This window comes from Nuphar pumila, chromosome 2, assembly GCF_984573655.1.
Source record: "Nuphar pumila chromosome 2, dmNupPumi1.hap1.1, whole genome shotgun sequence".
Taxonomy (NCBI): Eukaryota; Viridiplantae; Streptophyta; class Magnoliopsida; order Nymphaeales; family Nymphaeaceae; genus Nuphar; species Nuphar pumila.
In genome coordinates this window covers 31,168,493-31,240,581 of record NC_143250.1, presented here as the reverse complement: position 1 = coordinate 31,240,581, position 72,089 = coordinate 31,168,493, and the positions used below count along the sequence as shown (strand labels likewise).

Sequence of the window (72,089 nt, the reverse complement as noted above, 5' to 3'; positions counted from 1 at the left end):
TTTTGTCAATCCCTTTGTAAATATGTCTGCAACTTGTCTTTCAGTATTGACGAACTCAGGTTCGATCTCTTTTTCTTCAACCTTTTGTCTCACAAAATGTTGGTCGATCTCAATATGCTTAGCACGACTGTGATGTACGGGATTGAATGACATGTTGAGGGCGCTTTGATTGTCACACAACAAGGTAGAGTGAGATATCTTTTCTCCCACTTCAGTTAGTAGATGTCTGATCCAAGTGGCTTCGGCAGTAGCGGCAGCCATGGATCTATACTCAGCCTCAGTGCTTGATCTAGCGACAGCCTTTTGTTTTCTGCTACTCCAAGAGACTAAATTTCTACCAATGAAGACACAATATCCCGATGTAGATCTTCGTTCATCAGGGTCTCCTGCTCAGTCTGCATCACAATATACAGTAAGTTCATGCTTATCCTTGCTGCCAGATGACTGTGGTGAATATATCAATCCGTCCCCAATGGTTCCTTTCAGATATCTAAGGATCCTCTTAACCGCTTCCATATGTCCAGTACGTGGTGCATGCATAAACTGAGACACTTGATTAACTGAATAAACAATATCATGACGAGTGAATGTGAGATACTGTAACATCCCTATTAAACTGCGATATCTGGTGGGGTCCTCATACAGGTCTCCATCATGAATGCTAAGTTTTTGGTGAAGCACACTTGGAGTTCCTAGAGGCTTGCAGTCTTTCATACCTGCCTTACTGAGAACATCTACTGTATACTTGTGCTGAGTGAGAGTCAAACCATGAGCCTGGCTGTCAACTTCTACACCAAGAAAGTAACGCAAGACACCAAGATCTTTCATTTTGAACCTCTGGCCTAGCAAGATTTTTACTTCTTTGATGTGAGCTTCAGAGTTTCCTGTGATGACAATATCGTCAACATAGATTAACAGTAGGGTGGTCACATTCTGGCTTCTAAAAATGAATAATGAGTGGTCCAGTAGGGAATGTGAAAATCCATGCTTTTGAATCTCAAGCGAGAAGCTGTCAAACCAAGAACGAGATGCTTGTTTTAGACCATAAATAGCTCTCTTGAGCCTGCACACATGGGTTTTACAGTTTTGTTCTTGATATCCAGGAGGTTGTTCCATATAGACCTCCTCCTTCAAATCCCCATGCAAAAACGCATTTTTTACATCAAGCTGACTCAGTTTCCATCCATGTTCAACAGCCAGGGAAAGAATGATTCGAATCGTTCCCATTCTCACCACCGGGCTAAAGGTCTTATCATAATCTTGTCCTGCTTCTTGGGTGAACCCCTTTGCCACCAGTCTTGCCTTGTATTGTTCAATGGTTCCATCTGGTTTATACTTTATTTTGTAGACCCATTTGCATCCGACAACATTTTTATCAGGTGGTCTGAGAACAATTTCTCAGGTTCCACATTCATGTAAGGATTGCATTTCATTATTCATGGCTTCTACCCATTTGGTAGAAGTAGTTGCCTGACAGTACATAATAGGTTCATCTTCCTTATTGAGGGCTGTTAAAAACAGCTGAAAGTCCAAGGAAATGTTGTTGTAGCTCACCTATCTATCAATAGGATGTCGTATGCGATTTGACCTCCTAACTTCAAGGGTATGAGAAGGAGTAGGGTCGGTTGCTGAGACGGGATTTAGATGACTTGATGTTCTCATTCTCTGTCTAGAATAGGAAATGCCCTTGTATCTGCCCGGTACGGATGATGATACTTCTTCCTCATTCTGTGATCTCGATGTCCCGGTGGTTTCAAACATTCCTTCTTTTTGCTGTACACAATCTGGAGGGCAGTCTTCATTGGAATTGGTAAAAAGTTCTGAATTCAACCAAGGATAATAAACTTCAGTTGGGTTAGATGGCATGTCCGTTGTGTTGACTCTGTGATCAAAATTTTGCTCATCAAAAACAACATTCCTTGAGATTCTGATGCGCCTGTTGGTTGGATCATAACACCTATATCCTTTGTAGTCGTCTGCGTATCCCACAAATCTACACTTTTGAGCCTTATCTTGAAATTTATTTCTCAAGGACCGATCAATGTGCACATAACAAACACATCCGAAGGTACGTAAATCATGATAATTAGGATGAGCTCCAAAAAGACAGTAATAAGGGGACTTATTTTCCAGAACAACCATAGGCAGTCTATTTATCACATGTACGGCAGAATGAAAAGCTTCTGTCCATAAATTGATGGGAAGATTACTGTCATGAAGTATACTCATGGCACTTTCAACGATATGCCTATGTTTTCGCTCAGCAATCCCATTTTGTTGAGGGGTGTGTGGACAGGACACCCTTCTTCCTATCCCATTATTTTGAAGGAAAGAAATAAAATCATTAGAGCTGAACTCCCCACCTCCATCACATTGGAAAAATTGGATAGACTCAGAGAATTGATTTTTTACTAAGGAAAGAAAATTTCGAAACAAAAGGAAAACTTCTGACTTATTTTTTATGAAATATATCCAGGAGTATCGAGAATAGCTGTCAACAAAGATTAGGTAGTATCTGCTTCCAGATCCAGAGACAATTGTGGTTGGTCCCCATACATCAGAACAAATTATCTCAAAAGGTTTTGAAGCTCTCTTATTAATAGAATGAAAGGGCAATACATGACTTTTGCATAAAAGACAACTGGAACACTTCTGACTTTTCTCATCCCCATTGAGACTTTCTTTTGGGATGAGATTATTCGAGACAAGTTTCTCAATAAAATGACTCCCACAATGTCCTAATCGACTATGCCATAAGAAAGGCTTATTACATTCAGAAATACTAAAAACATTTGCAGAAAAGGAATAACACGACTCTAATGAAGACTTCGAATCTAGATGAGCAGGGGGGACGAAATGACATGGAGCTTCTTCAAAGACATACATATTGCCTAGTCTCTTTCCTTCAGCGAATGTTTCCCTCGTGCAAAGGTCCTTGACCTGCACAGAGAAGGGAGTGAATTCAACTGAAGCATGATTATCATCAATAAGTTTGGAAACAGAGACAATATTTTTCTTGATGTTGGGAGCATGAAGAACATCAGAAAGTTCAAGGGTGGAATGTGACATGGGAATGACAGTGTTTCCAACATGAGAAACAGGATGGTGGGATCCATCGCCATTGACAATTTTACTTTCACCAAAATAAGGAATAGGGTTAGAAAGTTTACCTGCATCACCAGTCACATGAGTTGCTGCCCCTGAGTCAACGAACCAAGCGCCTTGATCATTCTGCTTTAATTTCAATTCTGACAAGGCGGATATCAGCAGGTCTTTAATCTCTCCATTGTCTCTGATATTGGTGAAATTTCTTTTGGGTTCTGTTTGTGAAGCCTTTCCTTTATTTTCTGGATTGTACCAACAATTCGCCTTGATATGCCCCCTTTTGTTACAAAGGAAGCAAGTGGGGATGGATCTTTGTCCTTGTGCATGAGTCATCATGTTCGGAGTGGGGAGCAAACCACGTCCCCCGTGTCCACTTCGCCCTTGCCCCCCTCGTCCTCTTCCTCGGCCGTAAGTCACCCCTGTGACAAGAATTTCTTGGGAATTTGTATGAACATGAGTTTCTTCAGAAAAACCCTTCAGAGTCATTTCGTACTGAATTAATTTAGCTCGTAACTCATCAAAGGTAGGAAGAGCAGGTAGACACAATAGTGAAGTAACGATCATATGGTAGTCAGATCCCAATCCACTCAGAGTTTGTTGCACCATATCACTGTCACTTACCGCACATCCTATAACTGCTAGCTGGTCTGTGATAGTCTTCATCTTGTTCAGATATTCCATGATGGTCATGGAACCCTTTTTTAGCATCTGAAATTCCCTCTTGAGAAAAACCATCCTCGCCTGTGAAACTTGTGAATACGTCTGAACCAATCTCTCCCAGAGTTGCAGGGCTGTACAATTGTCAGGAATGGCAACAAGGACCTCTTGGGACATGGTAGAAGTGATATATGCAACCACTGACTGATCTTTCCTTTCCCAGTTGAGATACTCCACATTTTTAACATACACAATTGAACTTACCCCTTTGTCATCTTTCTCTTCTCTCGTAACAAATTCTAGTGGTACTGGAGTGGTTCCATCCAGGTGACCTAAGAGTCCTTGGCTCCTTATAAAAGGGATAATTTGTCTCTTCCAGATCAAGAAGTTTGAGGTGTTTAGCTTTTCGGAAACAAGTTGATTGAGGAAATTCGAAGAAAGGCTCGATTGAGAGGAATGTGAATCCATGAAGAGAAAGAAAAAAAATTAACAATAACAATCACGAAGTGAAATACTCAGTTTGTTGCCGAGAAGGGTATTGGTCCTTTTTTTTTTTTTGCTGCTCGGCTGTCACTTTTCAAGAGATTGGCGATCTGAGTCTGTCAGACCCAAAAAAAAATCTTTTCCCCCTTTTTTATAAGGCTTATGTTGAAGCAATACAAAAATTAAGTGAATAACAGACAAAGCACAGGTAAAATAACATGGACTGTCAACTGTTTTCCTGAATACCAAATAAGACAGTTAGAATAAAAATAAAAAATGAGGATAGAGACACGGGTTAGGAATGAATTGATATTTCAGTCAAAAAAAAAAGTGCCTCAGATCTGTTGCAAAGATGCAATCAGGTCTGGGTATATCACACGAAGAAGGAGGAGGATTAGGGATTTCACGCGAAAAAGGAAAAGTGCCTCAGATCTGTTGCAAAGATGCAATCAGGTCTGGGTATATCAGACGAAGAAGAAGGAGGATTAGGGATTTCACGTGAAACATGAATCCACAGAGAGGAGATAAAGGAGAGAAGTGTGATTATGAAATTGGGGATTTCACGTGAAACGTGAATCCACAGAGAAGAGATTAAACACGAGAGAGTTAAAACCTCAAACCTCTAGTTCTGGTGAAACCCTTCTTTGAGGAAGGCTCTTCGATCCTGGATCTCGGCTTTGATACCATGAAAGTTTGAGAGATACCTGTGGAATGAGAAAAGAGAAGAAGAAAACAGGAGACAAAGGGTGCGGCTGTCACGATTTCAATAATATGAAATCGTGACCTAAACATGGTATTAATAAGTGTAAATGAACAGAGGGTCCGGGTCTGGTGTAATGTCCAGACCCGAAAGACCAAAAACAAGTAGAACATACAATGGACCATACTTCAGACTCGGGTCCTAATATTCAAACTGTATATACAATGGACCCGGGTCTTAATATATATCCAGAATACACTTTTTCAGTTTCTTCCATGCACACTTTGGCTAAGACCTCATGCAATGGTAGAATCTTCTTGTGATGGATGGTAGTCACCCGAACATTTTCAAACTCGGTTCTAAGACCTCTCATGAATTGAATTAATTGCTCTTCAAGAATGTGATTTTTCTATTAAAAAGCATCATTGGACGTCTCCCAAATAAGTGCCAACTTGTCCATTTCATCTCGTAGTCTTTTAGGAGTACCATAGTACTCTTTGACGGTCTTGTTGCCTTACTTGCAATTGTGAATGCAATCCCGTAGCTTCCACTTATGTGTGACATCTTTTTTATTATAAGTTTGCTTGATGAAGATCCAAGCTTTATAAGTGCTCTCAAATTCAAGAATGTTGGCATAAGTCTCTTCATTCATGCTTCCCATAAAGAGTGAGAGGACTTTGGCATGACCAACATCCCATTCTTTTAGTGCTTTCATGTAGTCTCCCAAGGCCTTTTCTCTTTCACATCCTTTGAGAGTCTCCTCCTTGGTAGCCCCATCTTCTCTTACTACGGATTTGGTGAGAATAGGTTGAGGTTTTGATGTGGAATCATCATCATATTGCCACAAGTCTTTGCCCATCAACTCCCCCTCCCCAACTACTCTTTCGATGGCGATGACGATGAGGTGAAATAGGTATGTTTTTCTTTGTTCCTCCTCTCTTTCTTCTCCTCCATCTGTCTTTGTTCTTCTTCCTTCCCCGCTTCCTCCTCCTTTCTTTTTTCTTCTTCCTTCTCCTCCTCCCTCCTCTCTTTCTTCTTCCTTCTCCTCCTTTTTTTCTTCTTCTTCCTTCTCTTCCTCCCCTTGTTGGCGCAAGGGCCGAACCCAGGCCTGCTCCAAAAGAGGTTCTGGTGAACCTATGCCTAGGTTCACCAGACTCGAACCCAGGCTTGGGTTCACCAGAAATGAATTGATGATATTATAATTGTTTTTATTTTATTAGTGTTAACTTAAAACTGTTTATATATATATATATATATATATATATATATATATATATATATATATATATATATACACACACACCCTCTCCGCACCCCCACACCCATGTTTTTTTTAAATTGCCGCATCTCTGCATATGCACCCGTATTCACACCCGCATCTGTGTGACATAGGGCACAACCTATTACACATAAAAATAATAATAAAAGAAAAAGATACGAAAAATAGATACACAAGAAGAAACTGAAAATACAAATAAAAGATACATTAGACCCAATATACATATATTAACACATATATATATTTAATGTGTATATATATATATTTACATATATATACACATTAAATAAGGAATGTTTGTAGAGCAGGTAGTTAAGGAAGTTGATTGGTGTCTCGAGGAGGATTCAGAATCAATGTGGAATAAGATAGCGGGTGGTATGAGAAAAGTAGCTAAGGAGGTATTGGGTGAGTCTAAAGGCGGTGCACCACTAGGTAAGGATACATCATGGTGGAACGAGGATGTCAAATTAGCTATTAAGGTTAAAAGAGAGTGTTATAGAAATCTAAGTAAGAGTCGTGATAATGAGAATTTGGAGAAGTATATGATAGCAAAGAAGGAAGCTAAAAAAGTTGTTCGAAACGCGAGGGCTAAGGTATATAAGGAGGTTTATGACAAGTTGGATACCAAAGAAGGCGAGAAGGATATTTATAGGCTTGCAAAGATGAGAGATAGGAAATCGAAGGATTTGGGTATGGTTAGATGTATCAAAGATGAAACGCAAAGGGTTTTAGTCAAAGATGAGGAGATTAAGGAGAGATGGAAAGATTATTTTGATAAGCTATTTAATGATAGTCATGCTCAAGATCTTGGAGACTTCTCCATTCCTTTTCATGAGATAAATCGTGACTTCATGCGCAAGATTCAAAAGAAAGAAATTGCAGAGGCTTTGAAGAAAATGAAATCAAGAAGGGCAGTTGGCCCAGATGGTATACCTATCGAGGCTTGGAAATGCTTGGGAGAGAAAGGTTTAGAATGGTTGACAAATCTTTTTAACTTGATTTGGCGAACAAATAAGATGCCTAATGAGTGGAGGAAGAGTACTTTGGTGCGTTTATATAAGAATAAGGGTGATATACAAGATTGCACAAACTATCGTGGTATAAAACTCATGAGTCATACTATGAAACTTTGGGAGAGGGTGATTGAGTCTAGGTTGAGGAAGGTTGTCATGATATCGGAGAATCAATTTGGTTTTATGCCTGGAAGATCAACTATGGAAGCTATACATCTTCTTAAACAACTTATTGAAAGATATAGAGAGAGGAACAAAGATTTGCATATGGTTTTTATTGATTTAGAGAAGGCATACGATAGAGTACCTAGGGACGTTCTCTGGTGGACAATGATGAAGAAAGGTGTTTCTCTCAAGTACATTAGTATAATTAAAGATATGTATGAAGGAGTAGTAACCAATGTCCGCACTTGTGGAGGGGTGTCAACCAATTTTCCGATAACGGTTGGGTTACATCAAGGATCTGCTTTAAGCCCTTTCCTATTTGCGATAGTGATGGATGAGCTTACGAGATCAATTCAAGAAAATGTACTGTGGTGTATGTTGTTTGCTGATGATATTGTTTTGATTGATGAGTCTAGAGCTGGGGTTAATGCTAAGTTAGAATTATGGAGACAGACATTGGAAGCTAGAGGTTTTAAGTTGAGTAAGAGTAAGACTGAATATATGGAATGTCGGTTTAGTAAGCAACGAAGTAGTGATGGGAGTGTAGTGAAGCTTGGTGAGCAAGATATACCGGTGAATGATTATTTCAAATATTTGGGATCCATCATTCAAAAGTATGGAGAAATTGATGGAGATGTAAATCATAGGATAAAGGTTGGGTGGATGAAATGGAAAAGTGCTACTGGAGTGCTGTGCGATCGTAGAATGCCATTGCGGTTGAAGGGAAAGTTTTATAGGACGACTATTAGACCCGCTTTACTATATGGTACGGAATGTTGGGCTGCCAAGAGACATCATATTCAAAAAATGAGTGTAGCTGAGATGCGGATGCTTAGATGGATGTGTGGAAATACAATAAAAGATAAGATTCGGAACGAAGAGATACGTAAGAAGGTAGGTGTTGCACCCATTGAAAATAAGATGCGAGAGAATCGTTTACGGTGGTTTGGACATATTCGGCGAAGGCCTAATGATGCTCCAGTTAGAAGGTTGGAGAAATGGGAAAATATATTAGTTAAAAGAGGTCGGGGTAGGCCTAGGAAGACTTGGATGGAGATGATAGGAAAGGATATGAATGCTTTGAACCTCACCGAGGACATGGCGTTGGATAGAAATGATTGGAGGAAAAGGATTCATGTGGAAGACCCAAAATGAATTTCTTTTTTGGTTTATATCGCTGACCCCAATTGTTTTGGGATGAAGGCGTAGTTGTTGTTGTTGTTGTTATTGATTGGGCACTGATAACTATAAGATGTAAAAAAGTTGGCATGATATATGTTTTTTGGAGTGGTGAAGTGTTCGTCAAACTTGTTTTTTTGATAGAATTGGTTTTAGAGGTTTCCCCCATGGAGTTGAAAGACAATTTTGAGCAGCCTGAAATCAAAATGTATGAGAGAAAGTGGAAGCATTCCATCAGAACTAAAATGTCTAGTATGACTATATGCATGTACAATACTCTTTAGATAAATTGTCAAATATGTCTTGTAATTTTAAATCAAAGTCAACATTGAATGTAACTAGGAAAACTTGCCCTTGGTAATGAAGACTATTAAGTATCTGTAGAATGAGCTAGATGCACATTATTGTGCTGGCATATGTAAGAATGAACCAGATGTGGAATGCAAGCAATCAGTGATGCTCCTTCAGTAAGAGATTGTCATAATAAATTTTTACTCTTGGCTATTTCAAGAGCAGGCTAATGGCCTCATAATAATCAGAGAATAGAGAAGGTTGAGGATTCCTGCTTCTCAACACCATATGCTGGCTTGATAATATATGAATACCCATAATGGACAGGTGGAAGTTGAAGATAAACATGTCCAAAACCGTTCTCTTCAAGTCAGTTTAAAGAACTCCCTACTTATACAACAAGAAGCCCCCTGGTGTACAGTGTCAAAGGCTTTCTACATGCAACTTGAGAAAGGAAATTTTATTCTTCCATATAGAAGATTGTTTACCCTCATAAGTCATCACCACATAACCATCTTTTTTTTACTGGTCTGATGTTCTGGCCATCATGTTCCGTTTTCTGTTTCTTCAGAATTAGCTTATGGATATTTTTCAAGTATCTCTGCAAGTACCCTTTGATGATTAATGAAACCACTATCTTTTCATGTTCTGTTTTCTTTTTGGCAAAAACTCTTTAAAGATCTTAGTTGATTTTGGGCTAGAGTCTCAAATTATTGGGATGGTGAATTCCCGTCCTCTCCTCCCTTTAATGCCATGTGGTCTTTTATTCTAGTTCACATATACTTTAAGGTGGTGCATGTCTCTAGTTTCTCTCTGATTTCTCATAGAAAGTGCATGTATAATTCATTTATTCAGAGAAATTTTTAGTTCATCTATTTAAGGGAAATTGTGACCCTTCTTCCTGGGCTGGATTACTTTTATGAGTAATCAAGGTTTTATAAATGGCTTTAGTCATGATTAAAATGCTTCTGGAAGAACCAATGTTGGGCAAAAGCAAACCAACATCCAAGTTTGCATCTTTTTCACACATGAAAGAAGCCAACAAAGTGAATGTGGTTCATGTGTACTGTTGGCAATTAGCATATAGGGGTACAAGTTGTACTCTTGGTTGCTATGTTAAAGAAATTTACTGCATGCTCATGAATGACCATGCATGTTTTGGCATCCATGGCTTGGTTAATAGTTCTTGATAGGTTATTTGATTCTTTATTACTAGTAGCCCATTCAATTAGACTCATGTAGACACGGACCTATTTTGGTACCTATAGCTCATACCTATATCTGACCTATCTGGCTAAGCCAGGCACGCATGTGGTGTTGCTAAAAATGGGATTTTACTTGATGGGTTCAAGTTTAGTTGCTACCAGAACTATTAGAGCCATGACTCAATCTACTGTTTTTTCTGCCTCCATTTGGTTTAGACTGTATACATGAGTTAAATACCAAGACATTATGCGCATTGGGCTATGATATGGGCCGATCAATACTAAGCTTAAACCAAGTCCAGGTGGATGATGATACCACCAGCCTATTTGATTGGGTCTTGATGGGATTGATTGAGGTCCAACTTCAATTAGGTACATGTACTTTTTCCTAGTCTTAAGTAGGGGTGGGCAATGGGATGGGTGGTCCGATGGGCCAAGCCGACCTGGCCCGCCATGGGCCGGGTTTGGGCCAAGGTTTTAGGCCCAAGCCCATTAGGTACCGGGCTGAAACCCGGCCTGTTATATACGTGGGCAGGCCCTGGGCCAGCCCGTTATATATGTGGGCCGGGCCTAGGCCGCCCCATTATATACGTGGGCCAGGCTTGGGCCACCCCGATGGGCCTGAGTTATTTATTAATTTTTTAATAATAAAAAAATTAAAAAAAGTAACTATTGCATAGTAACTTAGTAACTAATACTATTTACCTAATTAGTTACATTAATTTTATGAAAATTAGAAAGATAATTAATTGGGTGCATGGGAAGTTGTAAACTTGTTAATTATTACTATTTACAAATGGATTTGGGCTGGGCTGGCCTGTACCCGACCCACTTCACATTGGCCCGTTGGGCTAATGGGCTGGGCCCATGGGATACTCTTCAAACCCAAGCCCGTTAAGAACCAGGCCAAAACCCGTCCCGTTAGTAAACGGGCCGGGCCGCACTTAAAGCCCGGCGGGCCAAGCTCTAAACGGGCCCAGTCCAGCCTGATGCCCACCCCTAGTCTTAAGTAGGGCTTAATGGTGGTGCACATTAGATTGGTTGTGGATAATGATCATAGTTGACTTTAAAGCTATGTCTAGGTTGAGTGTCTGCCCACCATTGATATATAGTTATTGAAATTGCTACATTGGCATACATACCAGAGAGAAAGGTTGTGAGGTGTGGAGGGGAATTCCTATGAGCAAAACCCATATGAAGGTAAAAGGTAAAGCTAGAGAGTCTATCAGTATAAAGTTTTCGCTCATTTTGCTCTTCGGCTTTACAGAATAATAAATTATCTTCCAAAGGTTTTGGAATGCAGGCCACAACAAATCTTTTGCTACCAAAATTTTCTCCTTCGTACAGGTGTATGGATGTGCAGTTTTTTTTGTGTAGATTTATGATGTAGGTTGGAATATGGCCATTTTTATGAAGTTTTCTATTGCCGGCAGTATATAAAGGAACATGGAATGGCAGAAGAAAAGGAGTATCTGTGTGACATAGATATAGATCCTGAAAACCTTATTTATTTAATGATTCCTAGAAGAATAATCTGTTAAACCTTTAGGCCTATGGATGTTGCCATGCTGCTATTCGACACATGAAATTATTGATTTCTTCTTTTTGCTATTTTAGGTCAACTCAACATTTGATTTTTTGTTCGACTTTGTGCAGTTGGTTCCAAGGTGGCATGAGCACTGGACTTCAAATATGGTTTATGATGGTGACATGATTGTCCTTCAGGGCCAGGAGAAAATATTCCTTTCCAAATCAAGGGAGTTATCAGACATCAATGAAGAGTACACAAAGCTGACTTTCACTCCTACGCAGGCCGATCGTTTTGTTTTGGCTTTTCGTAATTGGTTAAGACGTCATGGAAATGGCCAACCAGAGTGGTATAACTCGGTTGTCCAACAACCACTTCCTTCAACGATATTATCCAAGCGTCAGGTGCATCATGCATCCACTTCAGTTTTTTATTTTTATTATTTTTTGGTTGGGCCAAGTGAAAGCCCCCATCACCGACCACATGTTGGCCAGCCGTTGGTTGGCAAAAAAAGCCCTTGAGGTCCCTCCTGTCCACTAGGGATTGTACCTAGCTTTGATCTTTCTGGAAGGGACGCCCCCATGCGTTTCAACCATGGTCGTCCCATGTCAGGTGACAAACTATGGTTGCCCCTAGCCAGGAAGGTGGAACTCTTGTGGGCATGCATCCACTTATGTGAATCGTTCCTAATGACTCAAATACTAAATATCATTCATGCAAAGCCTCCCTCCTCTCTCTCTCCAAATATGTATGCATATACACTTGGTATAAATGGAAGACACATATGCATGCAAGATATTTAGATGACTTACAATGGACAAAATTTTTGCTTGCAGATGCTGGATAGGTATGAACAACATACACTTAAATGCTCCTCATGCAAGGGCGCATACAATGCCTTCCAAGCACTCCAGAAAGTGTTGATTGGTGCGACTGTCATCTTGGCTGCAACTGCTGGCATCCCTTCTGAGATGCAGTTGAGGATTCTTATTGCTGGTTTTGCAATCGGAAGTGCAGCGTTGGCTTATGTTTTAAACCATTTGGAAAGGAATTTTGTGTTTGTTGACTACGTTCATGCAGAGATCGATTAGTTGGGGGTTCCTAATTGGTGCTTATCAAGTTTCTTGGGGTCTTCGAAGCACCGAAGGAAAAAATATTTGGTTATACCGAGTGTATATTTGTACATGTACAAATTGGTAGAGCTATTACTGTGTCTGTAACAACCTTTGTTTTAATATTGCAGGCAACCTTATTCTTGATGCATTTCTGCTTTTTGAGGCAGGATCTAGTATGTCGCCATGTTGGTTTAATTTCTATTCCACGTAAAAAGTAAAATGCTAAACTTTCATAGGGTTTCTTTTGGGGCTAGAAAAATAGTTCATGTATAGATTCATCAAAAAATGATAGTATTCTATCACAAAAATGACATGTTTCTCAAAATGCTCTATAATTTGCAAAATCTGCCCCATGTCCAAAATCACATATGCCCGACCTTTTTAGGACCTTTTTACTCTTTGCACTAGTGAATTTCTTGAGGTTTGTGCAATATATCAATGCGCTGACGGGATATCGTAATGAAAAAAGTTCATACTATATGACAAAAATGATGGGTTTCTTGAAAAACCCTATAATTTTCAAAAATTTGTTTGATGTTCAAAACCGCAATTATCTGACATTAAAAGATTATTTTAACCTTCGCATGAGCGAATTTTCTCTAAATATGAGAATTTTCTCTCAAATATGTGCCTAATCCAAGATCTACGATAGACTTTGTCACTAATTTTCAACCCAGAAAATAAAAGATTTTAGAAAAATATGGAAAAAAACTAGACATAAATATTTTTTCAATGACACCTGATTTGTTGAAAAATGATGAATGGGCCCTTAAATACAGCCCCAACAAACAACATTCTTAAAACAGGAGATGAATAAGCATGGTTGTGCCTATCCTGATTATTATATACTATTTTTTGGTCACTTGTGATGAAAATTTGAAAATAATAGAAAAAGACAAAGACAAATTGGGGCGTTAGCTTTTCAATGCCACAAAGATCACCTTGATTTGATGAATGATTGAGAAGAAACATCATCTGGAAGATAGATTATTTGTTTGTTCCAGTCTTTAGAGCATGTTTTTGTTTCAGTCTTGGAACTCAGAAACAAAAATTTTAGAGGGGTTTTTGTTCTTACTCAAAACAGTAAAGTTATAGGACTTTGTTTCAACTTTCTAACGACTATAAAAACATAGGTTTTCAATGTTGAATTAGAGAGATACAGACATGAAAACAAAAAATGCTCTCTAGAAAATATGTCAATATGTGAATTTTCTCCTAAACATATGAATTTCCTTATATATATGCATATTTTCTTGCATGTTTAGGAGAAAATTCACGTATATAAGAAAAACTTGACATATATTTAGGAGAAAATCTATATATAAAGAAATTCACTCGTTTAGAAGAAAATTTGCATATATAAGAGGAACTTCACATATATTTAGGAGAAAATTCACATATATATGAGGAAATTCACATATTTTAGGAGAAAATCTGCATATATGAGGAAGTTCGCATGTATTTAAAAGATAATTTCTATATACATGAGAAACGTCACATATATTTAGGAGAAAATCTGCACATATATGAAAAAATTCACATATATATGATAAAATTTACATATTTATGAAAAAATCCACATATATAGAAGAAACATTCCATATATATATATATAAGAAAATTTAATATTTGTATATTTTATGCAGAATAGTCTTTGTTCTCAAATCTATATATCTTCGATCCGATGTAAAAAATATGTGTTTTTATAGTCGTTGAAAAGCTGAGACACATGCTTATAACTTTAATGTTTTGAGTCAGAACCAAAAATTCCTCTAGGGTTGCCATTTCTGAGTTCCAAGATCGAAATAAAAACATACTATATAGACTAAAACAATTAAATAATCTATCTTCCAAAGAACTTTTTTTTTCAATTGCTAGTTATATCAAGGTGATCTTGGTGGCATTGAAAAGCTAACTCCACGATCTATGTTTGTTTTTTTATTGTTTTTCCAGATTTTTGATGTATGTGACCAGAAAATTGTATAGAATAATAACGATAGGTGAACCATGCCTATTCATCTTCTGTTTTAGGAATGCTAACAGGGTTGTATCTCAATATTTGTTTATCGTTATTCAGCGAATCAAGTGTCGTTAGAAAAATATTTATGTCTAGTTTCTTTGTTCTTTTTTGTGTATTTTGGAATCCTTCATTTTTTGGGTCAAAAATTAGTGACAAAGTCTACCACAGATCTTCGATGCAATACTTGATCACATATTTGAGAGAAAATTCACATATCTGGAGAAAATTTGCTTATGTGAAGGTTAAAATGGTCCTTCTAATGCTAGATATTTGTGATGTTGGATATCAAGCATATTTTCAAAAAATATAGGGTTTTTAAAAATACATCATTTTTGTCATACAATACGATCATTTTTCGATATCATAAACTTTCACTAAAAAGTAGATTCACATGATAATTGCGCAGACCTTACAAATTTCACATAAACAAATTTGTAAATCTGAATAGTTTCATCTAAGGTAGATTTGCTAAAATCATACGACATTCACATATATAGTAAGGCATTCACGAGCTACCTTGTGAAGCTTCTTTAAGTAACTGATCTTCAACGATATCCAAAAATGTGGTGATATTCATATATATAGTACGATATTCTCTACCTTCCATGCGAAGCTCCTTTAAGTAATTGATCTTCAATGAGATTCACAAATGTGTGGCAATATTCGCATATATAGTATGACATTTGCGAGCTACCACGCGAATATCCCTTAAGTGACAAATCCTCTAGTAGGTTTGCAAATATGTGGCAACATTTACATGTACATGTGAACATCAACGACGTTCACACTATGATATGACTATCACAAATACGGTACTATATTCGTAAATGTGTATGACATTCACGTAGAATTTTTGGATTTTTTTGTTGTGGATGTCCATATATTTGCATGCTTGTTGCTTCATATATAAAGTTGTTGTGGTTCTATTTTTTGATTTTTTTGTTTATTTCTGGTTAGAACCCTGGCCCTTTTCTCTCTAAAACCTTAACCCTTTTTCCTTGCAACATTTTGACTTCTCTGTTAACTTTAATAGTTGCAGTATCCTTTTCATCGACTTCTCCGATTAGGTCGAAAGGCGAGTTCTATACAAACAATATATTTCATTCAAAAGTTTTTTTTATAGATATAAACATTTAATAGTCTTGTAGTATTTGTGTTTGGTTTTTGGTGTGAATGTTTTATATATATTTTCTTATGTTTTATTTAAAATTTGGCGATTTACTGTTTAGGGATTTTCACACACACACACACACACACACACACACACACACACACACACACACACACACATATATATATATAGGTGTTGCAGACAATTTATGTTTGTTTTCTTTTTTTATGTAATATTTAAGGATTTTGTATTGACATGATGTGGCTAGGGTTGGCTGCACACAAGCATTTAATTAATGTGATGGGGTTAGAGCTGATTGTGCACAAGCATTGAATATGGGTTAGAGTTATATAGGTAGTTGGTTTTTAGAGTGGTTGTTATAGGTAATTTTATTAATTGAATGAATAGATGATATATGGATGACCTTTTGTCACATGCTATTTTCATTATATTAATGATATATTGTGTGGTTGGTGTAGGCATTTAATGATGTCGTGTGAAAGAGTTAAAGTACATTGTTGTAACACCAATCACCCTACTTAGACTTCTATAGTAGTTTTCAAAAATAGTGACTTTAAAGAATTTAACACTTTTATGACTCATAAAACCGGATATGCAGAAGAGTTATTGAGTCTTCGGTATAGTTATTCTCTAAACATAAATAATTAATAAATATATATAAATGTTTTAGATGATGATAATATAGGATCAATATTATTTAATGATGATGTTTACTTAGTTGCTCACAAAGTTAAACAAAAAGCTGGTAAACAAGAAACAGTTGATGATGAGAATGGTAGGAATTCTGTAGATAATGTGCATCTATCGTAGGCACCATCTATTGAGCTCAATCCTTTGGTAAACATTTAATTATTCCAAACAGTAGGTAATATTGAAATTCTTGACATGCACGTGAAGGGTATGCAGTTGCCCAAACCAATTAGAGATATAGATGTTCAATGTGCAAACAATGATGAACTTTAAAAAACAATTGATGTTGCACACGATCAAAGGATCATTGCAGATGATGTGGAACTACGTTGGCAAACAAACGCTAGTGATCTTTGCCGCAATAATTTGGATGACATCTGGCCTTTTAGGGCAGATTACACAATTAGGTACATTTTGTTAGACTTTGTAATTTATGCTTGAGATATAGGTGTGATGATGGAGGTGTTATTTTTATGGTTAATCTTGAAAGTTAGAAATATTGCATGCATAGAAGCAAATGAATCGATTGATACGATGCATTTTGATTTAGTTTATATATCCGAACAATAAATTAATGGTAACAATGATCACATTGATAGTGGAGGATCAGATGATAACTATAACATGTCGATTGTGAATGATTCAAAAATGAGAAAAGATGACCAAGACACAAATGACAAGACAAATAATGGCATATGAAAATAATGCACAAATAACAATTGAGAAGTCAAACCCTTGTTATATTGTATAAGCTATATGAGCATTTGTTGGGTAGTAGAACTATTTTATATTTTTATACTAATGAGACATAATTAAATATGTTCGCATTCAATGGATTATTATATAATGAAGAGCAATTGAAAATGATTGAAGTGGATACATCTTGGTTATATGACAAGTTATGTAATGAAACACTTAATGATTGTGAAGCTCAAAAGATAGAGACAATGTTGTCAGATAAAGGTTTAATGATCTTTAGCTTTGTCATGAGTTTTTTAAAGATCATGTGATCAAGAATAACTATAATTTTTTTGTGAAGGGCTGCAGTAACAAAGTCACTGTCATATGAATGAGAAAGAACCTGTAGACTATAGGTGATTGCCTCTGAAAGATCTATTGCACAAAGGTACGCGAAACCACTTTCTTTCAAGTGAAGAAGTGTGAAACATAATATAGATGTAATGAATTATTGGGCAATCTTCAAGTTGAAAAAGTGTCTTTCAAGTAGATTTTAGGTGTTATTCATAAATGCTTGTACAATAATCTGAAGATGACTCTAAGAAAAATCATGAATGACATCAATCACAAAGAAGGTGTGGAAATTACTTACAAACAAACATAGCATTGATGGAAACACACAAAGAAAGAGCTATATGATGCAATAAAAAAAATGTAAGATGCTTTTTGCCGATTTAGATCATTTGATGAAGGCAAACTTAGGAACACTATGGTATATTGAGACCGATAATAAAGATAGATTTAAGTGCCTTTTTTTATCCTTTCGTCTATGCATTAATGGGGTTTTGAAAGGATGACATCCAATTTTTATGGTAGATGGTGCATTTCTAAAAGAAAAATACATTGGTATATTGATGTTGGTTCATAGTATTGATTTTTGTGATGAGATATTTTCGATAGCATTTGTATTTATAGATAAGAAGGGCGTGGTTTTTAAAGCATGCGAATGAATAATTTGCACACTTCGACGACTATAAAGAGAGAGAAGAGTTGATAGTTATCTCAGATAGGCACCCAAGGCTAAAGTATGGTGTCCCTCACGTATAACCTAAATGTCATGTTGGATATTATATGAAGCACTTGACGAAAAACATTGCTAAGAAAATTGGTTCACCACTCAGTGCACTTTAGTGGAGCGCAGCTCGAGCAACCACGAAATGACAATGCAATTATTTTCTTTAAAAAAACTATGATCTAGACTTAGTCGCTTACAATTATATTGCCACCAACGTGAAATCGAAACATTGGGCTAGCCGTCACTTTTCAACAAAAAGATATAAGTGCTTAATATCTAATACTATACGTGATAAGCCTCTAATTTTTTTATTGAAAGACTTTGTCTCATGTTCATGAAACTTTTTGAGAAAAAAAGAATACCGGGCAAAAACTATCAAGCGTTGTGATTCTTGAGGTAAAAAAAAATGTAGAGACTTTGAAGAGAGACACAACAACTATGTGTGCAAATAGTGCATTGCAATCAGCGTAAATACAAAGCCTGTAATTGATCACATAGTTATAGTTTTGATCTTGAAAAACTATTATGCACTTGTAAAGAGTGGCAGGTCATGAGATTCTATGCGAACATGCGATCACATGCATTTTGTATGAGGGAAAGCTACCAGAAAATTTATGCGACAAGTTTTTCATAGTTGAATTGTATCGAGCTGCGTATCATACATATCTATTCTTTTCGATGGCGGATAATATCCTATGAACACTTCACTGACTTATTTCTGTCTATCAATTAAAAGTGATATGTAAACCAATGTGACCTAAGGTAATGAAATGAAAAACAAAACACAAGGTTGTTGTGCCATACAAGTGTAGCATATGTATTGAGGTTGGCTACAATAGATGAAAGCATGAATAACAATATTTTTGAGTGCCTATTTTTGCAAAATGTGTATTTTTTAGAGTTATTTAATAAATTGCTTTTTTGTATTTATCTAGAGTTTTTAATGAATTGATCCAATGTCTTATATATTCTATGTATATCATAGGTATTTCATGTGTATATACATAAGGAAAAACATAGTAGCAGAAAGGAAACCAAATCTCTATCCCCAACCAAGGGTCCAATTATGGTAAGATATATAATGAATGAAACAAGTTAAGTGTGTATATAATCAGTGGTAATAACATGTACGTGCTTATATTCAATTTCAATTGGTCATGAAAACATGTTGATAACAACAAACAAAATATTCAACATAAAAAATAGTTGGAAGAGCATGATTTACATTAATTGTTCACAACAAATGATCGAAGCAAAACTGATACAAGATTAGGTTTGTTCCTTCTTGGAAACCCACAAATTATTGTATTCTTTTCAGGAATGTGACAAGATATTCGTTGGACAATTTTGCATACTTATATTTATGTTTATAAGACAAATTTTTACGTGCTTATATCTTCAACTAGATTTATGTTGCAGATTTTAATTCTTATGAATTGGGGCAACCAACACTATGTTATTCAAGAAATCGATATGAATGCGAAGGAGTTCAAGTTGTACAATTCTATGGAAACCACAACTTATGCAAATAAGAACATCTAACATCTAGTATGATAATATTACTTAATAATATCCTTATTTTTCTCTTGCACTTAGTACATTTAAAGTTGGGTTGCAAGTTTTTTTTTTGCATAATGGTTTGACTACGATGCTTACACTAATTGGATGGTATGTCCTATGGATGATATTCTTCTTTAAGAAAATAAGTAATACTTTGCATATGTTTGTTAACTCAATTTGTACATGTACATGTGCTTGACATGGTATATAATTGTTATAGGTTTGATTATGGTATATGTGTCTTACTGTATATGCAATACTTGGAAAGAAATACAACCATCAAATTCATATAGGTACGTGTTTATATGTTATGTTTTGTTGTGTTTTGGAATACAAGTTATAGTTAGTTGTTTGCTAATAACTTTGTTTTAAGGATGATGCAACAAACTATAGGAAGTGTATGGTCAAATTCTATGACTGCATGACTACCTAAAAGAAGGTTGAGGAGGAGGCAAAGAAAAAAAAAAGTCCAAAGGCCAAACAAAAGAAAGAGACATTAGACGATAAGGTGTTAGATGACCTTGCAAAGGAAGCTGAGTTGTAGACAATTCTAGGGCATCATTGTTGATTACTATTGTGAATTTGACAATAATTTATTATTAAATATTTTATTTTGCTTTTTGAGATATAGATTTGACACATTGGATGTAAATTTGATAGAATTTTGGATGTTTAACTTCAGTTTAAATTGGATGTTATATAAATTTTTGATGTTTTGTAAATTTTAAATCTTCAGTAAATTGCATATAGTTAGGTTTTTTAGGATGATAGTAACAATGCCATATTCCTTTTGCAAACGTAGAAAATCTGCATATTTAGTTCTTAAATGAAGTTAGTTCTTAAATGCATGAGATAGTTCACATGTAGAGCTCGTGAATAAACAACATCCTTATATAATAGAGTACTTTGGCAAATACATAATGCAAAAGTTGCGAACATGACCTTCGTGTGTGAGGTGCCTGCATATCTCACTTAAGTATACAATAACTTTAGCTCAAAAACAATAGCCGCAAATAATAGAGTGTATTCACATATATAACTGATTCAGTCGTTAAAGATGTACTTATCGAAAATGTAATACCTATAAATTTTTTATAATTATTAAATAAATAAAATAAATTATGTCTTAATTATGAATTTGATTTGATTTAAATTAGAGTTTAGTATGCATGTCAATCATGACTAAAGTTGGTTTTCAATTGAATTTAATTCAACAAGAATTGAGAATTTAAATTAAATTAGATTGAATTTAACATGAATTTGAAATTTGATTTAATTGGAATATGAATTTGACTTTGGATATAATTAAGTGTGAATTTGGATTTGGATTTGAAATGGATTTAGAAGTAAATTGGATTTGGATTTAAAATGTGAAATTAATTAGATTTAAATTTGGATTTGAATTAATTAATTAGGAAAGAAATCCAAAGAGGCTGGGATGTCCCCCCGTGTGTGCCCATCTTACTTGGCTGGAATTTTCTACCTTCTAAGTTTCTAAGCAACATAGGATTCTAACTTGATAAGAGTCAAGGGTGGTTAAAAAAGTTTCCTAATTCAAGTAGTTTAAATAATTAGGAAATTAGACATAGGTATTTATTTCAATAAGACTTGAACTCGTAGGTGGGATGCCCGCTTAGGTGGGCCCACCTACATGGGTGTGAGTCCATATGGAATGGACTCCACCCACATGAAAATAAATCCCAAAGGAGGTGGGATGTCCCCACTTACATATTTAAATGAAAAAATATAAATAAATTAAAATAGGTAATTAGCTATATGAAAATCCCAATAGGTCATAATTCCAAATTGGGTTGGATGTGATAAGCCATCTAGAATTCTAGTAAGGAGAGAGGTATTGGGTTACCTAATGGTTTTGGGAAACCCATGGGGGTCTATTTAAGGAGGCATTCATGCCCTCCTTATTATTATTTCCAAATTTTCTCTCTACCTCTACCTCTCTCTTTCTATCTTCTTGTCCAAAAACTCACGCCCCCCTTAGAGGAGCTTTGGAGGTTTGGTAGGGCTCCCATTAGAGGTGCATACATTGTAAGTAGGTCTGCAATGAAGACAAGAAGCTCTTCACGGTAGTAGAATCTTGTTTTGGTGTTAAGTTTCATATTTTTTTGGTTGTTGAATGTAGGTACACTTATTCTAGCTTGTGTACATAATATTAGATTGCATGTGCATATTTTGGATGGTCTACATATGCTCAACAGCATATGTATATCAGCCAATCATATTGATGCGGCTGATATCATAAGGTTCTTGGTAGAATAAATTCTCCAAAAATGATTTTGGAAAAAATAGGTTTTAGAGAGAATCGTGTTTCTTTTGTGGAATCAATTTCAAGTTGAATGTTTTGTAACGCCCAAAAAAAATTAACCAAAAAATATGTATAAATTATTTTTTTAATATGAGGTCTTATCTATGGCATTGGCTTAACTGGATTGGCTGTAAGGAGCCAGCTTGCTCAAGCACCAACGTTTAATAGCTTCCTAGAACCGAATCCGAGAAAAGACGTCTAAGCGATAAAACCTTTTTATTTCAAAATCATAGTTATTTTAAAATTCACAACGAAAACATTATTTTGAAAATGATTAAACATTATGGGTGAGTTACGAATATTTAAAACAACATCAACAAACCATAATAAATTCAACCCATTTATTTCATAAATCAATTGTTTATGAGTCTAAATTAAATAAAATAAACAAATATAAAAATTTAAAAAGTCTCCTAGAGATCAATAGTTGGTTTGCATGGCACCCCCTAGCTTCCCGCAACAGCTCCTCAGCTCATTTGTTATCTATAAATTATAGAAGTAGGGTGTCAGACACCCAATCGAGTCTTAGTAGGACACACATTAACGTTACATGCATATACAACACTAAGCATACATAAGCATGCATTCATAACATCACATAATACATAATAATATGCATTCAACTGAATCACTACAACAGTTAAATTTAAGAAACATATTATCATAGCATGTCATCATTAAATATCACATCAAAATTGGCATGCTTTCAATAGAAACAATAAAATAAACATAACTACACAATTATAAAGTGATCTTAATCATCTAATTGTTTTTTTCTCTTGCTTATACCCCCGCTGATACTTATAGGCTCACGTCATTGCTTCAGTTGAGACCACTCAGGTGTTTATTGTACTTTGTATTTTAATAATTCGAATAACTAACTAAAATCGATAATCCAAAGGGGGTGGTTCACAATTGAGAGAAAACCCCTAGAGGCTCAACACAGACAAAATTGATCCTACACTCTGCATAGACAATGACATACGATCTAAGATAAATTGGTAGTATGCCCCCTAACTCCTGTGACTGGTGACCAAGTGAGACCTTCCTCCCACAAAACAACAACAATGTTCCAAGAGCTTGTACCTTCTACCCTCTCCAAGTTAGACTTGTGATGCTAGATCCCATGAATTTTAACATTCTTTCAAGGTAACAAGAACCATCAAATATGAGATTATCTTTATTAAGGTCATAGGTTAATGATATTTTTCATAAATTAGTGCATAATCAATATCTCATGAGGGTTCTCACAACCCCTTCGCTCATAACTGAGCGGTCCCATGTACTTGAGTGTCACACACACACACACATGCTTTATAATACAAATATATCATTTGACCTCATTCCCACAAGAGTGCACACATTGAGCAAATCTACATGAGTATATGCAACACATCAATTTGGGCTCTCAAGCATCGATCGTTTTCTTGAACCGTAGCACACAATATAGCAGTCAATCATGCATCATACAATTCATGTATGACATCAAACAACATCAATTAATCATCATGATGCATGTACATAATCCATATCATAACATATGTTGCATATCATACTCATGTAAGCACAAATATATCATGTATTTATTTAAATATGCAAATAGCATTCAGTAAGTGCATAATTATAACATGGCCTATCATAAACATCATTCAAAATACTCACACTGGTCTCTAACCATTAGTATGTTTATCTGGTTTAGTTATGAAACCATGACATGTCCAACTAGTCCTTTTTTGGGATCCGGATAAATACCAAAAGAGTTTCAACTCTGAATTGCACTGACTGAATTTTAACGCTTGATATAAATTTTGTTTTGGTCATATTGCAGTGAGTAAAAATCTAAAAAATTAACAATATACGAATGTGCTAGCTAAATATAGCCATAAACCTTGCCTTAATCAGAGTCTAGAGTAGGAAGAAATAATTATTTTACTAAAACTGATTTTCTGCTCATTAACTAGCCTGTCTGGTTCAACCCCTTCAAAGAAGCATCAATTCAATATATTTATAGAACCATTTTTTCTTAAATTATTGTAAATAGATAGACATGTCTAAAATAATCTTAAATCAGGTCCAAACTCCATCAGAGTTGTGAAAATAAAAATTAGGACCGCAAACCATTCAAGATTTTAGAAAGTTGTACTATAAATATTTTCAAGCTTTTGAGTTAACTTTCATGATTTTTAACTCACAGTCTGTTAATTAAAAATCATGAAAGTTGGTTCCAGAAACCTAGAGTTTTTGAAATATAAACTATCTAAGAACATGAACAATCTTTAATACATGAATTTTAATTATCATATGGCATAAAGTTTAGATCTAATTTCTTTGAAAGATTTTGTCAGACATGCCCATCTATCTACAATAAAATTTATAGAAATCGATTCATTTTGTATAATTATGGGCTGATGGTTATTCATCAAACCTGAACTAGATAGGTCTATTCAGTAAATAATTTATTTATCTTTGTTTCGGATTGAGTTTGAGGCAAGTTTTTCGGCTGTAATTAGCAAACACATTTGAGCATACATTGTAAAAGAATTTAAATTTTATTTCTATGTATTTTAGTTGTGGCAAAATTTACACCGAATGATAAATTTTGCTCATGTCGTTTTGAATTAGAACTTATATTTAAATGAATGTCATAGAAAGTGAACCAACTCGACATGAATAATGTCCGAAACTGAATCAATTAGACACCTTACATGTTTAAGTATATTATTTGGTTCTAATGGTGTTAAATGTATATGTATTTGATTATGATAATGTATTTATGCAAATGCTATATTTTTTTGTTATAAGGCTAAATTCAATGCATGAGGTGTTTATATGCTTCAATGAGAATGATATGCTTATTATGATTTAATGATCAACATATGTTTATGATAAATTGCACGTGTTCGTGATGTTTATAATGTGCATATGATAGTATGGATGCATACAATGATATGACATGCAATATGTGTGTATGAGATGCATACAAAATTATGAATGCACGTAGTGTTGTGTTATGCAACATGTGATCATAATATACTCATGTTATAATGTTTGCATAGAGCATATATTGCAATGCCAGTACAATATGTCATGTAGTTGATTGTGTAAGAGACTCTGAAAAACCACATGTGTGCATGGTTTCTCATAATTGTATGTTGAGCTGAGGTTCCAAATGAGAACCTGGACATACTTGATACAATGGGTTATCTCTGTGAGATAACTGCATTGACCTATGACATAATAACGATAACTCTAATTCAGGATTCCGAGTATGCCTCATAAGGGTATGTTGTACTAAAAGACCCAGGTCTACTTTGGAGAGGGTAGGTGATACAAACTCCCTAGACCATGAATTATTTAAAAATAGTTCGAGTGACAATTGCTCGGTTGGTCCCGATCCTTGGAGTTAGGGACTATCAAATATTAGTCATATGTGGTATGTTCAATTCTTCTGCAGAAGTATAGGATCAATCATGTTTGATCATAGCTATTAGGGGAGATTCTCTCGGTCTAAGATTGCTCCTAGTGGGTTCGACTCAATCAGTCGCTTAAAAAAAATTAAACCATATAGCATAATAAGCACCCGAGTAGTCTCGTTTATTTTATGAGATACCCTTTGAGTACCCGATAGGGTTGGTAAACAAGAGGCATTAGATGATTATGTACACATTTTGAATTATGCAATTGCACTCATATCATATTTGTATTACACTTATATCATATTTGTATTGAACCTTGTATTTAATATTGTTAATGTGCAATTCATGGTATGCCCGGATTAAGTATTGTCTAAATTGTAACTTTTATGATTATCATGATCTTGCTTTGAATTTATATTGTTTACTTATACTTGGTATTGTGTTTATATGCTTTGGTAATGTGTAGCCTAATGAGACTTGTGAAGTCTGACACTCTATTATTATATAAATACAGGTAATGAGTGAGCAATTATGGAGTGGTTGCGGGATGAAATGGGAGTGCCATGTAAACCAATCATTTGGATCTCAAAGACATACTTTTGATTAATTGAATTATTAAATTTAAAAATAAATGTATATATTTTTATTTATGTGATGAACATTTAAATTTGATTTACAGATGGATGTAATGTGCTTATGTACCTCTAACCCACCCAAAATGTTTAACTGATTTCAAGCTAATGATTTTTGTTGTGATTTCAAATTTATTTGATAAAGGGTTTTGTCTATTGGATGTATTTTCTCAAACTCGGTTCTAACGTGCTATTAAATGGTGGTGCTTGCGCAGGCTGACTCTTAAGAGTTTAATTTGGTTAAGGTAATGCCATTGAAGAGACATTTCATTAAATTGCACACAAAATAATTATATATTTTTCAGGTTAAAATTTTAGGGTGTTGTAGAAAAAAATCATCATCAATGATTCTCAAAAAATCGTCAATGAAGTGCTACTAATGAATCACTGAAAATTTTTGCCAGAGGAAAGAATGTTGGGGACCACAAAATCGTAGTTTATGAGAAAATTACCCTAGGGTGCGGCGGTTTTAGTCGAAGGGTCACATTTAATGCTCGTACCATTTTTTATAAAAGCATGAAAATTTTACATTGCAGTCATTCACAAGTTTTGTGAATATTTGACAATTCCATAATTAGTCAGGAGTTTCGCATATACAGAGCATATTCACAATGAAAATGCGAGTCATGACAACATCCACAACAATTGGTGAAGTTCATCCAAAAAGATTGCCTGCAGAGTAAAATTTCACGATTACCCGTCGCCAAGAAAAATAGTTCATAGTTTTTCATTTGGCTTGGATGTGGCAAAGAATGCGCACTTCTGTTATTGAACTGTCAACCTCCAACTTGAAGACAATTAAACCAACCCATCTAGCCAGTCGTGTGGAGCCTTTCTGAGCGAATCCCATTAGAAGTTAGGCTTATAACTTCAAGAAAAGAGGCCTCTCTTTTATAATTTTCTTGATACAGACCAAAGGTTTTTTGAGAAATATCAAATAAGGGACCTACCATTACTTTCAACTTACCTGTTCTAAAATAATAAAAATGTCCTTCATCCTTTCACTATCCCATCATGTGTTTAAAGGGGCAATTGTGTTTCCAGTAAAGGTAAAATCAAAACTTACCAATGGGGGGTGGGGGGCTGGTTGTCTGGTAGGAGCAGCTAGTGCACGTCACCTTGTGTTGGGATGTTGCAGGTTCAAAACCCAATGGTATAAATGTATAACTGATAGGGGTCTGCCTAACCCTAGTTTGCCTTTTAAAAAAAATAATAAATCAAAACTTTACAAAACTTCAAAATTTTCCCACTGTTTTGTTGGTGGGAGGTTAACCCAAGGTCCCCATTTGATGCTTTTTGAGAAACATTGGGCCTGGACATGGGATTTAAGAAAGGTTGGCAAATGACATGGAATATCAGGCAAAAGGTGGTCTCAAAATTTCCATAGAATGTTTTGTAATGAAAAAGTAAAATTGACTAGAAAACCCCTGCAAATGAACTAGCTATTCTATCCATTTTTTCAGAATTTTATCAAGACAAATAAAATATGCACTTTTCCTTCAAGTCTTCTTTCAAAATGTACTGTCAACATTTAATTGCCATAATCATCATTTTATATAGCCATAAGAGATAACAATTGTACCCATTTTTTGTGATGCAAAGTGTCTATTAAAATTATTCAGATGGCTACTCATGGAGGGATCCGAATTAAAAAATGGAAACTCATTATTAGTTCATCAATTGCTTGAATTGGATTCAAATACTCGAGGGATAACATTTGGTAATGGCGACATGAGGAACAAACACTTGTTTTTTTTATTTCTAAATTGTGGTTGTTTTTCATGAATCTAACCTTACAGATGTGATCTACATGCTTTGCTTAGTGGGAATAGATAGCTATTGAATCATCCAATTATGACATGACATACGCGTATTTTTTTTACAAGTTTTCAAAAATCAAACGCCTACAATGTGTGATACTTTCTCAGATTATAAATTCGTTCAAAAGCTAGTTCCTACTATTTGGAACATGCTTAACACATCTACAAGGTCCGATTAGATCACAAACAACCTGCGCCTATAACTTTCAGAGGCATTTGTAGTCATGGCGCCATCACCAAATGTTAAATCTCCTTAATATCCCTTTTTTGGAGCTTCCATTATTGATATAAGGAATGAGAACGCACCCCAATTTTGAGAGATTTATGTACCATTTAGTTGTCCCATTGTTTTTCTGATCTGTATTGATTGTTTTGTGGGCCTAACATTACACGGGATCCTCATGGTTTTTTTTTTCTTTTGCGTCGTCAAGTACATATAGTAAGTTTAGGAGGTTTCAATATTTGTGCAGATTTTTAAAGGAACATAAAAATCAATGGCCAGTATATTTTTTAGTAGGCACATGATAAATGGATTGGGTAAACAACGCCTGCAACTTTGACTTTCAGCCAGAAAATATATACGAATATGGCTTAAAATGGGCCTATGCGATTGAGGCCATCCCCACAACAAAATCCAAGTTCATCAAATTGAAATGGATTTCAGCAGTGACTGGCATGCACAATCTGCAGTTCAATCTAAATAACTGCAAAATTCAACAGAACTGTTGCCCCACAAATGCTTCATCTGACTGGCTATCGAGTATTTATCCAACAAAATATGGTTTATATAAAATGGTATATGATCTTGTATTTCATCGCTGATAACCAGCCATTTTATTCATCCCTCCCTGTTCCTACAGGAACCCCTCACTCCGCCAGGTTCTCATGTGCAATGAGGGCTCCTGTTACCACTCATACCGATTCCACAAATACCGTTAGATCCTTCTGAAAGATTATACCAAATTTTGAGCATTAACACCAGAAAGGCATTCTGGCTACAGAGGAAAGAATTTATATTTGTACAAGTTACAAGTAACAGCAGAAGCAGAACAAAGAGTATTTCTTTCAACATATCTTCAAGCTGTGATCATCAGAAAAACAACTGCCTGCACTGTGCAGCAGTGGCATCTAATGGGCAATATGGGCACTTGAATGTCCGCGTAGTGCTCTTGGAGAGCTTTGCTATTGATTGCTTGCACAGCACATGGCCGCACGGCAGCAGCATTGGTGGGTTCTCCTCCGTACCCTGGTCACGCGAAACTGGACATACAAAGATGGAATGGAACTGGAATTCGCTACCCAACTCCACTGGAACTGGAAGCTGTTTCAACGTCTGCCACTCCTGCTTCTTGGCAGCCATGACATTAGCGAGCTTAAGCAATGTAGGCAACCCCTGAATTCCAGCAGCTATGGTCACATATAGTGGGCTCTCATAGGATTGACCCAATAACCTACAGAACTCCTGAGTGAGTTCTGTTGCTATCTCATCCCAATGAGAAGGTGATAACAGCTCTGCATATGGAGAAGAGTCTAACCGGCCCACCCACAGAAGGCACGCCATCAACTTCTGGATCTCACACATCTGAACTGTGGCAAAAGGGGCAAGGTAGCTCCTAGCATACTTCAACGCCTCGTTCCTGTTTCCTTTCTTGAGTATCTCCACAAACTGCAGCCTATAGAGCTTCAATTCAAGTGTACAGCCAGTCTGGGCCAGACGGTCACGATGGGCAGACACCCATTTCAGAGCTGGCTCAAGGTTCTTTGTCTTCAACTCCTCAAGTATTTGATACATCTCAATAAAAGGGGCTCTAAGGTTGGATGAGTCAGGCACACCAGCCTCAGCTACGAAGCAGTCACCAAGATCAAACAGGCCTTGCCTGTAAAAGTGTGTGGCAATGATCTGATTAACGATTTGCATGTCAAACCCAACATTTCTATATGACTTGGCTACGTCTGGGATAAAGGCTCTCTCGATGAGTTTTGCATATTTGCTGAGCCCAATATTTAGTTCCTTTTGTGAACCCTCAAGTTGATTGATCGAGCCAATGTCAGTAAGCCTCTTGTTCAGTTCTGTGAGGATGGTTTTCATGCACTCACTCTCTTCAGTGGTCATGGTAGACTGCAGACTTGCCAAAGCTTGTTCAATTTCGTGAACCACCTGATCAATTACTTCTTGGGTTTTAGAGGTGGACAGCTTTTGCTTCTTAGCAACACGGTCAAATGCATCCTTGATTGTACTAAGCTCCATAAGGAATTGATCAAGCTTCGACAGAACAATTCTCTGCAGCGTCCCAAAAACAAGTCATTACATGCATAGCATTAAAGCAACAAACAGAAAGTACGAAAATCCTGATTGTCAATGTTTCCTACATCTATTCATCAATAAAGAAGATGATACTTCCTACAAATTACATTTTTCCATATTGACGGGGAAACCACCCTAGAGGGATGTAAACCCGAGTGCACCCCTCAACCCCAAGGAGCCACCAACTTCGGCTTATGCAAGGGAAATAACGGCCGTGGCTGTTACCGCAACACAGCATTTAGGGTGCAGTACCTGTGTCGACACGGGTACTGGTACCTGGACATGGCATTTGTCGTGTCCTATATTATATATTATATTTTCAATATAACAATATATATTTTAGATATATAATATATGTTTTCAGTATATATTTTAGATATATAATATATATTTTTCAGTATATATTTAGCCGTGTCCCTGTACCCACATTTTTTGGAATTGCCCTCCTTACCCATACCTGCACCCGTACCTAGGTGACATAGGCCCATGGAAATCAAAGCTTGACTGCCCGTCTGACAGCTGAGGCCCGTTCCAACTACGCCAACCCCACATGTCTCCTACAAATTACATTTATTATCTAAAAGTTATTCCACCTGCCACTTGTCACAACCTTGGGTAGCTAACTCTCAGGTTAGGTTATTGGGAGAGAGACATATATGATTTCTTGCGCAATTTCTAATACTAAATTTTGTCTCAGGTCCAGTGCCAAACTATCTGAACTCCAAGTCATTTGTCTTCACAATAACAGTGAAGCTGTCTTTCTCTCTCAAAAAAAAAAAAACTGAAGCTGTCTATCATTACATTATTCCCAGAACAATTAGCCATTGCAGAGAACCAGTGAGAGAGAGGGAACAAATATCAAAGCAGAAGGCATATAGATTCAAATATAGAACATGATGGTTAATGGCTGGATTCTCCCAGACTTTGATTAAGATGAGACAAAAACCAAAAAATATGGAGCCAAAATGCCGCAGAATAGCCAGATCCTGATGTGGTTCACACAATATGGTCATCTATTCATCCAGATGTGGTTCACACAAGGTCAGGACTGTCAGTTAGATCTAGATCCAATTTTAAGGGGATTCAAGACTATCAGGGGCTCTTTATAAGCTGCATCTTTCAAAAGTCATATTATAGTTCATGAACTCAACCTCTAACTCAAACTTGGTGGCCCAGACAGCCTGGAATTTTAAAAAACTAATAAACATTTGTTATTTAAAGCCCACAATGAAAATGCCCTTGAAGGGTTTTCAACTGCAAAGTTGGAATAGTGTGGATGGCACAATCCACGTTGAATTTGTTCTTGACCAGTATCTGGCAAATGAAAGTTTTTGTTCTTTGACCAATATCTAACAAAAGCAGTGTTGTTAAAAACACGTGGTGCACTTAAATAGCTCACAGAGGCCATGACACACGCCTCATGCGCTATGAGGCATATGCCTCAGGGCGAGGCACACCTTACCCTGAGGCGTGCACCTCATTTGATTTAGGTCAAATGGGGGACCCAAATTTGGGGTGAGCCCGACCCTCTCTCGTCTCTCATCTCTCACTGCCCCATCCTCCCTCTCTCTCGCTGCTCCTCTCTCACAATCTCATCTCTGGTGTACACAGCAGAAAAAAGGAAGAAGTAGAATAAAGAGAAGAATCAGAAGAAAAAGAATGTACTTCCTTCCCTCTCTTGCTGCTCACTCTCTCTCTCTTCTTCCTCCTTTCTCCCCCTCTTCATTTTTCTAGTGTTTGGTGAAGATAAATGGATTTTAGGGCTTTAAATTAGAAGCTTTTGTGTGTTTGTTAATATTCTTGCATTCTTTTGTGTGTTATTTTTTTTACATTTTATTGTGTATATACATGCAAAAATGTTGGCTGACCCTTTTGATATAGTGTTAGGTGAAGATAAATGGATTTTAGGGCTTTAAATTACGGCCTTTTCTGTGTTTGTTAATATTCTTGCATTCTTTTGTATGTTTGTTAATTTTTTGGCATTCTATTCTGTATATACATGCAAAAATGTGTTGGCATACCTTTTTGATATAGTGTTTGGTGAAGATAAATGGATTTTTCACATTTCTTTTATTTATTTGTATTTTTAGGTATTTTTTTAAAGTTTTTTAAGTTTTCAAAAAAAAAAATTGACGCTTACGCTTTACGCCTCGACTCAGTTTTTTGTGGAGCGCTATGCTATGCCTCAACGCTTTTCACAACATTGAACAAAAGTAAAGCCTTGATGAATCTGTAAAACACCTATTTTTTCTATAGAATTTAAAAGCCTTCACTACATGATTGAATATATAAAACAAAGATGTGTATTTTAAAGTTTTAAACCATATATGTAGCCTTCTTTAAACAAAGAACTTCAGTTGCTGAATTACTTAAAATTCTCCCAAGTCACTATGAATAGGGTACTTTTGATATCAAGTTAAACACCCTTTGAAGCTTATAGCAATAGAGAATAGCTCTGCCGGTGCCCACCGTTGACTGAATGTCTCATTAAAATCCAACAATTACTCTTAAGTCTTAAGCTTACCCCTTTGCCATTGACCAAGCTTTAGATATCTTCGTGCTTCCATCAACATGAATCTTATACACCCATCGACATGCTAGAATTTTTAACCAAAGGCTTATTGACAGGTTCCTTTATATCACATTCATAAAAGACTTGACTCTTCATTCATGGTTTGAACCAATGTTGTATGTATCGTACAGTATCGTACGATACATATTGTTACTTTTAGAGAAACCGATATGATACACCCTTGTATCAACTTGTATTGTACGATACACCTTCGGCGCGCTTTTAAAAAGCCTAAAGTTACTTTTTTACTTTTTGGGTTTTAAATACCTCTTGAGGGCTGACTCCCTCATTTGTATAGAGGTCATTAGAGGGTATCAAGGATATTATCGTAAAACAAAAAAGATAAGGAACAGTTGGCAGCAGACACAATTAAAGGTATTAGAGATATGGCCAAGCTGGCAAAAGGCGCCTATCAAGGAGTTGATAATGGCAAGGCTGGAGTTACCCATACCAGTCATTGTAATCCCAAAAACAACGATGCTATAGTTGTTAAGGATAAAAATATTATTCCTATAATCAAGGACCGAGATGTAGGCTCTTGTATTATAAAGTAAACCTTTAATGGAACCTCTCAGTGTGAAAAAGCATTAAGAGATTGAGACAGGATTTCATGGATGTAGACATTATGTCGAACCACGTAAATTGCTGAGTTATTTTTCATTCCCTTTTCTCAATCCTTTAGATGGTATTAGAGCTTTAGTCTTCCAGTAAGCTGCAAAATCTCTGGTGGCAGGATTATGGCGAGCACGGACATAAATGGAGGAAATGGTGGAAACAACACCAACCCGCTGACCTTGACAAATGCTCAAACAGGTTTGCAATTTCCTGTTCATGCTCCTACAAATCTCCAGTATTTTTTGTTTGTTAAACTGGCTGCAGATAATTATCTGCTGTGGGAAAGCCAGTTTATACCTCTATTAAGAAGTTATAATTTGTTGGGTTATATTGATGGTACAAACAAGTGCCCGGCTGAGTGGATTTCTGAATCTAACAACACAAAAACCAGAAATTCTAAATTTGATGAATGGCACAGACTTGATCAGATCTTATTAAGTTGGATCAAGTCTTCATTAACAGATGTTGTGCATACTCACATTGTTGGGTACAACTCGTCCTAGGAAGTCTGGAGTCTGGACAGCATTAAAGAAAATGTATGCAGCTAGGTCCCGAGCACGCATACAACAGTTGAAGGGTCAATTACAGAATTTAAAGAAAGGATCTGAGTCAATATCAGATTATTTTCACCATGCAAAGAATTTGGCCCGTCAACTTGCATTGGCCTCAAAACCAACTGATGATGAAGATCTTATTACTTATATCTTAACCGGGCTACCTATGCATGAATTTGAATCTCTAAGAACTGCCTTAAATACCCGAGTTGATCCCATTACTATGGAAGATTTGTTCGCTATGCTCCTTTCTCATGAAGCTCAGATTCAAAGTGATGATAGCGAAGGAAATATTGCAGCAAATTACATGTTTAAACCGCAGGGCACTAATTATCAGGGAAACCAAAATAAGGGCAACAAAGGCAAATTTTCAGGTCGATCTCAAGACAAGAAAAGTTTTGGGCAGCAATCAGGAGGTAATGTCGTCTGTCATGCATGTGGAAATCAAGGGCACTATGCTGCAAATTGTCGGACTCCATGCCAAGCGTGTCGGAAGCAAGGGCATGGGGCATTAAAATGCAAGGAGTACCGATTTCATAAAGAGGATGTGAATGCATCGCCCGAAGCCTACTCTGCTGCCCTTGACAGTATGGGAGATAGTGGTTGGTACCTGGATTCTGGGGCAACTCACCATGTCACGGCTGATTTTAATAACCAGACAGTTCAAGATGAATATCATGGAAATGAACAGGTCAAGATGGGAAACGGAGCAGGCCTAAATATTAAAAGTATCGGTAATTCTACTTTATCCTCTGATTCCTCTAGTTTTCTTATGAAAGATATACTGTTAGTTCCTTCTATTACTAGAAACCTGATGTCAGTACAGAAGTTCTCAAAAGATAATGTCTTTTTCGAGTTTTATCCTAACGCCTGCTATGTGAAGGACATTAAGACGAAAAGGGTTCTACTCAAAGGAGCTAGTGATCATGGGTTGTACCACCTGCAGCTAGATCGAAAGGGAGATGATCTTCATACAGCTGCAGCTCTTTTAGGAGAGAAGAGCTCACTCCAGATATGGCACCAGAGGATGGGGCATCCGTCGTTCAAGATAGTTCAACATGTGGTGAAAAAATGGGACTTACCTACTCGCTGTGAGAAGGACAACAACATGTGTGAAGTATGTCAACTAGGAAAGGCCCATGCTTTGCCTTTTGATCATGCAAAACAGCTTATTAAATAGCAATTAGATTTAATTTTTTCTGATGTGTGGGGACCGGCCCCGGTCCCATCTTTACATGGACATTTTTATTATGTTGCCTTTGGTGATGGATTTTCCCGATTTACATGGATTTACATTCTTAAACATAAATCTGAGGTTTTATCTATGTTTAAATCTTTTCAAAAACTGGCTGAGAACAAGTTAGACAAACGTATCAAGGCTGTTCAAAGCGATTGGGGTGGTGAATATAGATCATTATCAGAATATCTTAAAGAAAAGGGAATAGAACACAGGGTTATTTGTCCTCACACTCATGAACAGGTTGGTAGAGTTGAACATCGTCATAGACATATTGTTGAGACGGGTCTTGCCTTGCTCATGCAAATCTGCCATATAAGTTTTGGGATTATGCTTTCTTGATTGCCACCTACTTGATAAATAGGTTGCCCATGCCTATTACTAAAATGAAGTCCCTGTATTTTTTACTTTTTGGACACCAAACAGATTATCAATTTCTTAAGGTCTTTGGGTGCGCATGTTACCCTTGCGCCCGTACAATGCTCACAAGTTGGATTTTAGAAGCAAGAAGTGTCTTTTTCTGGGGTATAGTGGTCAACACAAGGGGTACATTTGTTATGATTTTGTTACTAAAAGAGTCTGTGAATCGACATGTAGTTTTCAGTGAGCAAGAATTTCCTTTCAAAAATCCTCCAAAACTAAGTGGACCTTTTCCTATCGAGACTAACCCAACCCCTTTACTTACTATTCCTTTTCCTACACCAACACCAACCGAACTCCAAGAACCTTCACCATCCTTACCTGCTCATAGTGAAGATCATTCACCACCTCCTACCATGGACACCCCAGACCAAATTCCACTTAGTGAATCCCCTCCTCAAAATTCACTTGCTCCTCCTACCACTAGGACCCATCATATGGTAACACGGACCCAAACCAGCTCCTTGAAATCACGAACTTTCCTTGCCACGCACTTCAATCCACCCTCCAAGACCACCATAGACATTGAACCTACATCCTTCACCCATCAAACATGATCAATGGAGGAATGCTATGGCATAAGAATATTCATAGCTTATTCGCAACAATACATGGACTTTAGTACCCCCTTCACCAGCATATAATCTCATTAGCAACAAGTGGGTCTTCAAAATCAAAAGGAAATTGGATGGGACACTCGAACTATACAAAGCTCGTCTCGTTGCTAGAGGATTCACACAGGAAGGAGTAGATTACTTTGATACTTTCAGCCCGGTAGTCAAGGCCACTACTGTTCGTTCTATTCTTATCATTGCTATTTCTTTGCGCTGGCATATACAACAACTTGATGTTTACAATGCCTTTCTTAATGGAGTGTTGCTATATGAATCAACCGCAAGAACTTATTAATTCTTAGTATCCTCATTATGTGTGCAAGTTGACTAAGGCCTTGTATGGTCTAAAACGGGCACCACGGGCATGATACCAGTGCCTTAGCACATATTTAATTAGTCTTGGTTTTGAGGCATCCAAAGTTTACACCTCTTTGTTTATGAAATTCATGGGTAAACATGTGATCTTTATACTCATTTATGTTGACGATATTATAATCACTGACAGTTCTCAACCTATTCTAGAGGAAGTTATATCTCAACTCAGCCAAGAATTTGCTCTCAAAGATCTTGGATCATTGCATTATTTCCTGGGTATCGAGGCACACTTCTCATCTGATGGTCTTCATTTGAGTCAACGCCAATACATGCTTAATCTTCTTCAAAAAACTGGGATGGTTGATGCCAAATCTATTACCACGTCCTTGACAAGTGATGTTCAGTTGTCTAAATATGAAGGAAACCCTTTGTCAAACCCGATTGAGTATCGGCAAGTGGTCGGAGCCTTACAATATCTTACTATGACCAGGCCAGATCTTGCTTATGCTGTCAACAAAGTGTGTCAATTTATGCACACTCCTACTCATCTTCATTGGGCAGCTGTCAAACGCATTCTGCGTTATATCAGAGCTACTATGGATTATGGATTATTATTGAGGCCGACCGCTTCCTTTTCTCTTACAGCTTATTCAGATGCCGACTGGGTCGACAATCCAGATGACAGAAAATCAACCAGAGGGTTTGCAGTTTTTCTCGGTCACTCTCTTATTTCGTGGTCAGCCAAGAAGCAGCCTACAGTGGCTCGGTCAAGCACAAAAGCCGAGTACCGGGCCCTTGCTACAGCTGCTGCTGAAGTGTTATCTCTTACATATTTTCTCAAGGAGCTACGTTTGCCCATTCATCAACCACCTCATCTCTTTTGTGATAACATTAGTGCTACATATCTTACGGTCAATCCCGTCAATCATCAGCATACCAAGCACATTGAGATTGATGTACATTTCATCTGTGACCATGCTCAGTGAGGGGATTTGACGGTTCATCATGTCCATTCCGAAGATCAGCTGGCCGATATCATGACCAAGCCTCTCTCCCGGGTTTGGTTCTCATTTCTCCGAACCAAACTCAACACCTTATCTAGGCCGTTGAGTTTGTGGGGGGATATCAAGGATATTATCGCAAAACAAAAAGATAAGGAACAGTTGGCAGCAGACACAATTAAAGGTATTAGAGATATGGCCAAGCTGGCAAAATGTGCCTATCAAGGAGCTGATAATGGCAAGGCTGGAGTCACCCATACCAGTCATTGTAATCCCAAAAATAACGATGCTATAGTTGTCAAGGATAGAAATATTGTTCCTATAATCAAGGAACGAGATGTAGGCTCTTGTATTATAAAGTAAACCCTTAATGGAACCTCTCAGTGTGAAAAAGCATAAAGAGACTGAGAGAGGATTTTGTGGATGTAGACATTCTGTCGAACCACGTAAATTGCTGAGTTATTTTTCATTCCCTTTTCTCAATCCTTTATAGAGGGTAACCCACGCACACTAAGAGTCATGAGAGCGATTTGGGAGCCAATCCGTGCGCAAGGAAGAGAGCTTTTGTGATTTTCTCAAGAGTGTATTTTTACCATTTTTTCATTCAAGGAAGTGGGTTAAGGTAAAAAATCTATATTCTTTGCTTCTTATTGAGTTTTTTTTTTGGAAAACTGCTAGGACTTAAGCTTGTTATATATGTGCAAACTTGTTGCCGAATATTTGTATGCCCATATTTTTATTTGGTGGTTAATTGGTTATGTTTTATTTTAGATCTTTTGATGTCATATTCACATTCATCTCATAGAGATAATCCTGCATGGAAATACTGCAGAAGCATGGATGATGTACCACGACAAGGGTCATAATTGAGATGTTTGTTTTGTGGTGCTATTATTAGAGGTGGACTGCATAGATTTAAACAACATATTGCAGGTTTTCGTCAAAATGTACTTATATATGATTATTCATTTATTTCTACCACTTTTCATGTTGATGTTATTGTTGAACTAGAAGAAATTCAAAGAAGAAGAATTTTGCAAAAAATGCAAAGGACTTCCAACCATTGTTCCAGATTTTGAAGATGATGATGATGACCCACTTGCCAAAAAAATAGCCGACGATAAAGAGATCATCGCGCAGCAGTTGGATGCAACATTGAGGAAATTATTGTCCTAATGTTTGGCAAATAGGCTCTAGAAAATAGTTTAGTTTTAAGATCTTTATAGTTTAAAACTTTAGAGATGAAGATTGGCATGTAAGACGTTAAATGCTATGTCACACGGACTCGGCTCCAAGGTCGCCGCACCCGCGTCGACACGCACCGACACGGGTGCGGCTCGGACTCGGTCAACCCGACCCTGGGTGTGGTCAACGCACCCAGGGTCATTTTGGTCCATTTTTTTGGAAAAAAAAATTTTTTTTTGAATTTTTTTTAAAATTTTCTGGGCTACAGCTGTAAGGAAAAAAACCCATCACAACTAAAAAACCTGTACACTTTCAAGTTTTAAGTACAGAATGGGCACAACTCAAGTTTTTGTGGTTTTTTCCTGTATGAAGAAAGTGAATTATTACAGTGTATGAAGAAAGTGCCCAAAAGTGAATTATTCCTGTATAAAGAAAGTGTACAGAATGCCTTCACAACTCATCACCTGTCCCCTAACGGGCACAACTTTGACCGAGTCTTATATATATATATATATATATATATATATATATATATATATATATATATATATATATTTTTAATATATATATAGCCGAGTCCCCGTGTCCAAAATTTTTGAAATTGCGCCGCACCCGTGTCGCACCCGCACCCGCACCCATGTGACATAGGTTAAATGTAATGTTTTTGGTTATCATAAACTCTTAGATTCTTAATAGCTTAGTTTATGACATTTTAGTATGACTTTGATGTGAATTTAATATTGTTAGTTAAGGCTTTAATTGTAGTTAAAATTTAAATTATGTAGTTGTCTTTTATTTACATTGTCAGTTATTAGTTGCATGGTTTGTTATTAATTTTAGCAAGAGGAGGAGGAGGAGGAGAAGAAGATGATGATTATGATTATTGAGGTTTTATATAATATTTTGTTTTTGTTTTTGTAATATGAAAGTACGAGTCTTGTGGCATGTTTTTAATTGTAAGTCTTATGTAGCTCATAAAGACATAAATGCTTCATATGTGATTTTATGGTTGTATTTCGTGCAATTCATCATTGTTTTATGTGTTATGATTTTTTTAGAATTTTTATTAATTTGTTCTGAAATTTTTTTATTTTTTTGAAAATTTTGAAAATTTTTAATTAAAAATTTACAATATGATACGATACATAAAATGTTGGTTTGAACCAAACCAAGGTTGTGAGACTAGGAACCGAAAGCAGGAAACAATACGACAATCAGAAGCGATTCAATATAGTGTATTTTTTCATAATTTTTTATTTAAAAAAACATGACTGTTAAATTATATATTTAATTAAATTGATAAAATTATAGAAAAATGTCTTATTTTATAGGTGATGTCAGTTGGATCTGAGCATAGCCTTGAGCCCACTGAAAAGACCTAGATGAACCAATTATAGTTCAAGAAACTTTTCGTTTTTAACCTTCAAATTCAAGCGAAATTCGGAAGCGAAAATTAGGTATGTATATTGTTAGATGCGCTTCGTAATTCTAAGCACGTTCATGACCTGTTTTTCTGAAATCGGGTTACGGTTGGCCCAAAAATAATATTTTTCAAAAATGACCTCATCTACTTTTGCCTTTTTCTAGATTGGATCATACTGGATCCGCTCCATTTGATCCAAGTTAATATGGATCTAAACCAGAGTTACCGAAAGCGAGTAGGTAAGTGGGAAAGCGCGCTTCAAAAGCGTAAAACGTCGCGCTTCCAAAACGCACGAAGAAGCGTCATTTTTTAATGGGAAGTGTGCTTCCCTTTAATGGGAAACATGCTTCCCTTTTATGAGAAGTGTGCTTCCCTTCACGCTTCCCCCTCGCTTCCCCCATTTTTTCAATTTTTTTGTATTTTTTATTTTATTTTTTAATTTTTTCGCTTCCCCCTCGCTTCTTAGGTCGCTTCCGGTTCACTTCCTAGGTCGCTTCCGAGACGATTCTCGATTCGCTCCTAAGTGGTCCCACGCTTCCCACTTCCTAAAAGTTTGAAAGTGCCTCGCTTCCCGCTCCCGCTTCCCGTATCGCTTCCCGCTTCCTCAACTGACAACCATGATCTAAACCCAATCCAGGATCCATATTGACTAGGATCTATGTCACATGGGTGCGGGTGCGACACGGGTGCGGCGCAATGTCAAAAATTTTGGACACGGGGACTCGGCTATATATATATTTAAAATAAAATAAAATAAAATACATATATATATAAGACTCGATCAAAGTTGTGCCCATTAGGGGGCAGGTGATGAGTTGTCAAGCCTGATTCAGGGTTTTTTCCTTAAATTTTGTAGCCCAGAAAATTTTAAAAAATGGACCAAAATGACCCTGGGTGCGTTGATCGCACCCAGGGTCGGGTTGACCGAGCCTGAGCCCGAGCCCGAGCTACACCCGTGTCGGTGCGTGTCGACGCGGGTGCGTCGACCTGGGAGCCGAGTCCGAGTGACATAGACTAGGATCTGGTCTATATACGATCCATATGAATTTGGATCTTGGATCTGGATCCAAAATTCATCCATGGCTAATTTAAAACTTTAAAATCAACTTACATTAAAAGAGGATGAGGTAAAGTTCTACTTGGGGTAGAACTCTACTCCATGGAGAATTCCAAAAAGGGGTGACACCCTATGGAATATTCATAGAATATTATATTAAATAAAATATTTAATAAATAAATAAATAAAATAATTAAATAAAGGATATTATCTAGAGGATAATGTGTAGAACTCTACTTAAGTTAAGCCATCTAGAGGGGACGTCACCCCCTTCTAGATAAAATGTAATTGGAAAATAAGAACAACAACTACGCCTTCATCCCAAAACAATTGGGGTCAGCGATATGAACCAAAAAAGAAAATCATTCTGGGTCTTCCACATGAATCCTTCTCCTCCAATCATTTCTATCCAATGCCATGTCCTCGGTGAGGTTCAAAGCATTCATATCCTTTCTTATCACCTCCATCCATGTCTTCCTAGGCCTACCCCGACCTCTTTTAACTAATATATTTTCCCATTTCTCCATCCTTCTAACTGGAGCATCATTAGGCCTTCGCCGAATATGTCCAAACCACCGTAAACGATTCTCTCTCATCTTATTTTCAATGGGTGCAACGCCTACCTTTTTACGTATCTCCTCGTTTCGAATCTTATCTTTTATTGTATTTCCACACATCCATCTAAGCTACACTCGTTTTTTGAATATGATGTCTCTTGGCAGTCCAACATTCCGTACCATATAGTAAAGCAGGCCTAATAGTCATCCTATAAAACTTTCCCTTCAACCACAATGGCATTCTACGATCGCACAACACTCCAGTTGCACTTTTCCATTTCATCCACCCAACCTTTATCCTATGATTTACATCTCCATCAATTTCTCCATACTTTTGAATGATAGATCCCAAATATTTGAAACAATCATCCACCGGTATTTCTTGCTCACCAAGCTTCACTACACTCCCATCACTACTTCGTTGCTTACTAAACCGACATTCCATGTATTTTGTCTTACTCTTACTCAACTTAAAACCTCTTGCTTCCAATGTTTGTCTCCATAATTCTAACTTAGCATTAACCCCAGCTCTAGACTCATCAATCAAAACAATATCATCAGCAAATAACATACACCACAACACATTTTCTTGAATTGGTCTCGTAAGCTCATCTATCACTATAGCAAATAGGAAAGGGCTTAAAGCAGATCCTTGATGTAACCCAACCGTTATAGGAAAATTGGTTGTCACCCCTCCACAAGTGTGGACATTGGTTACTACTTCATACATATTTTTAATTATACTAACGTACTTGAGAGAAACAGCTTTCTTCATCATTGTCCACCAGAGAACATCCCTAGGTACTCTATCGTATGCCTTCTCCAAATCAATAAAAACTATATGCAAATCTTTGTTCCTCTCTCTATTTCTCTCAATATGTTGTCTAAGAAGATGTATAGCTTCCATAGTTGATCTTCAAGGCATAAAACCAAATTGATTCTCCGATATCATGACAACCTTCCTCAACCTAGACTCAATCACCCTCTCCCAAAGTTTCATAGTATGACTCATGAGTTTTATATCACGATAGTTTATGCAATCTTGTATATCACCCTTATTCTTATATAGAGGCACCATAGTACTCTTCCTCCACTCATTAGGCATCTTATTTGTCCGCCAAATGTTGTTAAAAAGATTTGTCAACCATTCTAAACCTTTCTCTCCCAAGCATTTTCAAGCCTCGATAGGTATACCATCTGGGCCAATTGCCCTTCTTGATTTCATTTTCTTCAAAGCCTCTGCAATTTCTGTGCATGAATATGAAATTTTTGTGATGTTTGCATAAATATGCATGCTTGATTGTTTATGCATGGAATTGATAATGTTAATGTATTCTGCAAGCATCGATTGACATGCGTATGCGTTTGGTTTCATGTGCATTCATTTGTGTGTTTGAATCAGCATTGTAAATATGTTTTGAAACAAGATTTATGTTGCATGTTCACTGAAATTTTGCAAAATATGCATAAATCACCTTTGAGATGTGTTGGTAGTCAGATGTAAATCATTGTGGGCCGTATAGGCGAGGAGCATGTGTTGCTCCACTTATTGTTGATTTTATGTATGCATTGCAAAAATTTATTTCTAAAAAGTTAATGGTTTTCCAAAATTAATTGCACTGCTAATTGTATGGGCCAGGACCCGAAATTGGTTTTGCATGTTGATTTGCAAAACGGTTTTTATATAAAGAACTTGAAAGTATTTAAAAAGGTAAAAGAGACCAAACCGTGTAATTAGTCTCTAACTTTATGTTCATTTCACAATGTGAGAATATTGGATGACGATATTAAGGGACCATGAGGATACTAAAACTCCGTGTGTGATTGTACCCTTGAACCCGATATGGTGGTTCACCTCCTAGCCACAGTTTTAAGGAGATTTCAGTCACTTTACTTGGGGGTAGTGTTGTTGACTCAGGAGTAGTTATTGGTATACCAAGAAAGTAGCGTCAGTGGATGTTGATTTCTAATGTTCCGATGGATTGTGTTGATTTCTGATATCTGTTGAGCAACAAGTATTGAACACAGTAATAAAATACAAATTGTGTGTTAAGCTACAACTATGAATCTAACTTAAACTTCGTGAATTTGGTGCCCGTTTTGAGTATCAACGGGTTTAAGAAAATGTGAAAATTAAACTTGTGTGCATTTAATAAGGACATACATGCAAAAGAAACTCTGATAAATAACTTAATAAGTTATTCATGCATGTGCATTGAATCATACATATTTACTATTCAACATTAGTTCATGCATTCATGCTTATTTTGTTTCGCATGATAATTGTTATTGCATGATATTTTGTTAAATGCTTGAATAGTAAGTTGATTATGGTAAGTTGTTAATTGTGATATTCTTCTGAAATTTATGCATGAATTTGGTTTATACTATTTTCCTTATTGTTTGGATTTTTATAGGAATTCATACAAAAGACTTTAGTTCCTACCCGTTTTCATAAAATTGTTTAAAAGGTCTGGATGCTCAGTGATGTCTTGACTTGTTGGCTGGAGACTGCGAGCCATGTGTGACTGGTTTCTGGTTCTCTAATAGAGTGACTCATTTATAATATACACAAATTTTTATTTTAGTTTATTTGACATTATTATTAAATTAATAAAGTTTGAATTATTCTTCTTTAATTCAATGCACATTCTGGTTTGAGGCCCCGAATCTTTGGGTTGGTTTCTGTAATTATTTAAAAAAAATCACTATTTTTACGAGAGTCAGTTGGGGTCGTTACAAGCGAGAAGCGGTGCATTTTAAAATGTATAGAAAACGAAAAGCGAGGAATAAAAAAAGCAATATAAGAATTGAATGAGAATCAAAATGGAACACAAATAAAAACTAAAATAAAAGTGACTATCCTTAAATTTCATGATTTTTTAGTGTAAGAATTAAATTTTTAACAAAATCTAAAAATGATGATTGCCAATTTAGAGAAAGCACATGGAAGTGAGTGAGAAGCGTGAAAGAAAACACATAAAAAACATGAAAAGTAAAGCGAGAAAACATATAAGAAGAATAAATGAAGCATGTGGAAAGCATAGGAGAAGCATGGGACCCTTTGGATCTCCAAACAACGTTGACATGACTAAAATTCAATGATATGGTTTAGGGTGACTGCTGATCAGAAGCATCTAAACACAGAACTTGGTCAAGCACAGGATTTGAGCCACATAAATATACAAAGAACTTGGTCATGCAGAGTTGCCTTGGGCTACAAGAAGGCATTTGAAGTGATGTGGCCCACAGCAAATTCCGAGCTCACAAGAATGACACTTTAAGTAATCTCTTTGCAAACTCAACCAGTTCGCAAACTCACCCCACTGGGTCATTTCCATATCTTGTCTCTTCCTCAAACAATGCTGAAGCCAAAACCCAATATCGATTGAGGCGAAAAATGAGGAAATCAAAGTTCTTGATAAATGCAAGACATGGGAGATAGTAGGCCATCCATATAATAAAAATGTGGCAGGTTTAATGTGGATATAAAAAACAGAATATATATCAGATGGGAACATTGAAAGGTTCAAGGCCAGATTGGTTGTCAAGGGCTTAACACAGAATATGAACTGAATTATGATAAGACAATCTAATCAAACCAGTCATATGATGGGAACCATTAGAGTTGTTTTGTATTCTTGCAACAAGTTTTAGATGTAAAAATTGTGTTTTTACATGGTGATTTATATGACAAATTATACATGGAGCAACCACCCAAGTATAATAGGAGGTCCATTAAGTAAGGCGTGTCATCTATGTATGGCTACTTATAGACTCAAGCAGGCGTCTTATGCCTGCTTTTATGGCTTCCAACTTGTGGTTTTGTGAGCATGCATTTGTTAGAACTAAGGTGAACCAGTCATTATTCATATACTACAAGGGTTCTCAGACCACTCTTGCCATTTTTGCATGTGGATGATATGGTGATTACAGGAAGCCATCCTTTTCATGGGTGTGAGAGGAAAGGATTTTTAAATAACAATTTTCAGATGGAGCTTGGGCCACTACGATAATTCCTTGGAATAGAAATCAACTGGTGGCTACATTATTTGGTAGTTTTTCAGCATAAATATGCATTTGATCACTTGCATAAACCCGGATTGTCTGATTGCAAACCCACTTGGACCATAGCAACCATGAACACCCAATAGGAGATAAGGGAGCTCTTCTAACTTCTATTGAAAAGTATTACAAAGGTTTGCAATACTTATCCTTTACACAAGTTAACATTGTCTTTGATATTAACTAAGCTTCTTAGTTTATATCAAAGTCACTGATATCACCGATATTGAAAATATCGTGATATTATCAGTTTTTGAAGGTTAACCAATATTTTTCCGAGAATTTCAAAGCATGGCCAGAACTTAAAATATTGCCATATTTTCCTGAGATTTTCAAAAAACATCTTTTTTTATATATTGTATTTTTTTGTTTCTTTTATATTTTAAAACCTTTTCTAATTGTTTCTTTATATTTTTGCAAGAAAAATACTATAAAACCTATTATTTCTCATCTTTTTTATTATTCATAGCTTCCACGATTTTCCCGAGAAAAATCACTTTTTGAAAATATCTTCAAGAAAAACCCTTGCAAGAAATTACCTTGAACGATACAGGTGACTGTGGTTTATATGCATGATTGTAGAACATTGTATATTGATGTAATAAAGAGACAACATATTGATATACATGGTCCCTTTTTATTCTTTTTATTCTTCCTCTTCCTTAAGACCGACAAGGATTATAGCTTATTTTGATGTCAATTGGGTGAAAAGCTATCTATTTGAATGTTCACGACAGGATATTGTGTATACATGGGCGTACATTTGGTTTCTTGGTGAAGTAACGTACAGGAGGCATCTTCTCAAGACACTTAAGTAGTAGTATGCGGTAAATATCATATTGTAATAATAAGAGTGCAGTTGCCATATGAGTTAATCTGGTCCAGCATAATAAATCTAAACGTATAGAACTGGATAAGCATTTTGTTCGAGAGAAGGATGTGGATCAACAATCTGAGACCAAATTTGCAATTGGAGAGCATAAGCTTTTTTATTTCTTTGCCAAAACATTATCCACACAATAATACTAGGAGGTGAAGACCAAGCTATACATGAACCTTAAACATGCACAACTAAAAGGCAGCTATCAAACCTGACTTCAAGGGGTATTTTGGTTATTTATTATGTTTTGGATAAATTGGTTATATTGTTTTACATGCTTGGAATGACAATATTTAAAATTGGACGACACTAGGGTATTCCCCGCATTTGTTTTATGAGCCCCAGACAATGCTTATATATTTAGAATTCTAAAGAGAATATGGCGCAGATCATCACCTTGTTGTCCTTTTCACCTTCCCCTTTTCCCTTCTTCTTCCTGCTCTCTCCTCTCTAGTGCAAGATTCACACCCCTGCCTCCCAACTAGGCACACAAAACACTGTTTAAGACTTTACATTGATGACATCGGAAGATTCTAGAATCCTCCCATCTTGCCATCATAGTTTCATCTTGAAGCAAGCATCGGTTTAAGGTTTTCCTAAATGTTAAACATGTTCATATGTAATATCTATAGCAACATCTCTCTCCTTTGAAAGATGATAGATGAACCCTACTTGTGGTTATGAAGACACCTGATACCCATATAAAAAATGGGACATCTACCTATAAGGAGAAAACAAGAGAAAATTGTTTGAGAATGGTATTAACAATGACCATCATAAAGATATATATAGCGAGACCTAAAAATTTGAAACAAAAAAACTGATAGGGAAAATATATATTGTGAAAAATTGGAAAAATTATCCTTCTAAAATACAAGCTAAAAGATTATAAAAAAACAATTTGATCCATAAAAGATTATAAAAACAACAACAATTTAATCCATAATCAAGGTAAACACAACTCAAATAATACATTATATGATAAAAAGGACAAGAATATACAATAATTATGGTTGGTTGATGAAATCTACAGAATCTTGTGACATGTTGGTTATCAAATTTTGAACTACACTGTCTAAGTCTCTTGGAGCGACCTCTCATATTTATTAATGAATTTAAGATTGGGTTCAATTACCCTCATACCCTTGATACATATTAAAGATTAAAAAACCAATACTGCCAAACAAATTTCAAGATGAATAATACATGCATATTACTGAAATACCATACATGTAAAATGACAAAAATGCCTGCATACATCTGCAACACCTGTCAAATTGAAGTTTACATAACCATGGAGAGATTTTCCTTAATCATAAATTGCATGCATATAAAAGCGGTTTAGTCATGCCATCTACCACTTGAAATTCACTCCCAATAATCATGGATGAAGCTCCTAATCTTCAACCTCTTCCCAAAGAAATTTTTTGTTAATCTTTATATGTCTTGCCTTATTATGTTGCAACAAAATTTTCTCTCAAACAAAATGATGCACCAAATTTAAAGAGATAAAAAATTGCACTTTTATTATCACAATATAGCAAAGTTTTTTTAATGATTTGATGCAAAGATGCAGGGAAGTGTCAATTCTATGCAATCTTTGATTCAAATACAGTTCTTTGATTCCTAGAACTACAAGAAAAAATATGTCAGTTCAAATAGACACATAACAAGAGATTATAACCTTATCTTTTTTCTAGCTTTCAACCCATCAAAATGTAAAACCAGATCCAGTCACCTATAGCAAGAAGGAAAATGAGAGAGAGGAGAATAGGAGCTGCAGCAAACTGATTTCCACGCCTTTCCTTGGCAGCTTGTGGGTTTTTTATATCACTAATCATGAAATATTACAGTAATAATATACATAAAAAAGGGGCAATAATGGAAAGCACATGACTGTTACAAATCAAAGATCCAAACGTCAACTTGGGTCTGGATCTGGATCCAGACCCGAAACCTCATGTCCCAATAGCCTCCCTCAAGTTGTGCATGGTAAGAAACATGGACAAAATGGACAACTTGCTCTTCAGGTACCAAAATCTTTGTTTGCTTAGCTCTTTGGTAAACAAATCAGCAACTTGATCATGAGTCCCAACAAATTGAGTTGTGATTTCTCCACTTTCAATTTTGCTTCAGATGAAGTGTTGATTTATTTCAATGTGTTTTGTTCTCTCGTGTTGAATAAGATTGAGAGAGATTTTAATTGCACTTTGATTGTCACAAAACAATATTGAGCTTGGCATCTTTGATTAAGAACAGATAACAGATACATAATCCATGTGACTTCAGATGAAGCATCAGACATTGACCGATATTCGGCCTCAGTACTGGAACAAGCTACCGCTTTCTGCTTTTTACTACTCCATGAAACCAAATTCTACCCGATATAAACATAGCATCCTGAAACTGATCTCTTATCTGGGTCCTTGACCAATCTGCACCTGAAAAAGCCATCATTGTCAACATGCTCTCATTGTTGTCATTCTTATGATAACAAAGTCCATCTTCGATTGTGCCCCTTAAATACCGAAGAATTCTTTTGATTGCTTCAACATGACTAGTACGTGGGCAATGCATGAATTGTGAAACATGATTTACTGCATAAACAATATATGGTCGTGTAAAGATAAGATATTGAAGTATACCTACAATGCTTTTGTATCTCATGGGATCATCAAAAACTTCTCCATCTTGTCCAAGTTTCTGCTATAACACACTTGGAGTCAATAATGGCTTGCAATATTTCATTCCAGCCTTGGTAAGCAAATCAACAGTATATTTGTGTTGAGTCAACATCAAGCAATCTTTTGTTCTATCTACTTCAAAGCCCAAAAAATACTTAAGATCTCCCAGGTCCTTCATCTTAAATTTTTTACTCAACACTTTCTTGATCTCATGAATATATTCCTCAGAATCCCCTGCAACTATGATGTCATTGTAATGAAATGAACTAAACCCAAGGACGTCGCTTATGGACAAACAAGAACACACTTCAATCAAGTAGAATACTTGATTGAATAATACAAACCACCCACACAAGGGTCAAAATATAAATATTATTGAGTGGAGAAACTCTCCAAGAGATAAGAATTACAATGGCCTTCAAGGCCTTTTTATAAAGCAAATGAGCCAAGAGGGGGCAGCTCCAACCATGGTTGCCAGTTGAGGAAGCGGTAGCAGGAAGTGATACAGGAAGCAGGAGCGGGAAGCGAGGCACTTTCAAAATTTTAGGAAGCGGGAAGCGTGGGACTACTTATACCATGTAATAAACCCAAATATTAAAACAAAAATTTTTTTGAACTTCAAAGTACCACTGCGTGAGGACTCAGATCCCTACCAGTCATACAACTATACCATTAGATTTCGTGCAGCATCCATATGAAATAAGAAAGATGACCAAATAAACTCAGTTAAAACACAAAATGTGAAATGCTTCTCAACCAATATACTGTTCTTTTCTTTCATGGGACTCACATAGTATTGCAACAGGAAAATGAAACAAATAGTCTCTAACAATCCCCTATTCCCTAAATGTACCTTCTAGAGAGAATGAAGGGATCAAACCTGCAACACAAACCTTTACTCACTAGTTGAACCTCACACAGGTCAGACACCAACCCTATATCACTTGAAAACTCTTCATCAACGCGAAATACGGGCCCACCATTTGGGGAAAACAATTTGGATGGGTCGAAACAGGTCTAAAGTCTAAACTCATTGACGGACCTTATTTCCCCACCTTAACGCCCTCTGAGTAGCCACACAAATCTCAGATTTCCAGAAAGTGCACCAAAATAAAATTAAGTTAGACAATGATGTCCCAAACCCTAGGTAGAGAATCGGATCTCCAAGGACCAAAACTTTCAGAAAATAAAACTGATAAGCTTTCCGTTTTCAGAAGATCAAAGTTACGGTTATACGGCAACGATAAGCTATAAGCAACCCAATAAATAATGAAAAACATAGATAGAATAAATTGTTTCCAACAGCATGCACATGAATAAGCAATTCTGCAGAACCGACAAAGAGTGTAAAACATATTCCCATTCCTTCATGTTATTCATAACCTAAATGTCATATTGTATGACTGCAGAAGGATTGCTTGTTCCCTGGAAACGAAAGGGAGAACAGAGATGGAGAGAAGAGATGGAAAGAGAGAGGTCGTGGGAGATACGGAGAGAAGAGATTGGGAGAGGAGAGTACGTACCTGAATGGATTCATCGCCGTGGAAGTCGCCGGATGTCGGTGAAGGTCGCCAGATTCTGGGTTCCGTCGATCGGTTGCCAGAGAGAGGAGAGAAGAAGGGAGGAGACTCGGATTGAGCTGCGTGAAAAAACCCTAAAGCCCTTTCGGGTTTTGTTTTCACAGGTTTTTCAAAATCTCTTTTTTGCCCTTTTTAAAAAACTCGTTCTTTTAATTTTTTTTGGAAAAAAAGTTTAAAAAAAAGACAAATCTATAAAATCGCCCCTTCGTATCCCTTTAATGGGGGTGCGCGTACCCCGTTAAAGGAGTATGCGCTTCCCAATTGAAATGTGTGCTTCCCCACGCGTTCCGAAGCGTGTATCGGGGAAGCGCGCTTCCCCTTTTATAGGGGCGCTTTCGGTAACTCTGGCTCCAACAGCTAGTTGGAGTTGTCCCATCACTGATAAAGCTGAACCTTCAGCTGAAAAAACAAAAATTAAAAAAACAAAAAAGAACTAAAGGTTAGTCAACCCCTAATGGGCTGACTCCTATTACAGGAAATTATCGAAATACCCCTGATGGGTATTTCAGTTTACACAAAGATATATATGCTGATATATATATATTTTAACACCCCCCCCCCCTCAAACTCATGGTGGAACAACCGAGAGTTTGCCAAGTAGGAAGTGAAATCTAGGTGACGGAAGTGCTTTGGTGAAGAAGTCTTGCAAATTGATAGTCTTCTTCAGGAATTCTTCACGAACATAGTGGCAATCCATTTTAATGTGTTTTGTCCTCTCATGGAACATATGATTGCTCGCAATGTATACAGCACTCTTGTTATCATAGCATAGTATGGAAGGTCCTGAGATGTGAATCCCCAAATCCTCCAGCAGTTGTCGCAACCACACTAATTCAGATGTAGTCATTGTCATGGTGCCTTCTGTTGCTTCTTACATCGTCATGACATGAGAGAATCACCTACAAAGATACACAAACCAGTTGTTGAGCGTCTATCATTTACATCTCCTCCCCAGTCAGAATCAGAATATGCAATGACTTCTAATGAGGAAGAGGATGATAAAAACAATCAATGACTTATGAAATTCTTAATATATATAATTTTCATTACAACACTCATATATATTGTAGTGGGAGCATCCTGAAATTGACTGACAAAGTGAATAGCATGAGAAATATCAAGACGAGTAATAGAAAGGTAAGACAAAGCTCCAATCATTTGTCTGTATGGACTTAGATCTTGCCGAGGTTCTCCATCATCTTTCTTCATTTTTACATTTATAACCTCTAGAGTGTCAACCCGTTTTTCATCTGAGAGTCTTGATCGCTCAATGATTTCTGATGTATATTTAGTCTGTGACAAAAAGTAACGACGAGGTGAGTAAGCTACTTTAATTCCAAAAAAATATCGTAAAAAGACAAGATCTGTCATATCAAAGTTATTTTTAAGAGTATCTTTGATATAATTAACTCCCTATTTATCGCCTCATGTGATTATCATATTATCTACGTAGAGTAGTAGTATAACCATTCCTGCATTGGAAGACTTAACAAACAATACAGTGTCAGTAAAACAAGATTTAAAATGAAGTTGCCATCACATTACTAAACCTATCATACCAAGCTTTGGGAGCTTGTTTTAAGCCATACAGGGCTTTTGGAAGTCGAAGAATTTTTCCATGTGCTAAACTCAAACCGAGTGGAGGATCCATATAAACCTCCTCGTCTAGATTACCATTCAAAAAGGCAGTTTTTACGTCCATTTGAAAGATAGGTCATTTTTTAATGGATGCTATAGATATAAGAGTTCTAACAGTTGTCATTAGAGCAACTCGGGCAAAGGTCTCATCTTAGTCAATTCCATATTCTTGACTATATCTCTTAGCTACCAGTCTAGCTTTATATCTTTCTAGTGTCCCATCAGGTCTAGTTTTTATTTTGTAGACTCATCTACGGCTTATAATTTTCCTTCTTTTAGGTAATGTTTGGATTTCCCAAGTTTTTGTTTTTTCTAAAGCTTCTAATTCATCATTCATTGCTTTAACCCATTCTTGATGATTTTTAGCTTCATAGTAGGATGATGGTTTTGTATATGAGTGTATAGCCATGAGACATGATCTATACCTAAGACATAAATCTATTAGGGGCTTTTGAAATTCTTACTGATTTTCTAACACTAGTAAGGTCTACATCTTGATTTTGAGAATATCATTCTAAAGCACATGGTGGGTGATCTTCGGTACATAGAGTATAGGTTTGTATGTTATCATGAGATAGATCATCATTTACATTCTTGCTTGCATCATGAGTGTCTTCATTATCACTCCCATATTCATTATGAATGTTTTCACATCTTTCATGTTTGTTGACAAGGTAAAAAAGAAATGAATAATCATAGTTCTCTTGGATCTTTTCTTTGCAAAAACCAATTTTATTTTCAAGAAAAGTAACATTTCGTGAAACACATAATTTGTTCCTTTCTATGTCATAACATCTATATCCCTTTTGATTTTCGGCATAGCCTAAAAAGATACAAGGGATTGCATTTGGGGAAAGTTTGTCATTCTTATGGGTAAGAATAAAACATTTACATTCAAAGACTCTTAACTTTTTATAATCGGAAAATGTTTTAAACAATTTTTCAATAGGAGATATATTTTCAATATTTTTTTAGGGCATTCTATTTATTAAATAGACCGCCGTAAGAGCGGCTTTGGCCCAAAACATTTTTTGAACATGTCTTAATATAAGGAGTGTTCTAGTGGTTTCAACAATATGTCTATGATTTCTTTCAGCTAGTCTATTTTGTTGAGAAGTGTATGGGTAAGATTTTTTATGAATAATCTCATTTAAATCAAGAAAAAAATTGAATTCTTTTGATACAAATTTTCCCCCGGAGTCGGATCTAAAAATTTGAATGTTGGTTTTGAATTGAGTCTTTACATAGTAATGAAATTTGTTAAAGGAATCAAATACTTCTGACTTTTGCTTAAGTAAAAAGATCCAAGAATGTCTACTATAGTCATCCATAAACACAACATAGTATGATACCTTGCCTTTGGATACAACTGAAGTCGGTCCCCATACGTCCGAATGTACTAATTCAAATGAATTTTTGGATATAAAGTGTCTTTGCTCAAAGGGTAAAGTTTTCGTTTTGCCAAGAATGCAATCTTCATAAACCAAATCCTTTTTTTATAACTAATAAGAAATTGAAACAATTGTAATTTGGACACACTAGGATGTCCTAGTCTTTTGTGCCAATTTTCTATATCTTTTTTTCACAAAATTACAAAAAGATTTTTTTGATAACTCAAGATTGAACATCACATAGAGATCTCTTCTATGGCTTTGCCCAATCGGCTTCCCGGACTAGAGATCCTGTATTAAACAATCATTAGATGAAAATAATATTTCACAACCATGGTCCACAATTTGTGAAACGGATAAAAGATTCAAATTTAATTTTGGCATAACTCTAATATTTGGTATGTGAAAGTTTGGTTGTTTTTGAAAAATCCCAAGACTTTTAATTTTTAAAGATGTTTCATCGACGGTTGAAACATAAGAGTTTTTTGGGTTAGAGTGACATTCGGATAATATGGACTCATTTGGAGTCATATTAAAAGAAGCACTGGAATTTAAGATCCAAGAAGTCTTACCAGGGTCACCATTTGTGGATACAGCCGCCCCCGAGAAGGAAGAGGCTTGATTTTTGAACATTGGTTGTAGTGCCTCCATTAGTTGAGCCAAGAATAATGAGTCGATGCATTTGGAGTCATCTACGTTACTTCTTTCAACGGAAGCAACTCTCTTATCATCTCGGTGATCTTCTTTCTTTCTTTTTGGACAAAAGGGTTTGATGTGTCCCGGTTCATAAGAATGGTAGCATATGATTTTACCACCCTTTTTGTACTCATGATCACTCCTTTTGTCTCTTCTTTCATAGGCATTCTCATTCTTTAAAAAATGAAGAGGTTTGTAACTTCTAGTGTGATTACCGGTCTTTGACATAGCAAGCACGGTTTATTCATCCCTTGAGGTGGATGACTTCTTTAATCTATTTTCTTCTATAGTCAATTCCTCAAGAGTTTCGACTATGGATGGCACACCTCCTCTATGAAGGAGAGCCGACTTAGTTCCCTCAAATTCGGGCCTAACCCCATTCACAATTTGGTAGAAATGCTTTATTTTAATTTGGTTTTCACGGAGTTCTAGATCTTGAGGACAATGTCATTTTAGCTCAAAAAGAGTCAATTCATCCCAAAGAAGAGAGAGTGCATTGTAATATTCTCTAATACTCATCTCTCCTTGAGTCATTGTTCTCACCTTATTTTGAACATTGCATATGTGGGCAATATCTTTAAGACTATACATGTCTTTAAGATATTTTCATGCATCACTAGCGAAATCAAATTTTGCTAAGCTAGAACATTTATGAATATCCACACTATTGATGAGCCATCCAATAATATTAGAATGACTCATCATCCATTCTTTCTATCTTTTTTCATAATCGAAAACGGCTTTAACCATTTTCTCTCCTTGAAGAGCAACTTCCTTTCCATTCTCAATTTTAGTAAGAATGAGTTTAGGTTCCTTTTCGGAGCCATCCACCAAACCCCATAGTCCCTTTTCCCATATTTTGTGTTTTACTATAGATGCCCACATCACATAGTTTGTATCATTTAAGCGTACGAGAATAGAGACTATTACTTCCCTTTCATTCTCCATTCTTTTACAATGAGGAGAAAAGAGAGAAAGAGAGAAAAAAGAGAAGAAGAGAAAGAGGAAATGAATGTAATACACAATTGCTTGAAAGATGATGCGCTTCCTGATGCAACAATCCACGATTTGTTATACTCGTCAAGCTCACGATCCTCTTCTTGATGTTATCATGATCTCCCTCTTGAAAGATTGTTTTTGGAGCACCAAAGCTCTGATACCATGTAATGAAATGAGCTAAACACAAGGATGTCGCTTATGGACAAACAAGAACACACTTCAATCAAGTAGAATACTTGATTGAATAATACAAACCACCCACACAAGGGTCAAAATATAAATATTATTGAGTGGAGAAACTCTCCAAGAGATAAGAATTACAATGGCCTTCAAGGCCTTTTTATAAAGCAAATGAGCCAAGAGGGGGCAGCTCCAACAGCTAGTTGGAGCTGTCCCATCACTGATAAAGCTGAACCTTCAACTGAAAAAGCAGAAATTAAAAAAACAAAAAAGAACTAAAGGTTAGTCAGCCCCTAATGGGCTGACGCCTATTACAGGAAATTATCGAAATACCCCTGATGGGTATATATATTAACAGTCATCAACATAAATAAGACAATTATCCAAATTTCGCTTTTATAAATAAAAAGGGAGTGATCTAGATGAGATCTGTGAAAGCCATGTTTTTGAATCTCAAGGGAGAAGCTTTATGCTTGTTTTAACCCATATATGGCCATGTCCAGCTTACATACATAATTAATTGGACCATTTTCATTGTACTCATGGGGTTGTTCCATGTACACTTCTTATTTGAGATCTCCATGTAAGAAGGCATTTTCAACGTCTAGCTGACTTAAAAACCAACGGTGATCGATTGCCAAAGAAAGAACAACTCTGATAGTCCCCATTTTCACGACCGAACTGAATGTTTCCTCATAGTCCAGAGCATGTTCTTGAGTGAACCATTTTGCAACCAGCCTTGCTTTGTACCTTTCAATGTGCCATCTAGTTTATATTTTATCTTAAAAACCCACTTAGAACCAACCACATTCTTCCTTGTGGGCCTTTTTACAATATCTCGCATTTTGCATTCATAAAGCACTTGCATTTCTTCAATCCACTTGTTAGATTTGATAGATTGAATGTAGTATGATTTGGGTACTTCATGCTTCATGACAGCAATTATAAAAGCTTGATGCTCAATACTGAAATTTTAATAACTTACCCAACGATCAATGGGATGCCACACTCTTTAGGATCTTCTGGCAGTTTGGACACCTTGATCGCTTGATAATGCAATGGTTTCATGCATAGTTTAAAAAACGGTCGGGTTAACCCAGTGACTCGGCCCAGATCGCCTAGTCACCGGGTCAAAAACCAGGTTGAACTCGGCATTAACAAAACTTAGCAGAGTCATGGGCTGACTCGGCCGAGTCATGCACATATATAATATATTTTATATATAATTACATATATTATATGAAATATAATATAAATATATTATAAAAAATATCATATAATGTATATTATATATAATATATTGGTAAAATACTATAAAATACACATAATAATCATAATATGTACATATATTTATAGATTTTATATAAAATATAAAGTTAACATGACCGGACCGAGTCACCGAGTTGACTTCGTCGAGTCAGGAGTCACTCAAGGACGAGCCAAGTGACGAGTCATCGGGTTTTAAAACCTTGGTTTCATGATCCTGAATATTTTTTACTGCGGTTTGATTCTTGCGAGTAGGGATGCGGGTTTGGCTCAAGCTTAGCTCGGGCTCGGCTCGGCTCGGTCCGCTTCGTAAATGAGCCGAGCTTGAACCAATGTATGAAGCTCGAACGAGCTATTGAGCCAAGCTTGAATGACCTGTCGAGCCCGATAAGGCTCGATAAGGCTTGGCTCATTGCAAACCCCATATATAATATCTTTGCAAAAAAAATCAAAATTGCATTATTACGGTAATGGGTAGGGCGTTAGTCTTTATTAAGAACGTGTTGGGTTCTAATCCCGCCTTTTGCGCCTTTTTCCACTGAGAATTTTTAGTATGTATAGAATTTTTCAGTAATAATAATCAAAAGATGAGAGAGAATCGTTTACGATGGTTTGGACATATTCGGCGAAGGCCTAATGATGCTCCAGTTAGAAGGATGGAGAAATGGGAAAATATATTAGTTAAAAGAGGTCGGGGTAGGCCTAGGAAGACATGGATGGAGGTGATAGGAAAGGATATGAATGCTTTGAACCTCACCGAGGATATGGCATTGGATAGAAATGATTGGAAGAGAAGGATTCATGTGGAAGACCCAGAATGATTTTCTTTTTTGGTTCATATCGCCGACCCCAATTGTTTTGGGATGAAGGCGTAGTTGTTGTTGTTGCAATAATCAAAAGACATGTTTTAACGTTAAGGAGGTCGGGGGATCAAATCCCTCCGCAAATTTTTTTTTTAATAAATCTTGTTTAAGCTCGGCTTGGCTTGAGCTCGAAACCGAGCCGAGTTCAGACATCGCCTTACAAGCTCGGCTTCGAGCTTGAGCTTGAGCCGAGCTTGGACAAAGTGATTTTGAACCGAGCCGAGTTTGAACAGCACAGGCTCAACCCAAACTTGGTTAGTGTGCATCCCTACTTGCGACCACATGTAATACCTTTAAATCTCCTGTCTGGCAAATTAGAACTGCTTGCTGGTTGACATGTAATATTTTGTTTTTCTGTTCTACTTTCTTAATCAAGTTTACCATCATCTTAATTGCTTTCTACAGTCATCTCTATGGAAAATAAATTGTCATCTAACCAAGGCTGATATAATTGGTTTGGTCGAGTCTTACAACTGCCTTGAATACTGCTCCCTTTTGAATCAAAATTCTGCTCATCAAAAATAACATTTCTTGAAATACGAATGCACTTGTTTTCCATATCATAACATCTATATCCTTTGTAATCATCAGCATATCCGACAAACTTACAAATATATGTTTTCCTGTCAAATTTAGTTCTCAATGATGCATCAATATGAACATAACAAGTGCAACCATATGCCTTCAAAAATTATAATCAGGGTGTTGTCCAAGAAGCTCATAATGTGTTGATTTATGCTGAAGTACTTTCATTAGCAGCATGTTAATTATATGGACTTTTGTATAGAAGGCTTCAGTCCAAAGATATAAAGGAACACATCCTTCATGCATCATAGCAAGAGTATTCTTAACTATATATATGTCCTTTCTCTCATCAAAACCATTTTGCTGAAATGTCTAGAGACCAGATACTCTTCGATTAATTCTGTTTTCCTTAAGGTATTCAATAAAGCCATTTGAAGAGTATTCCCTCCACCATTACAATGAAATTTGAGGATAGGCAACAAAAACTGATTATGAACCAAAGCATGAAAGTTTTAAATTTTTTAAAAACTTTGTGCTTGTGTTTCATAAACTATATCTAAGTATATCGAGAGTAGTTGTCAATAAAGATAACATAATAATGGCTCCCAAAAGAAGAAATATTAGGAGTTGGCCCCTATACATCAAAATGAACAATATCAAATAATTTAGAAGCTCTTTTATTACAAGAAATAAAAGGAAGTACATAACTCTTTGAGACTTGACAACTAAGACATATCTTAATTGGACTCATGATTTATATTAAACAAAGAAATTAAACTATCATAAACAAGTTTATCAATAAAAACCTTATTAGAATGTGATAGGCGACAATGCTAGACTTTTGGCTGATTTGACTTTGACTCATTGACAAAACAAGAAGAAAAAGAGCTTTTGAATTTTTTTGTAGGCTTGTTCGAAATTCATAGCAGTGGATTTTTCTTGAAGAGATATATATTCTCTCGTCTTTCTCCTTCAGCGAACGTCCTCTTAGTGTGAAGATTCTTCACATAAACAGATGCAGTAAAAACGACGCAAGAATTGGTATCATCAACAAGTTTAGAGAAAAACACAAAATTCTTTTTTATATTAGGAACCAGAAACACATTTGACAAAATGGAGATTGGAATTGGACATACAAATGAGAACTTCTCTAGTGTGTGTAATGAGATGACAAGTGTCATCGCCAGTAATAACTCTATCTCTACCAAAATAAAGATTCAAAACTTTAAATTTACCTTCATCCTCGGTTATATGGTTCGTTGCGCTTGAGTCCACGTACCACACTCCCTGGTCATTATGTTTTAAATTCAACCCTGCAATAGCAGCCAAGAGAAGTTGCTTGTCTACTGGTAACTGTAACTGCTGCCCCGATCCACCAGATGTACTTGGTGCATTCTTTGGTTGAGAATTTGCCTCCCTGAAATATCTCGAGTCATCCTTATACCAATAGTTGGCTTTAACATGGCCCGGTTTCTTGCAAACATAACAAGTGGGAATTCTTGTCTGAATAAGAAATAGGAGTATTGGGAAGTGGAAGCAATCCACGACCTCCCTGTCCTCCTCTCATATCTCCTCTTCCTCTCCCAAACTGAGAATTTGATATGACACATGATGATTATCGATTGTAGCTCAGGAACTTTCAGTTGTACCTGTCAAACTCATTTCAAATTGAAGAAGCTTGGGACGCAAAGCTTCGAATGTGGGAAGGGCATCAAAGCATGACAAGGTGGTATAGAAGACATTATATTCAGGTCCTAAACCATTGAGGGTCTGTTGCACCTTGTCTTTATCAGGGATCTCATATCCGGCCATGGCAAGCTGGTCTGTAATTTTCTTCATCTTATTAAGGTACTCCATAATAGACATAGATCCCTTTTTAAGATTTAGAAATTTTTTCTTCAAAAACATCACTCTAGCCTCTGAACCCTGTGAATATGTCTGCACAAGTCTAGCCCATAACTCCATAGATGTACAATCACAGGGAATACTTATCAAGACCTCCTATGATAAGGTAGACGTGATATAAGCAACTAGAGATTGATTATGTTTCATCCAAGAAACATAATCTGGGTTCCGAACATGCACTATGCCGAACACAACTCATTTTTCATCGTTTTCTTCCCTCAAAATAAACTCTGGTGGGATCTTAACTTATCCATCCAGGTGTCTAAAAAGATCTTGGTTACGAATAAAATGAATTATTTGACGTTTCCAAGTAAGAAAATTGGATGTAGTCAGTTTCTCAAAAATGAGTTGATTAACAAAACTTGGTGAGAGAATAGAAGGGGACGAAGAATCCATTTCAAGAAGTTTTAAGAAAAAAAGAATGTTGCTGCAGAAACAGACACGTATAACTGCATTTTTTTTTGCAGTACAGAGATAATCACAAATAATAAATACTATAAGCAGCGAATAAAGGAAAGCCGACTTCAAATAAATATGAGAAGGGGTAACGGACAATCAAGGGAATATCAAATTAGTAAATGAAATCTGAATCGGATTTATATCTGAATTAAACAGAAACAAAAAAGATGGAGAATCAAGAAAGGGGAAATGAAATTTTTTTTATCTATTAAAATTTTAACAGCAAGGAACGAAAACCCAAAGGTCAAGAAATATCGATTTGAGTTCTATCAAGAAGTTGATGTTTCTTGAAAAACTTATGTGGGTGACGTCAGTCCAGAAAAAAAAAGATATTGGGTTTACAATGAACAAAAGAGGATTCACAGCTAGGTTTTCTTTTAAAAAAGAGAAGAAAGAAGAAAGGCATGATTCACAGGAAAGAAGAATAGATGAGAAAAGAAAAAAGAAATAAGGGAGAAGAGAAGAGAAGAAAAGCCAAAATCTTTCAGAACTTACCTGGGTGGAAGATCGATGCTCTGATACCATGTAAAACCACATCGAGTCACCTAGAGCAAGAAATAAGATGAGAGAGAGAGGAGAATAGGAACTGCATCAAACTGATTTCCACGCCTTTCCTTGGTAGGTTGTGGGTTTCTTTATATAACTAATCATGAAATATTACAATAATATCCCTAATTTAATATACACAATAACATAGATAAAAAGGGGAAATAATGGAAAGCACATGACTGTTACAAATCAAAGATCCAAACGTCAACTTGGGTCTGGATCTGGATCCAGACCCGAAACCTCACATCCCAATATAAAATACAGCACAACTATAATCATCTAATGAAGTGAGTGCAAGGACTGTGATCACCTGCATATAGCTTTCTGTATGTTAATGAATGAAACCTAACATAGTTAACAGAAGCTCAGTGGATTTTAGAAATGGCATATCTGTCAACAAAGGGACAGATGGTGAGGGACGGGTGGTCTCAATGTAAAGGACCAACAACAGGAGGATGGCAAAGGCTTCAATATAACCTTTATCGCTGGTGGTGATCTAAAGGGTATATTATATTGATGGAATATGAGCAGGAAGAACCACTCCCTTGATTGTTTTTAGGGGATATCACCCAGAAACTCAAGGAGAATGAATGTAAGAATTTTAAACGAGTTACAGTGGCCCCTTTACAGAAGCAGGAATTGAACAACAATTTGTCTTTTAATCTCCCAGAGATCTTGCTGGTGTGTTTGTGGGAGGGATCACTTAATTATTGGGATATTGAAGGATTTCTAAAGAGTTTGAACAGGAACTTGGTGGTTTCACATAGGATTAAGGTCAGCTTCTGTCCCCCATTCTCTAAGAGAGTTGAGAAGCAGATACTTAATGTTGAACCTAGTGAAGATGATTGGCTTGAAGTAACTTCAAGAAGATTATCTAAGTGGCAAAAAATTTTGAACTATACATGGAAGATACCAGCTAGGGATGGCGATTGGTGGTGTCAAAAACATTGTTTTCACAACTTCCAATGACAGAATTTGTGGGTGTTTCCATGGATAAAGAACAATAAGCTTGTAGTTGTGTGTTCAGCAACACACTGAATTTCCACTGCCAATTACAGAAAGAACAAAGAATTGGTTGACGAGGAGAGGCATGGTGTGGTTGAAATAACTGAGTCAAATTTATTTCTGATGCCTTTGGAATCTGAATGCATATGGTTCGGTGATTTTCGCAAAAGGGTGTTGCTTGCTCATGACAAGCAGTTGCCTCGAGCTCCTCTCAAAATTAATGGTGAGCAACCTGTGTAGAAGGGGCTAGGGCAACAAAATTCTTGGGAGTTTTTCACTATGGGTGAAAACTCGATGGTGACGTTTGGATACAGGGGCTCCAAGAGGACCTTCAACAACTATTGAGCTTGGACAAGGTGCTCTCTCTCTCTCTCTCTCTCTCTCTCTCTCTCTCTCTCTCTCTCTCTCTCTCTCTCTCTCTCTCTCACACACACACACACACACACACACATTGTCCTCCTCACCTCTTATTCCTCTCCTCCCCTTTCCCATTGTGCTGCACTCGCACCTATGTGATATAGCTGCCTATTATCACACCTGTTATTTGATATAATAGCAAGGCTCGTTTCTCTCTTTTAGAAGGCATCCAAATTGGGGTTCCACACTCTTGTTTCCTTCCATGGTATGGACTTCTCTATGATACAATCCTCATATTTTTATGAAGCATCCATTGTGTAAATCACCAAGTTGCACTCAAATCATCCGTGTTTGTTTTGGGGTTGACTATCAATGAAATCAAGTGCGAATTTATAGCATTCAATTCAGATTTGATAACTCAATGTGCTGTAGAAAGCTTCTGTGAACACAAGTGTGGAGGTTTTCCCATGACTTATTTGGGAATGCCAATCACCAAGGGAAGGATTAAAGCCACTTAGTAGCCGCCAACTGCATTGAAGTGTAGTAGGATTTTTGGGATTGAATTAAATGACAACTTGGAAATGGCACATTGCTCAGCTTCTAGTAAGACAGGTGGTTCAACAATCAGATACTTGTGGATGTGCTGACGTCTAACAGCATGTTGGGCAGTATGGAAAAAACGAAATGCTCAAATATTTAATGGAACTTCTTCTTCAGCTAACCTTGTTTACAAACACATTTTGTTGATGTATGCCACATGGTCAGCATTAAGTGGCAAATGTCTGGAATATCTTGGGTTGAACCAATTTTCCAGGCCAACCAGTCCTTGTTTCATAACTTACTGGTTGAAGTATTGTCAACCATGCCTGTTGATTGTCTCTGTACACTAATTTTCCTATCTAACAAATTTCCCTTTTATTAAAAAAAAAGAGTAATAGTTCATAAAACAGCAAGAATTTGAACCTTAGTGAGCAAAAATATGAATGAGGGACCATTTCAATCAAGGTATACAGCTAAACAGATTCATGTGGACTATCAGTTTCCACATCTGTACATATTAGTCTTCCACTGTTAACTCTATTAAACAGATTCCCAACAATCAATCGCCCCATTAATCCATAATAAACAGGGCTATCTTCAAGGGCAGGCACTTCGTGACAATTCAATATTCGCTAACTTATCAGTTTTCCCCTAATTATTTAAAAAAAAAAGATAATTTTACAAAATGGATTGCATTGCATCTGTTTTTTCAAATTGCATTAGAAGCAACTCTGTAGAAACACTCGCTTATTTTTGTCTCTCTCTCAAAAAAAAGAAACACTTGCTTATTCCGGACGAAGTTTGAGAGAAAGAGAGAGCTTAATTTTAGCACTAACAATTACAGACCAAATAACAACCAAACAAACAGGAAACACATTCCAGAAGACAAACAAGCAACAAAGCATATAACAAAAACAAGGAAAAGAAACAAAAAGAAAAAAATACAGCAGAAGAAGAAGAACAATCAAACAACTAGATTCCTAATAACAAAGAAAGCTTGTAATCCAAAATAAAAATGAAAAGAAAAAAGAAAAAAACACAGAAAATCACCAGAAACAGAAGATGAAAAGCTCTAACAGCTTCTTGGGCACCCATAAACAGAAAAAAAAGAAATGAATTAACATGAATCAACGAAACAATATCACTCAATTCAAGAGAGCGCAAACAATTAGAAGCAGATAAACACGGGCGACTCAACAGAACAAATACAAACCTCACAAGCACGTATTAGGGCAAAGATATCCCTCTTCAGGAACAGGCAAATCTTCAAAAAATACAAAGAAGAAAAGGAAAAAAGATAAGAGAGGCAGGAACCTTGCGATGCCGGCAAACCAAAACGAAAATCTTCCGCGACGACGATGATCACCGTCGCCAACGAGATCGCACGGCTGACATTGACCACCCCGGGCTAGGGCGTAGAGACCTCCGGGAAAAACCGGTGAGGGTGAAAGACCAGAGAATGAATGTGTGAAAGAGGGAAAAAAAGGAGTGGCGGTGGGATTGAAGGGCGAGGGATCCGGTGGCGATGATCTGAGGGAAAGGGAAGGGAAGAAGACGGCCGGCTGAGGAAAGATGAGAATCGTGCCGAGAAGACAAAAGTTTCCCAAGAGAGAGCCACAGGGGTTCACATAATTTATTGGAAAATGCAATCCTCATCCGCCAAGTACCTCCGTGCCGCTGGAAAAGCTATCGGAAGTGGAATTGAAATCCAGTTCCGCCAATTACCTCCGTGCGTCTGTTTGGAATCAAGGAACTGGGACAGGAGTTAATGCATTGGCAAACTACCACCCGGTGGCTGTTTGGAAACTGGTAGCCGGGATGGGAGTTAATGCATTTGGAATGGAAAGTGGCATTGTATTTACACTAAAGCATGGAATTGACAGCTGCCACTTCCTGAAACGCCACTTCTCATCCCAGCTACTAGTTTCCAAACAGATTCAAACACAAACCAAGAGTCGCTTGGAACAAAAATTCACCACGTATTTGTTTTCCCACAGACTCACATCAAGTGGGTGGGATTCGAATTAGATATCTGACCCAGCTAAAGCTAATGCCTCCTTTTGTAAATGTGTCGGATTCGGGACAAATGACTTTCTGGGTTTAGTCTAATTCAGTCTGAATCGGATAAATAAAGTAGGTTCAGAACCGGTTCAGAACTAGGTCTAAGACAACCTGTTTTATCTATATGGCATGAAAGCTGATATACTTTACTCGTTTTCTGTGGATCCAGTATAAGAGAGAGACAAGATATATCCAGATTTAGAATTCTACTGTGTTTGTAGACAGATTTGAATGATGTTCTTTTAAATACCTCACAATTTGTCGCCTCGATATATTCAAAAGTTTTGATTCTTGACTTTTTTAGGACATTTTTGTCTTTCCACAAATATGGTCTGACCATCGCAAATCATTTTTTTTAGAGTCACCTAAAATGTGTGAACTTCCTTTAATTAAACACTCTCAACATACATCCGCAAATATAGAATGGTCTTCACAAATCATGTTTGTAAAAATTCCCAAAATCTATGAACCTCCTTTTAACTAAACACTCTTGTTCACAAATATTGTATAACTTTCGCAAATCATTTTTGCGAATGTCCCAAAATGTGTAAAACCCCTTTAACTATATTTATTGGGTGAGTTGGGGGTCTCTATTGTTGACATGACTTTCTTATATTGTGACAATATAAGTGATATTCATATTGCAAAGAATCTAGAGTTTCATGAGCGAACCAAGCATATTGAAATAGATTGTCACTAGGAAAGGATTACGAAGATGGAGTTATTGTAACACCCTCAAATTTTTATGCGAAAATGCATAATTTTTTTTTAAACAATTATTCTAGTATTTTAATAATCGATGAAAACAACTTTCACTTTGGGTTAAAACTTTAAGTGAGTTACACATCACACAATCATTGTAGACTGAATTAAATATGATAACATTCATCACATAACTTAATTCAATCACAATAAAAATACACTTCTAAAATAAATAATAATGTTTTTCAAAATCAATAATGATATTTTTTCAAAGTTATAATTTTGAAAAAGAAAAATGACTGACTCTCGATGCCGCCGCAACATTTCGCAACCACTCCAGTTGACTATTCATTACCTAAAATTTTGTATGGAGTCAATATCAATGGCCCCTTAAGAAAAACAATAGCATAATGTATATGAACAAAACCAATTATACATAAGAATACGCATTCATTCATATTCATACTACAAATAAGCAGTCATTTCAATCAGAACACGATATCAAACATATTTAGCATGATACAAACAATTTATTTTCATATACCATAACTATGCATGAATAATTAAATAATGAATGCACTTACCAATGCTAATCAAGTAGTTATTTCATGTATGGGTAACTTTAACTTTATTTATTTAAGTTTTCTTTCTTAAATGATGCATACAATGTCTAACTAAATGAACAGTCAATGATTGTTTTGATATCCAGAATCTATGAGTACTAACAAAAATCAGTGTCCTGGATCAGGGTACGACTCAGAGGTAGATTCAAATTGACTTAACTTATTAACCTGATTATATACCTCCTACCAATGTTGGGTGAGGGACGATCATCATCGAGAGAGAGCTCTCAACACCTCTAACCTGATATATCAAACTTCACTCATGAGTTTCATACTTACCACCTCGTGGTTGCAATGATAGTCAAATCTCCTATCTTCGTGGTTGAGAAAAACAACCTCTCATGCTTTAAATTAATTTTTCATGGAGCTAAAAATATCACTTACCCTCTCATTGTAAGTATCAATATAATTAATGTTCATATTTGATCTTTATTCATTACTCTATTGTCACTCATGCACATACATAAATAACCAACTTCAGGACTACTTGCCTCCATTTTGGTCACAATCATGCATGATTTCAATGTATTATCAATATACACACCACACATACCACATTATATGCCTAAGCATAATCAAGCAATATTCATATGCATGTTTAGACATTGCCCATTAACATATCATTCATTTGCTTAATTTTTAACATGCATTTCATATTTCTAATATCATGCATTGACAATTTCTTTCATCATGCATATACACATCACCAATATTACTCACGTACATACTCAAAATTGCATGCATGTATATAGGCGCATAACATAGCATATGCACATGAATCGACAAAACACATGCATGTCTAGGCTTAGCACAATCACCTAAGCATGTAACAACTACACCCAGACATAATCATGCTCAACAAAAAATTGCAGATACATATGACAGCAGAATGCATGCATGTATCATCTCAAAAAAATAAAATCACATGTTTTTTTTCTCAAAAATCCCTACGTATGTGTACACAGTAAAAACGCAGACTTGTTAAAATCTTACATATCCATATACTCTGAAAAACACATATTGATGGTGTTAAAAATTTATGTATGCATGCCCTGAAATATACTGAAAAACATAGGCTTATATATATGGTAGAAAAAGTTTCAAAATATATCACATTTTATAAAGTTTCGGTGCTTTATTATTTCCCACCAAAAGTGCTTATAAAATATTTAGTCCCATATCTAAGAGAGAAATTTTTCTGATGGTTTAAATAGAGTGTTTGTTCTCTATTCTTTACTTTGGTAAACCTTGTGTGTTAGGGTGACTTGCAGACGTTGTTGCGCTACGCGCAAGAATGGATGGGTCATTCGTGCATGCGTGTGTGTACGCAAGGGTGCTTGAGGCACAATATGGTATTTTGATGATGCACTTTGTACTTTGCAGCAGCGTGAGGTGCATGTGAGGTGTCGAGGTTCGCTTTGACCAAGTCGTCTTTGACTTTCTATTTTCTTGAATGGTTTGGCCGTTTGAAAGACTTTAAAAATGCATTTATATAGTGGTTATAGGGCATTGCGACTATTGGATGGTTTTGGAAATCCTTGATCGTTAATTAAAGGCGGGTGACCATTCAGGGTCATTTTCATCCAATTTTTAAACCGTTGGATTTATGGCCTTTAATTTTATTTATCATAAAAACATCTTGGCATTCCTCAAGTCTATAAAAATCTTTATTTTTGTCTTTTGGTTGATCTGATTTTTTGATTTTCAAACTTTCTCTTTTTCTATTCTTTTATTCTCAAATTGGCTTGCCAAGTTCAAGTATAGGAGAGGTCACACTTGAGGTTCAAGCTTAGTTGTATCCTGGGAACTTAGTCGTAAACAAACCCTTTTCGTATCTTCGAAAATCTTGAAGTGGGGCGATTGAAGTTCTAAAGATAACAATCTTAAGAACATGCCTTTAGGCTTGGGATCTTTATTTTTTTAAATATTGTTTTTGGTCACCAATTGTTCTAACAATTTTAGAACTTTGGCCTTTGGTTCGACATCCAACTTCATCAATCTGCTGAGTCATGACATTAAGAAACTTGATTGATTTGATGGGTCAAACTTCAAGTTGTGGCAATCAAAGGTCTTTTTCTTATCGTTTGAGCTGCACATCGACTATGTCCTCAAAAAGTCTTATCCCACTATTGTTGTTAGATAAGTTGAAATAGAAGAATAAGAGAAAGACCGAGAGAAGTGACATACAGACAACTACCGATGCAAAGGGCATATCCTGAGTACTTTAGTTGATTATTTTTTTTACTTGTATTCTCCCTTGGAGTCAACTAGAAAATTATGGAATGCTCTTGAGATCAAGTACAATGCAGAAGGTGCTGAAAATATAAGGTTTATCAAAAATTAGTATGTTAATTTTTATATTATTGATGATAAGTCTATACTTGTTGAAATTTATGAAATGCAAATATTGACTTATAAGATCAAGGGAGAAGGTATGTATCTTGATGATGACTTTCAAGTTGCAGTCATCATTAGGAAACTACCTGATTCTTGAAAAGAATATAAGAATCACCTAAAACATAAAAATGATAAAATCACTTTAGATGGTCTTCATAAAGACATCCAAATTAAAGAGAAGACTCGTCTTCATGGCAAAAAGAAATTGAGTCCTAAAGAGGGTTATCCTAAAGTGAATATTATTAGTAACATGAGTGGCAAAATCATAAAAACCTAAAAAAATAAAAAGAATTTTGTGAAAGAAAAAAAGCTAACTGATAAAAAGAAAATCAGCTGCTATGTTTGGGGCAAGTTGGGTTATTTTTCTAGAGAATGCAGAGAATGGAAGAGGGCTGCTCCCAAGCCAAATGAGTCAAAGGACATGCTTGTTGTTGTAATATCTGAAACCTTTATGGTGGCTGGGAATAGGGACTGGTATCTGGATACTAGAAACATTGTTCATGTGTCAAACGACAAGAACTTGTTCAAGTCGTATGAAGTAGTGGGGGAGGGATGTAATGTAATAACCATAAAATTTTTGAGGAATTTTTATATTTTCTTTATTGAATAATAAATAAAAAATCTTATATTGAGCTAGTTACTGAGAGATAGGGTATGTAGGATTTAAAAAAAAATTATAAGTACAAAAAAACACCCCTACATGCCCAAGGGTTTCATCGACCCTGTGGAATTCAATTTCTTCATAAATAATTTCTGAAAAATGTGAATTATCCTTAGGAAGAATACATAAAATAAATGAATTAAATACAGGAAAATTCAAATTTCAATAAATAAAATCCATTTACATTTAAGCCTAACTCAAAATTCATTTAGTGTCATTTCATGTAATTTTATGTAATTTCATATTTTGAATTTTTATAGTATTTCATTTGAATTTAATTTGAACTAATTAGAAATTTCATTTAGTGGAATAAAACTCAAAAATTAATTAAATTTTATAATTAAGTAGGGGTCCATAGGTGGGTCGTCCCATCCTATGTGGCACTCCAATATAAAGTTTTAAAAACATAGAAACCAATAAAAACTTTTAAATCAAGTTTTAATTAAAACTTACCTAATTCCAAGGCAAGTTTTAAAAAGTCAAAACTTGCCTTATTTTGAATTAAGGCTCCCATGAGAGGGACATCCCTTCCTAGAGAGTTCTATGAGGGGGTGGGCTGAAGCAAGAAAAGAAAGAAAGAAAGAAAGAGAAAAGGAAACAAAGAAAGGAAAGGAGAAAAAAAGAAAAAAAATAAGTCAACTTGCTTGCTAAGCAAACAAGTTGACAATTTGAAATAAGAAGAGGGGGTCAACCTCATGAGGGTCGACCAACCCTTGTGCTTCCATATATAATATAATACATATAGTATATATTATGATATATATAATATATATTATATACCCTAAGCTAATAAAAAGGAAATACAAAAAAAAAAAGAAATTAGGAAAAGAGAAAGTAGAAAAAATTGATTTAGAAACAAACCCTAGATTTAGATCAAGGGCTGAAAATCAAGTTTGTATGGATTCAGTAGTGCGAAGAAGCTTCCAGGAGCTGAAGAAGAGGCTTACTACAACCTACATACTCATATTGCGTTCAGAACAGGGAGGCCTTGTGGTCTATAGCGATGCATCAAGTACTGGATTGGGATGTGTGTTGATGCATGATGACAAGGTCATAGCACATGCTTCACGCCAACTAAAAGTGCATGAGTGGAATTACCCTACATATAACATAGAGCTTGCAACAATGGTTTTTGCACTTAAGGTTTGGCGACATTACCTGTACAGAGAGCAGTTTGAGGTTTTCTCTGATCATAAAAGCCCCAAATATATCTTCTCATAGAAAGGCTTGAACATAAGGCAGAGGCGATGGTTAGAGTTCTTAAAGGACTATGACTTCTCTATATCATACCACCTGGGAAAAGCTAACGTAGTGGCTGATGCTTTGAGTAGAAAGGCATGAAGTCTGGCGAGTGATTAACAGCGAGTGGAGACTGCTTGAGGACCTTATCGACTGGAGACCGTTTGACACAGACTCATGTCACATTCAGATTACTAGTTTATCTGTGAGGACAAAGCTTATGTACCAGATCATCGTTTAGTAGAAGGATGACTCAGGATTCACGAAGATGGTTGTAGTGAGCAAGCAGAATGAGACAACTCTGCATTTAGAGAAGGATGAAAGCATCTGGTATAGTGAGAGACTTTGGGTACGAGAGGATCCTCAGTTAAGGAAATAGCTTCTGAATAAGGCACATCAGACCATATTCACTATACATCTAGGTAGCTTGGAGATATAATAAGAACCTTGAGAGGAACTACTAGGGCACAACATGAAGAAAGACATTGCATAATATGTATCGAGATACTTGGTCTGCCAGTAGGTCAAGATAGAGTACTAGAGACCTGATGACATGTTGCAGGCGATAGAGGTTCCGTAGTGGAAGTGGGAGGACATTATCATGAACTTTGTGGTAGGTTTGTTCAGGACACACCATCAGTATGATACTATTTGGGTTATTGTGGACCACCTCACGAAGTTGGCTCACTTTCTACCGACTAGGGTGAATCAGACACTGGAGAGTCCGGCAAATTTGTATGTCAATGAGATCGTCAGGTTATATGGAGTACCTGTTCTGATCATCTCAGATAGACATCCAAGGTTCATGTCAAAGTTTTGGGGTCAACTTCAGAAAGCTTTGGGAACAAAGCTCAAGTTCAGTATGACGTTTCACCCACAGACAGACGAACAATCAGAGTGGAC

At 36.3% G+C, this 72,089-nt stretch overlaps 1 protein-coding gene and 1 pseudogene across 2 annotated transcripts in view; one reads left to right on the top strand and one right to left on the bottom strand.

The window, feature by feature from the left end:
* Window positions 1-12,868, top strand: part of ACD1 (Pheophorbide a oxygenase family protein with Rieske 2Fe-2S domain-containing protein) — a 22,668-nt gene extending 9,800 nt beyond the window's left edge. Inside the window, exons 6-7 of the mRNA XM_089995565.1 lie at window positions 11,734-12,009; window positions 12,442-12,868. Coding sequence (XP_089851691.1) covers window positions 11,734-12,009; window positions 12,442-12,696 — 531 coding nt within the window. The 3' untranslated portion in view covers window positions 12,697-12,868. The remainder of the gene's footprint in view (window positions 1-11,733; window positions 12,010-12,441) is intronic.
* Window positions 12,869-29,008: 16,140 nt separating this feature from the next.
* On the bottom strand, window positions 29,009-65,179 carry LOC149845158 (protein RMD5 homolog pseudogene; annotated as a pseudogene). Its single transcript, XR_016430173.1, has 2 exons — window positions 64,818-65,179; window positions 29,009-30,347 (listed from the first exon to the last, which is right to left on the bottom strand). The product of XR_016430173.1 is annotated as a protein RMD5 homolog pseudogene (transcript).
* Window positions 65,180-72,089: the final 6,910 nt, after the last annotated feature.